The 70,154-nt window shown below is 52.6% G+C and overlaps 1 protein-coding gene and 2 long non-coding RNA genes across 3 annotated transcripts; 1 reads left to right on the top strand and 2 right to left on the bottom strand.

The window, feature by feature from the left end:
- Positions 1-23,096: 23,096 nt before the first annotated feature.
- HS3ST3A1 (heparan sulfate-glucosamine 3-sulfotransferase 3A1) lies at positions 23,097-50,803 on the bottom strand. The gene is made up of 2 exons (XM_083805212.1): positions 49,708-50,803; positions 23,097-23,831 (listed from the first exon to the last, which is right to left on the bottom strand). The coding sequence occupies exons 1-2, from the start codon at positions 50,286-50,288 to the stop codon at positions 23,213-23,215; spliced, it is 1,200 nt and encodes a 399-aa protein (XP_083661338.1). The 5' UTR covers positions 50,289-50,803; the 3' UTR covers positions 23,097-23,212.
- LOC310884023 lies at positions 39,657-49,504 on the bottom strand. Its single transcript, XR_014573985.1, has 2 exons — positions 41,005-49,504; positions 39,657-40,898 (listed from the first exon to the last, which is right to left on the bottom strand). It is a non-coding gene; the product is annotated as an uncharacterized lncRNA (long non-coding RNA).
- Positions 50,804-51,816: 1,013 nt separating the features above from the next.
- LOC310884022 lies at positions 51,817-55,287 on the top strand. The gene is made up of 2 exons (XR_014573984.1): positions 51,817-52,244; positions 52,404-55,287. It is a non-coding gene; the product is annotated as an uncharacterized lncRNA (long non-coding RNA).
- The last annotated feature ends 14,867 nt before the right edge of the window (positions 55,288-70,154 follow it).

Below are 70,154 nucleotides of genomic sequence, written 5' to 3'. Positions count from 1 at the left end.
GACATGAAACGCCAAGGCTCCCCCTTTGGTTTTAACTCTCCCTTTGTGCTTTTTTCACAAACCAACGCTCATACACATGTCGCACCCACGCAGCTCCCACCACCCACTCGCTCACTCTCTCACGCATGGACACACTCACTCTCAAACATACAAATAAGAAATCCTATAAATCAAAGAGTTCCCCGTACCCCACACCCCAGAAAACTGGGAGCAAAAAGAGAGTAAGAATTTGTATTCATACGTACTTGGCCAGTGCTGGGGTTATAGCAGGGAGGATGGGTGGATGGATGAACAGATAGTAATCACAGCAGCATAATTAATAATAATGACAGCAAGGCATCCTGCTCCTATTAATAGTGCATGCACAGCTTTAATCAGCTCTGTCCCCCATCCGATGGGAGCCTCGAACTGAATCAATTGCTTGTTTCTGTCAGAAAGCTTGTTCTGACCAGATTGATGGAGGGATCCCCTTGGATCTTTATTTCAAAAAAAGGAGAAAATATTTCATTATTTATCTCTTTATCTGCTTAAAGGACCCGGGACGATTTCTTTGTTTTTGTTAATGCCCCTGGTGCAGCTCGGGGGCCGCAGGGGACGCGTCGGGGACGGAGCCACTCATAGGGGCAGCACCGCTGCCTCTGCAGCCACAGTGCCACTGCTGGCTTCATACCAGGCTCCTGCACCTGAAGCATAAAATCAAACTCCATTTCATTCAGTCTTGCAGCCTTTCCCCTGCTCTGAAGGCAGCAGTAAATTCGGCTGGGCTGGTAATGACCACTTGTACCACTTTGGAAATTTTCTTTAAGGAGAAGATCTAAAATCTCGTCGGTTTGTTAAGCATATCATACATATAAATTGTCCGTCGATGTATTGCATGCGAAAGGCACAGCGAATGTAGCAATAACCTTTTCCAACATTTCATTTTGAAGCCCCATTTACCTGAAACCGAGCTGCTTCCAATAAATATTTCACAACATGTTTCTCCACAAGTGCGCTTACAACTTATGAAGCAAACACAAATGTTTTAATTCTGACAAAATGAGTATTTTTCATGCACCAGCCTCTGTTCAGCACGTAGTTCTGTGGCAGAATGGCTTTCTGATTATCATGTCCCAGGATATTACTTCAACTGAAGTGATATGAAATGTCATTAAAAAGTAATGTTCCTCTGCTTTGACAATCATATTAGTAAACATTGTAGGCTCTGCAGGTTATATGTCAGGCGGGCCGACACTAATGGGTTTATTAACATATACAGTAGCACTTTGTCAAACCTTCTTGTTAATCTAAATTTGCAGGAGACAAAAAGAAAGGGAGGGGGAGCCAGAAGATGGTATTTAAATGCTGCAAAGGTTAGGCCATGAGTGAAAGAAGCGGGGAAATCCCAGCAAGGTGCGCTGCTCCCCGGAGCTCGTCCCAGCCCCTGCTCCCCGTGGGGCGAGGCATCCCCCTTCTGATGGGCACAGACCCCGTCCTGAGCAGATTTGTTTTCGGGTTGGGGATGAATGGCCAAATCCCTGTCCGAGCCAGCGTGTTTATGGTGCAAGAGCAGCCTGGCATTTGCTGGGCACCGTGTGGAAGTCAGGGTACCCGGAGAGCAAATGCAAGAGAAAATACGGGGTCTCAGGGATGCAGGGGCCACAGGGACATCTGCTCCCAAGCGTGTGTTTCAGCTGCCTATAAACTAATCCCTGGGAGTGCCCCAGCAGTGGTGCCGTGCGTCCTGGGGCATAGCACCAAGTAACTGGAGTCTGTGGCTTTTTAGCGTTGATGAAGGGCTGACACCAGATTTCTGCTGGGGTGCAGATAGATGAACGTCTGATGCATGGACATCTGAAGCTGCAAAGGGGGTTGTGCGCTCTGGGTGTCCCAAAGGAGCTGCCCCAAGGGGATCTTCGGGGAAAGCCCGAAGTGAATTGCATCCCCATGTCTGCTGCCTCCTTTTTGCAGCTGGCTGGGCTTTGGGAGGGGCAAAACTTGGTGTAGTGAAGTGAGTCTCAGGGCTGCCCGGACACCCGGCTTGCTCCGACCATGGGGAGGTGGCCCTGGGTGTGCAGGTGTTTAAAGTCCTCTCCTGAGCTAGCTGGGAAGAAGGGAAGTGGGAAGTCTGCTGCTGAAGTTTGGGCACATGGAGCTGCCCCATGGGCACTGGAGTGTGGAGGGACCTGCTGGTACAGGTCTGTCTTGGCCATTGGGGTCCCTCATGCATTTTTCCCAGCAGAGTGGGACAGGGTAGGGCTTCATGTGGCACACTTGCCAGGTGTGACTGTAGGGATGCTCTAAAGCAGCAATTCTGCCCCTCACCGAAAAAAAGAAAAAAGAAGAAGAAGAAGAAGAAGAAAAGAAGAAGAAGAAAAGAAGAAGAAGAAAAGAAGAAGAAAAGAAGAAGAAAAGAAGAAGAAAAGAAGAAGAAGAAGAAAAGAAGAAGAAGAAAAGAAGAAGAAGAAAAGAAGAAGAAAAGAAGAAGAAGAAGAAGAAAAAGAAGAAGAAAAAAAGAAGAAGGAAAAGAAGAAGAAGAAGGAAAAGAAAAAGAAAAAGAAAAAGGAAAAGAAAAAGAAAAAGAAAAAAGAAAAAGCTAAGGCTTCTTGTAGGGACCACGGGGGTCCCAGTGCTGTGTTCCTCTTTTGGTTCTGCATTAGGAGGAGGGAATGGCTGAGGTGTTCCCAGCTCTGCATGATCCCCACAGGGTAAGCAAAGTCAATGACTTGCCGTGGTTTTTATTTTGGGAGCTGGGAAGTGTAAGTACAGTGGGACCTATTCTTGTCCGAATGACTAAGCCTCCGCCAGCCCAGAGCTCTTCATCTTGGCAAACAGATGGTGCGTGGAGTAAAAGAGATGCTATTCAGTGCTATGAAAGGCCTTTTCTTTCTGGAGCAGCGCCTTAAAGGTACAATGGTTTGTTTTATGGGTTTGGCTGCCTTTCGGGGAGTGACACGAGTGTGGATTGCAGGGCAGGGCAGGGCTGCAGAGCCAGCCTGGGGCATTCTCAGAGGGCTCTGCCCCAGGGGACAGAAGGGCCCACGTCCTCTGCTGGTGCAAAGCCGCTTCACCCGGCTGCAGGCAGCTGTTCCTTTCCTATCTCTTGAGCTCTGCCTGGTGGCAGCATTTTTGGATCTGCCACCACTGCCTGCGTCCCTTGAGCTGCTTCAGTGGCAGGGCTCTGGACCTGCTGGACCTGCTGCGGGGAGTTGCAGAGGAGTGGAGCAGGGAGCATCACCCCAGAGAGCATCTCCCCGCTGCTCCCCTCCCTCCAGCCCACAACCTCCCTGTGCACTCTTCTTTCCCTCGCAGTTTCTTTTATGACTCCAAAAATAGGTTGGTTGTGCTGCTGCGACACATTACCTGCCACTTCTGCAGCTCCGGCAGATAATTATGGCACAGAAAGAAAAAAATGTGTGCTAAAAGCAGGAACTTGAGGGGTTTTGTAAAGGATGCTTGGTGCAGGCAGATGCTGGAGCTGATAAAGTCTGTGCTAAGTGGTAGCTCAGTCTGGGCTCCGTGAAGGTCTGTAACACTCCGAGTCCTGCCTGGCTGGGAATTTTGGGCTGGCATTCAGGATTACTGTGCTAAAGCTCCGTGGAGAGCTGTGGGGATGCAAAGGGTAGCGAGGACTCGGGGCTGGGTGGGAGCAGCTCCCGAGCATCCCTGGTCACGTTGAAGTCGGAGCTGATCAGGCACGGCTGTTGTTGCGTGCCAGCCAGGGAGCGTGGCTGCAGGCAAGCAGCACGATTTCACGCCGATCGGATCCATGCTTTGCACCAGCGCTGCCAACTCCCAGAGGTTTTCTGTCGTGGGGATCGGTATTGTGAAGTGCTTGCTGCATTTGTCTTCATTTGAGCTCTTCCAGCTCAAAGGTCAGCAAGAGGCAGTAGCGGAGCACTCCGGGGATGGAGGTGGTGCTTGCAGTTTTCAGTCCCACGCTCTCGCACCTGCCTGTGCGTCCTGGCACCCAGCTGAGACGGGGCTGTGGGTGCTGACCTGTGCCCTCCGAGCCCCAAAACACTGCGACCCCAGCACTGCTCACTTGGTGCACCAGGAACTGCTGCCTGTAGATACTGAAGTCATATCTGGTGCTTATGAGCTCTGGATTTCTTGGTTTAGCACAAGGGCAGTGCCTGAAGAGCTGCTGAACGGGTGGTGTGTCTGGGGGAGGAGAGGGAATTCTTCCTCCCTGCCCCCCCCTTTTTTTTTTCCCCTTCCTTTTTCCAGTAATGTCAGTAGGGAAGGAAAAAAGGTTTTAAAAAGGGCAGAAGGGCCTGGGTGCAACAGGTTGGAACACAAATACCAGAAGAATGAGAAATAGTTCTTTGGGGAAGAGAGTTATTTGTTTAACATCCAACTTCTTTTATTTTTTTGAATTTTTAAAGAAAATGGAAAAAATAATTTTCTCAGAATGTCCCTTTTTTTTTTCATTTAAAAACTTTAGACAAACTTTTCATGTTGCCTCTGCTCAGGATAGAGTTTGCCATTTAATAACCCTGTTATGTTACAAATCCTGAGACTTCACGACTCCTGCACTCGTCCATCTGCCAGGCAGAGAGCATTTCTTGACCTTTTAAAGAAAGCTGGAGATAATGAACCCGTTGGGCTGCAGGATGCCCGAACTGCTTGGAATAAAAACAGTGTCGCTGCGAATTTTGGAGAGGAGAAATCTTGCAGCTCCGAGCCAGCAGTGCAGGCTGAGAGCTTGCAGTGATTTCCGACTGAAGTAACAACCACAAGCTCCCTTTAAAACAATTAATAAATTAGAAGACATGGGCAGAGTGAGATCTGGGCTTCACGAGGGCTTTAGAAAACATCTCAAAAGGTCCAGAGAGGGAAGATTGGACTGGCTGCTGTTGTGTTTGAGCTTGTAACTAACGATCTTCTCCTTCAGAGATCTCATCAGCTGATAAATGCAGATACTGAAGAAGCTGATGCTTGTTGCGGAGGGCTGGATATCCAAGCTGCTTTCTCTGTTACTGTTGGAGTTGGAAATATGCAGCACGTGCCCCGCATTTTGCACAGCAGATGTTGGAGGCACAAAGGTAGAAGACACTGCTCTCATCAGTATTTTCTGTGGCGAATTTTAGTTCTTTGAAAATGGAAACCCAAATTAGTGCAGCTTCACCAGTGTTGTCCCAGACCAGGTGTCTTGCCGTAGGTTAGAAACGACACCCTGTTAGTGACGGGACCCTTGTGCATCCCAAAATGGGGCTGTGGGCCACCGCAGCAGCACCTCAGCCAGGCATTGCCTGGCCCATCAGGGGTCATCACCCTGCAGGCTTGGTGCCGAGCTGGGCTCTGGGGAGAGGAACCTGGGGCTGTGATCCCTCCTGGGGCCAGCAGGTGCTCCTGGATGGTCCCTCCTGTGTCTGCCTCACCGGGGGAGAGCACCACGGCTGGGGTTTTGCTGCCTCCTGCACCTGGTCACACGCCCACCCAGCACAGGACGGGCTGGCACGGGTGCTGCTTCTGCGATCTCCTTTCCACTGCATCCAACTGGCTCTGTGGTTCCAGCAGAAAGCACACAGAAAACTTTTCGGGTGAAGCAGAAGGGATGGCTAACGCGCTCCAGTCCTCGCCTCACTGGTGCCACGGAGCAATGCATGATTAATTTGCTTAAAACTTTTCTGAGGATACGTGTGTTCTTCCTGTGCTGTGAAACCAGAGCCAGAGCCTTGGTCTGTAATTCTTTTAAGGAAAGATGACATAGTTGGTCTTGATTAAAGCATTAGGTTAACGCTGATTAAACCATGGTTAAATTATTCATGTGTCTAGCTATTCATACGATACATAAGGAATTTATTTTAATGGGATGGGTTGCCATGTCTAGTATTGAAACTCGCTGCTGTGCTCGCTAGCAACTGGCATGGCAAAAAGAAGTAAATAGGGTGGCAGGGGAAGGATTTTCTGCATTAACACTGTAATATATGTGGAGCTGTCCTTAAAACTGAAATAGCCTTAGGTTCATGGTGAGTTTTAGCCACAGAGCTCATGTCATGTCCCGCTTCCCTGCCAAGGAAACGTGGGCAGGCGTGCTCCTGTCTAACGGGGGATCCCGAAGCGCTGTGGAGTGCGGCCACCACCGCAGCGGTGGCGAGCAGCCAGGCAGGACGAGCGCTCCGTGCCATAATAAGCAGTCATCGGGCTGAGGGAAACATCCAAAGTCAACGCTCACGGGGGAAGTCCTGGGACTCTTTCAGTGTCTGGCAGAGCGGATGAAATCAGGCTGAGGGGATTCCTCCCAGAGGTCTCCCGCTGTCTGTATGGCGTTGGGTTTTTCCTTCCAAGTCCAAAAACTTGAGGCACACAAAATGTACCCCATGTGAACGGAGGCCTCTTTGTACTGGTCACTGGAGGGTCTTTTTGTTGCCCTTGTCTCCAGAAATAAATTGTGGACATGAGAAACAGCTGCATGTGGGTCTGCCCTGATGGTTTCAGAGCCAGGCTCGCGGGCGGCCGGGTGAGAGCCAGCACCGAGGATCCCGTGGGATGGAGCCACCCTTGTGTTCGCCTGCGGCTCCCTCGTTGGCCACCCAAAGGCTGAGGGCAGGAAGGGAAGGAGCCAAGACCTCCTGGTCCTCCCTGTCCTGCTCTGGCAGCCTCTGGGGAAGCTGCAGAACTGTAATCAGGCCCCAGATCCTGCAGTTTTGATGTGTTGCCGCAGAGCCCTGCTCCTCGCTCCCTTGGGCTCCCCGCTGCCGTTACCGTCCTGGGCTGCAGCCCCGAGAGGCTCGGGCTCGTCAGGGGACTCCTAAACACAACCAAGGCGGGGGAGGAAACCAAACCGCAGCTTTCATAGAACATCCCAACAGCCTTGCCAACATGCAGCAATCCTCTGGGATTTGTTCAAACTCTGTAACTCTTCCAGGAGGAAAAACGGAGGCGGGATGTGCCCAGTGCAGCTCTGCCTCCGTGGCTACCCCATGACACTGGTTCCTGACACTCCTGCAGGTTGGATGTGGTTCTGCTGCCCTTGTGTCCAGATGGGGCATTCAGACCACCAGATCTGGTGGAAGGGTGTCATGAGATACACATGGGCCGTGGTTTAACTTCACCCAACCGTGGTAGGCTTTTAGCAGGAGGCGTTTCCCAAAATCTGTTCATTGGGCCTGGTGGGGGCCCAGGCCCCTTCCCCCTGCCCGGCCGTCACCCAGCAAGCTGCGGCTGCGATGGGCTCAGCATGCCTCTACGGGACAAGTTTTGTCCAATTTTTTTTCGGGGGGGGGGGGGGAGCAGAATCAGGACTCAAATGGCATTTCAATTCCCAGTAACGTTTCTCCCCGGCTGCTGGGGCTGCATTTCCTTGCTTGCATCCCAGCGGGATAAAACTCCTGACCCCAGAGCTCGTACTCGAGTGCAGACAGACAGAGCTGTGGTCCCTGGGGACGGTACGGGACTGACGAAGCCCCATTGTGTCCCTTCGACCATCGCTGTGGGTGGAAGGACGTTAACTCAGCTCCGGCGTGGCCGCCTGCGATAGGAGCAGTGCCTGAGGAGGCATTTGGTCCTCATTAGCAGAAGCTCGGTAGCTGTTTTGTCATTTTTCTTGTTTGTCATAAAAAATAAATACAGTTTAATAGATGATCTTACAGAGCAGGTTTTGGCAACAAAATAGACCGTGTCCCATTATAAACTTGATGTGTATAATTTAAAGCAAGATGGAATATAAAACCATTTCCAGCTCAGATGAAGGAGAGGGAGACACAGATTTAGGTCCTGATTGTGCTGAAATGAAAAACAGCACATTCTCAGATAGTGTATTAAATCAGGCATTCTCTTTTATGAAGTCCAAACTATAAACAGCCTTTTTCAGAATAATTAATCACATTGTTTATTTTTTAGGAAGGGAATTTCTTTCATTTCTTTGTTTATTTTTTAGGGCTATCGTATGTAGAAGAGCAGCCCTAAACACTGTAGAAGATTATCTGGAGACAAGGGAGGAATTTAAGGGGACATTCCTGGCAAAACCCCGTCCGCTAGCAGAGATTTAAGAAATGGCCCGAGGGGCCCTAAGGGAATGACATGTCTGGTGGGGAAAGCTCGGCTCCGGAGTGGAGCAGGGCGGTGGGAAGGTGGGCAGAGGGGGCAGCAATGCAGGTGGTGATGCAGTAAGCGTCCTGTTGGCACCAGCCAGCATCAGGAGCAGGTTGGTGAGGGTCTGGGGGCTCGTGGGATGTCCATTAGCAGGGCTGCCTCTTCTCAGACCCCCTCACTGGCAGTGTGCTTGCCTTCCATCCTCTTGTTTAAACCGGAAGGCTCGTTCTTACTGGGATCAGAAGCGGGGCAGAAGCCCCGATCCCCCAGCACAGTAAATCAGCACAGCTCTGCTCGAGCTGGAACAGGGCTGCCGATGTGTGCCAAGGAGAGACAGGGATCCAAAGTGCGTTTCCTAGATCCTCCGGTTGTGTAAAGCAATACAGCGCCTCTGGTTTCTGCGCGGTGGGGCTGGCTCGCCTCAGTCTGCTCTGTCTGCTCAATTCTGATTTCAGCAGAGCCAGTGTAAATCCAAAACAGCTCTAGGGAAGTCAGGCAAGTTACTCGAGACTCAAATAGGCCAGAGGAGATAGGAAACTATTCACAGCTTGTATGTAGCTGTCGACATACTATATAAAAAGCTGGCTGAGTGCAGCAACAATGTGTTATAGGCAGGGCGCTAATCTCTGTTGTTATTAAGTTTCCTGACATTTCCCATTATCGGAGCTTCGTTACGGTTGTTTATAGGACCACCAAACCTTAATCTTTCAGGTGGAAGCACATCACCCATTGCCATCCATGGGAGATGTCACCTCCAGCTGAAGGTTTGCTTCTTCTCGATTCTGTTACAAGCTGGGAAGCTGCACAAAGCCCAGCTGTACGAAAAATTGGAAAAATAGGATAAAGCTGCCAAATCTTGGAACCTGGGGGACATCAAGCCAGAGTTCCTCCTGCCTGAGCAACCTTTGCTTGTGCCATGCCCTGGGCGTGGGTACAGGTTGTAACCCCTTGTTGCCTGCTGCTTCCCTGTGGGACCCCACCGCCCTCTTGGTCAGCAGGAGCCACATCGAGGTAAGGTTTTGGGGGGTTTAAAAGTCGTGGTGTTGGAGGCAGGACCCCAGTCAGCATCTTGTCTTAACTGTGATTTGTGGCTTCCTCCCCCTGCTCATCCCTGGCAGCAAAGAACCTACCAGGCCCTATAGGAAACCTACCCTGCTGCTGTAGGGTGGAGGCTATACGCCAACGTGCATGTGCCAAGAGGTAAAGCAACCTTTTTTCGAGCTGGAAAGTGGCGTATTTTACTGGAAAACCCAACCAGTTTGCTTTGGCTGTGCTGCCGTACATCCTCAGGGCAGCTGTGCTCCTGCTGCCATTCCCTGGTTGGGGTCCTTCATGCCAGAGGTGTTGTGGCAGTGTGTTGGAGCTGGAACATATCGGCCTCATGCCAAAATAATTCACTTAGGGTTGTTTGGCTTTTTTTTTTTTCCGATGAAAAATCAAAATTTCCTGTGCAAGATGAGACATGATTTCAGTGGGGTGGGGGAGGATGGAGTGGTGGTGCAGGGAGAGGAAATACTTTCTTTAAAAAAAAAAAAACACCCTAAAAATTACTTTTCCTTTGCAAAATAAATTTTATGACACATTTTTCTACCAGCCCTAATTTTGAACAGTATTAGTAGCTTGGTGCCAGCCTGATGAGTGCTGGAGCAGCTTACATTCGTTTACGAAAGAGGGATAAATCCTGGCACCAAATTGCCCAAATCTGTAGCTTGTGATGTGCTTTTCTCACTGGGGCCCTGTGGATGGAGATACCCCAGTGTGGAGGCAGGAGAGAAGCCCATTGCAGTAGGGTCAGTGCACAAAGCTGGGCTTTTTCATAGATATATTAGAAATATAAATCCTATGATGAACTGTTCAAATATAGAAGAGCATTTTGGCTATCAGGTGAGTGATAAAATAACTGTGAATAGGCAGCTGGGCTCGTGATGGGATGAGATAACAATCTCATTTGGAGAGAAATTGTTCCTAAAGGCCCTGGTTCGGGCTTCCCACGTTGTGTTGCAAAGCCCCACGGTGTCGTGTTGTATTTGCCCTGCACTGGCCACCTCCTGCCACCAAAGATGAACGAGGGGCTGCAGGACGGTGCCTTATGGGGAAGGGCACCTTGCATTTCGGATACCTACAAGACTTGAAGTCAGGTCCCAGACCAACACCGTTGTTTCTCTTGCCCACGTTTGCCTCTTTGTGCTGCCAGCAAGGCAAGGAGCCACCGTGGTGTCCGGCGTGGGACCTCCTTGGACCCGTTTGTTTTTTATTAATAAGCCACAGAGAGCTTCAGGCTGTGTATGCCACTGCTGCTGATGGATGGGGTCGGGGTGCGTGTGAGCTCCGAGCCTCCGCAAGCTCTGCCGTTTGTCATCCCCGAACCCAAAGAGGAAAAACTGCAATTTTCAGGACATAAAGAGCAGGGAAAAAAAATTTCACCACTCGCTGGTTTGCTTGAAGCAAACGGATCAATAACACTTGATACATACCTAAATAAAACTGAGCCAGACCCCAGCCTGCTGCATCTCCAGGGATATATTTTGTGGCTGAAAAGGTGAAAAGGTGGCTTTTCTCCTTGGAAATGGCACATTGCTGTTTTCCCCGTTTTATGAGTATTAAGAGAAATAAACAGCAGCTTTTCTATTCTTTCTGGCTCTATATGGCTTTTGTGGAGAACACCCCAAATGCTGGTTCTCAGCACCCAAGCTCCTGCCCCTTAGCAAGGTCTGTGCAGTCTCACTGCGGCTGTTGGTCCAGGGGCAGATTTGATCCTGAGCAGTGGCAGCGGATGGGGGATTTGCCATTTGCCTTGCAGAAAAAAAGCTGCTGGTTCACTGCCTTCCCGAGAGGAATTTGTGGGGAGAAAGGGAGTATTGAGGAGGTGTCTTCTGCAGTGGGGTGTCTTGCAAAATTGAGTTTTCCCAGTGTTATATATATATATATATTTTTTTTTTCTTTTGTAGAGCTTTTCTTTTCTTTTTCTTTCCTTTTTGAAACATTGTGTGGAGTTTTGGGCCACTGACCGGCCTTTCTCCACTACTGTAGGACCGCTTTTCTTGATCAGAAAAATCTGATTTTCCTTTGTGCTGCTCCTTCTCAAAATACCACCTAGATCACGGCTTTCTCTTCAAACTGTACAATGGCATCCTGGTGGAAAACAGCATCCTACAGCTTCAGCAGCAAAAAGGGACAAGGTTTCTTGTGCAACTGCTCCCATGCCGCTGGATGAGGAGACCTTCCCGGTGTGATGGAGCTTCCAACCTTCCCAGCTAGCAGGGCTGTGGTGGCTCAGCACATCCCCAGGCACCGGCTCCGTCTCCTCCCCACCTCGCCAGCACCACGCTAAGCAGGGATCTGAGTGCTCTGTGATGATGGAGACCTCTCGTTTGTTCTCCCTTCCTGCCGGTGAGCCGTGCGTAGCCCAAGGAGCAGAGCAGGAGCCAGCAGCTGGTGGGAGCCGAGTGGCTGAGCTGAAGCAACGACAAGCGCCGGCGTATGAGCTCTGAGGAGCTCCTGTGATGTGCTCTGCCACCAGAATGAGTAAATAAAAGCCTCCTCATTTATTTATGATGCAAATAGCAACTGTGCATTCAGCTCTAGGACTTGTTGATTATTTATTTAGAGCCTCCTGTCTCGGAGGCACTGGCTGTTTGCGTGCAAGAGGCATCTGTCTGAGATTATTATCCACAAACAGACATTTTGCTTCTTGGGCTGTGCTGGTCAATATTCTTGAAAGCCTGCTGTGGAAACGGAAATCCTTCCAGGTAGACACACGTCCCCTGGTCCTTCCTTTTCGGAGTCAATAGCAGCTCGTGGTCCTGCCTTCCCTGCTCCCACCAGACCTCTGAGAAGCCCAGCCGCTCGTATCCTGCTCCTAGGGAGCAGCTGAGCACCCTCTGCACGTGAAGGTTTCCATGGTAGTAGCACTGGGGGGGTCACGGCTGTAATCTGGTTGCTGTAGATCCTTGGCCTGAAAAAGATGAAGGGAAGGTGGGGAGGAGATGGATGCAGCTGGGTATGAAAACAGTGGGGCAGTATTTGGGCTGGCGTACCCGTGATGGTTGTGTGGGGACCCCCTTCCTCCCCCCCATTATCTCATTACCCACCGAGTTGTTCCTTACTGAAATGTCTGTCTTTAATTGTCCCATGCAGGAATCCCTGCTTTGTAAAACGATGCCACAGTTTTAGAGGAGAGGGCTGATTTTTCTGAGATTTCTCTTTTCAAAAAGCTCTATTTACCCCTTCTATTTAATTGCCCGTCTTGCAGTCTGAGGGCCCATGGGCAGGAATTACTTTCTCAGCACCCCTGTGGTGGTTTTTGCAGGGTAAACTTATTTACAACCATTCAATCTTAGATCTGTGGGGCAGAAATTGAAGAATTAATTCCTACTCCATAGTACAGCTGGCCGACCTTCATCAGAGGAAGATTAAATCCAGCCTTAGACGTCCAAGCTAAGCACCTACGTGAGTGACTGAAGGCTCTGACCCAAGCTCAGATCCTGTAGGTCTTGGCTCTCCTTGCTTACAGACTGAGGAAAGGTTGCTGCTAAGCCAGATAGATTTTGCTTGGCTCCTCCACCCATGGCAGGATTTCCAGGGTTTTCCAGGACTTCAGCCATTCTCATGGGTCTTCTCTGAATGTTCCTCCAGTTTTTCAGCCTGCATCTCAAGGTGTGGGGCTGCCTAGGACATCACAGACGGGAGCCAGCCTAAATTTTGGATGCCTCGTGCAGCAAGCCCAGTCGGTGACTTGACTCCCACACAAAGTCGAGGGAGGAAAGATGATGCCTTTGGATGCCTGTAAAAAAAAAAATGTTGTGTCTGGGCACGTAGAACTGGCTATCTGGGGAACTGAGAGACTTCAGATGTGTCAGGTGCATTCCCTTTGGGGGGCACTGCCTCCAGAAGGAGCTTAGCCCAGCCACAGATGTCCCATGGGGCACCAACTGAAGTTGGGGTGAGTCCTTCCAGCCATCCTTGTTTGCACTCAAGGTATCAAAAGCCCTGAGACAACTACAAATGGTTTGGAAAGCCTACAGAACATCTGGGGGATGGTTCAAAAAGCAAACTGCTTAACTCCATCAGATTCCCACTTCTGGCATGTAATCACTAGAGGTGGAGAAACTTGATTTCAGTCCAGTCCCTGGCTAGTGGTGCAAAGTCTTAGAGCAGGCAAAGCCGAGAAACCAGGAGACATCCAGGAGCTGCTGGGCTTGGAGAAGGCATTTGAGATTCGAAGCAGGTAGAGATAAACATCAGGGTGGTAAATATTGGCCCTGCTCTCTGAGTGTGTCAGCAGAGGCGTGCAAACCCTTGCAGACTTGAAGGAATTCGGCAGCACCAAACCCAAGCACCAGGGTGCTGAGCGCACCGATCTTCAAACAAGACCGTATGTACAGCGAGCCTGCTGCCAAAAGGTAGCAGAAAATTTGATGTAAAAACAGAAATATGCTTCAGTTGCCTTGGAATATGATATCCTTCTGAGCTCGCTTGCATATCACTTTACAAAGATCAGCTGTCCACCGAACTACCAATACCTCCCAAACTTGGCTGTGTTTCAGTGCTTGTGGGATGCAGTATAAAAAGAAAAGGAGGATGATTGAGTGTCTCTGTTTCCAATTGCCCGTGGTGCAAAGTGCCTAAATGTAAGCCTGGGGATGGAGCTACGTCTTCTGCGCATGGATGGCCGGGGGGGGGGGGGGGGTTCGATGTCGTTTCTGGTTGGAGATGGGTGCGGGGGTGCTGGGAAGAAAGGAGAGCTTGGGAAAGGAGTTTCCAACTGGAAGCGACCAAAGGAAACTGATAGTTTTTATGCTGATAAATTGAAGCAGGGATTAAAGAGGTACAGAGCAATTCTTATGCTCTGAAGCTCAGTCATTTGAACTCAGTCGTGGAAATCCCCCCAAACCCACATCTGACGGAGCTGGCCGGTTTTTTAACCGAGCAGGGGGCACGGGCAGCTCCGAGCGGCGACATGCGGGGTGTGATGGCTGCTGCTTGCGGTGCCTGGGGGTCCTGGGGGGGTGGCAGGGCTGGGCTGGGGGATCTGTGCTGCTCCAAGGCCGAGCTGGAGATGAAGCAGAGAGCCGGGCTGTGAAGGACTGACAGCACAGCGACAAGAGCAAGCCCTGTAGGAACAGCTGCCGCGCTCCAGTTTTTTGGTGTCTCCCCACCTGCAGCTCCTTGAACCTTCCCTTCCATTCCTTCAGTCTTTATTTCATTCAGCTAATAAAAAGCCCTTTCCCTCTCTCAGCAGAGATACTGGAGCACAGCCCACGGGCTGGGAGGGGAACGCTGCAGCTTGGCTTCTCCTCCCCGACCAGCAGCCAGCTCCGTATCTCCGGACGGATCCAGCAGGAGCACGGGAGCCTGCCTCCGAGAAGCCCCCGCGCTCTGCCAGGGCCACACAGGTAGCAGCGAGCCTGATACCAAGTCAAGTGCAACAGCTGGGAGTCCTTTTCATCCTCTTGCCTCCCCTGTATTTCAGAGCAGTAGCTCTCAGATGTCCAAAGCTCCAGATGCTCCAGATTCTTGCACCAACGCACGGGCAGGCGCGTGCCCGTGCCTCTGCAGGCATGGAGCACAGCGGCTGGCCGGGGGCAACGTGCCCACTGGGTGCCCACAGGGTGCTCAATTCTGTCCTCTTCTGGGGTATCAGGAAGAAAAGTGCAGAATCCCCTCTTTGTGCCACAGAGGGGCTCATACAGGGCTTGGCTTCAGTCTGGGCACGGTCTCTGCATTCCGCTGTCGCGACACCGCTGGTAGCAGCAGGCGGCTGCCACCGGGTGACCACAGCCGGGGGTGTCACGCGTGGATTTGAGGCAGGCAGTTTAAAGCTTGTACCTGGCTGCTGCGTGGCTTGGCATTTATTTCTTACCGGTGCTCTTCCTCTTCCCGGCCTTACTTTGCAAGATTTATCCTGACCTTTGGTGGCTGTTCTCAGGGCTGGTTACAGAGATGACTAAATAGTGTTTAAAAGCCCAGATCTGCGACTGTTTTCATGAATATAATCAAAAAGTAGGATGTGGTGATTGCAAACTGCTAGCAATAAATGCTGGTTAAAGAAATGAGCGCGTGCCCCAGACCTGATGGATTTTAGAAGGGACAGCCAGTCATCCAAAGTGCGCTCAGTAAAGTATGCTAGGAACTGTTTTGTCCCTTTTGCTCCTCAAGACATTTGTTCTCCAGCCTGGGAATGGGCGTATTGCCACGTGCCTTGTCTGAGTAACCACCAGCACCATAACAGCATAAACAAATTGCATAAACAGAGAATTCCCTGACAGCAGGACTTGCAAATTATGGCCGTGTGAGCTGTCCAGTGGAGAGAGTGAGAGAAGTAAAAAGAAATTATATCAGGAATTAATTGTAAACAGAGAGGGAGTCCAGCACCAATGGTGCAGGTGGGGTCTCCATCCCCTAGGAAAAAAAGACAAAAAAGTGACAAGAAAACTACAGGAAAATATGCTTTGAACATTCACAGAAGAAACGCGAATGCAGGCGTTTGTTCAGTGAGGGTGACTGTGGATTTTTCCTAATGAACTCTAATGCAAAGAGGAAATTAAAGAGCTCTGTTCCCCACTCCGTCCAGTTGCAAAGCATCTGCACTGAGAGCAGGGCCGGTGTCAGGGACGAATGCTTTAATGCACTCTGGGGATCAGAGGAGGCCAAGGAAGAAAGCTTCTGCGCTCAGGCTGACAAATGGTACTGCTCAGGATTTTCTGACAGAGTATTCTTAGTTTTGTTAACAAAAACAAACAAGTAATTCAACATAACTTAAACTTTAAGCAGGAGGAGATCAGCCTGGATAAATTTCCCAGCCGAGTGGTTTTTTTTGTTGTTCTTTTATTTTCTGAAAGGATGTTCCAAGATTGTCCAATATGCGAGACCATTTATTTTTTGAAACAGAAACATCCATCTTTCTAGTCCATAATACTTTGAATTGTACGTTAAGTATTGCATGAATGGGGCTGCCTCTTTGCTGAAGGTTTGGGAAAATTGAAACCAAATGTTTAAAAATTATCTATCCAAAATGCTTGGCTTGACTGAACTCAAGCGACTGTTGTTTTTTTTAAGCTATAAACAATATTGAGATTCTGACTGTTTATCCCCATATGCCTTGAAAACTGTTTACAATTTTCAGACATTCTTCAGGAACTCAAAACCTGTTTCTGATGTATATTTATGCTGGCAGCTGGTATCTAAAGGACAGCTCAGCTCCTCGAAAAGTGGAAGCACATGACAGTTTTCCCTTTCGGAAAGCTGGTACGAAACGGGATGTCAGAGCAGGACGAGCCCCGAGCTGTGTCAGAGTCCCTGCAGCATCCCACCGTGTTGGCAGGGCTGGCTCCTGCTGTCCTCCCTGCCGTAACCTCCTCCGAGGCAGTGAAAGCCCGGACGTGTGGTTTTGGTCCTGCTGACAGATGCGGTGATGCAGATGCTCGGTCTCGCTATTCCAGCAGCATCCTCCAGACCCCCCCTAACACCAGGATCTGCTCAGGAAGATGTGGCTCGTGCCAGCCAGGGCCAGGTTGAGCTCGTGTGGCACCTCTTGCTCGTGGAGAGCTACATCAGAGAGATCCCGTTTACCCGGGCTGACTTGGCCATGTCCTGAGCGAGCCAGCCCTGCCAGCAGCTCGCATGGGTAGCCACATGAGTAATTTCTTTATTTAAGCTTGAATCTTCTCAGTGTGTAAAGTGGAGTACTTGGGCCTCAGACCAACACTGGTTTTGAATTAAATGGAACCAAAGTATGTTTTTTTTTTTTTTTTTTAATCATGTCTTGGTGATGCTCTTGGTTCTCTCTCCGTAATACCCATGGCAGGCGGTGAGAGGCATGTCTGGGGATCCTTGGCTGTGGCTTCACTTGGGGCTACCTCGCTGAGCTTAGCTGAAATGCTCTTTTGGTCAAAGTAGTTATTTAAAAAACAAACAAACAAAAAAAAATGTGTAGAAAATATCTGGAATTCCAGCAAATAGCGGGATGCTGCTGAACTGGTGATGTGGTCCCCATCGCGGGTGGAGGCTGTTCCCATTGCGGGGGGCTGGCACTCGCAGCCCCCAGCCCCGCATGCTGCTGTGGCCCCCGGGGAGCAGAGGCAGGGCTGCTGCGGGCAGAGCACCCCGAGATTCATCGGCTGGTCTGTGCTGTGCAAGCAGACGGCTCCAATAGCAGTCACCCCCTCCTGCAGGTGGCAGCTGCTCTGTCTGGGAGTGGAGCCTGACGCGCTCAAAGGTTGCTCCAGCATGGGGGGGGTCACTGTGCTGATGGCGCTTGGACTGGAGCAGGCAGACAGGAGCTGTTCACGGAGCCGTGCCCTTCGCCAGCCAGCCCTGTGCAGGAGGCCACGTCTGGAGGAAATGACCCCGGGGGCTGCGTGCCATTAGCTCAGCTACAGCCTGCCTGGGAGGCGGAGGAGTGCTGCGAAGTGTCCCCAGACCACAGCCAGACGGACACTGCCCGTCCCGGGGGTGCCATCAGCGATAAGTGCCCCGCGGCGTTTGTTGTAGGCACTGAGAGCATTATAAACCTGTGGCTGCCTCCCTAATCTCCCCTCTGCGTGCTGAACAAGCCTCCTTTTGCTTGGGAGGTGAAATGCAGTGTGGTAAAAGCACAAACACCAGTGCACACCTCGAAGCTGGCCGCCCCGGGACCCCTGGGACGTGCAGAGAGGCCAGGAATTAGCTCAGTGACTGCGTCTGCCCAGTCAATACGGTGCGTCCAGCCCCGCTCCTCTGTGCTCCTAAACTTGTCCTTCTTGGGAGAATTGTTTTACTCGGCTGCCTTCCCTTCTGTGCCCCGCCGTAGGGGGTCTCTGGCAGCGAGCAGTATAGCAAATGTATTGATTCTGCTCCATAAGCCCCGTACGCGGGGAGGTAAGTGCTCCCCAGCCAATACCTTTCAGTCATTTCCTTCAGATGTTGCTCACATGCCCTAAATCACAGCTGTTGAGGAAAGAACAAAAGGAATGAGCTGAAGAAACTGTGACCGAGCAGGCCTAATCCTGTCTAAAACATGGCCGTTACCCGGTGCTGATGGAGGAAACCACGGAGGCCAGGTGCTGGGTGTGGGTGAAGAAGGACCTTCCACCAACGGGAGTGCTCTGGTTGCAGGTTTTAAGCTTCCAGACAAAATATCAGCAGCCGTAACACCAGCCTGGGCTTCTGGGCAGGGACAGGAGGCTTGGAGGGGCCCGTACGTGGCCGTGGGGCAGCTCTTCAGTGACATCAAATGTATTTCTTGGATAAGTTGCTTCGTTCTTCTAACGAGGCCCACAAATTAGGGCCTGTGACTGCTGTAGAGAGGAAATAGCAAGGAAGTTTGGCACGGGAACACGTACTCGTGGCTGATAAGCTGCTTTTAAAGTTCCTCTGCTGTGCGAATGACCTCAGGTAATGCTCTGAGCAAGGACTTCGCCCTCCAGAAATCACCCAGTTGTCCTAAGAACCATCAGATGATTATTACCATTATTATTAGTATTTAATGATGCTGAAAGGCAGGTGCTGAGTCTTTTCTGAAAGCTCTGCTTGGCTTCCAGCACCTTCGTCCCGTCCGTAGGGTGCTGCTCGCTTGTCGGGCTCCTCGAAGGTCCCGGGCTGAGCACCCGGCTGGGTGGTGCACCCGAGGGTGGTCGCAGCAAGTGATGCTGAGCTGTAGCACAGCGTCAGAGCTGACTTAAGGAGAGTTTTCCCCACGGAGCAGCGAGCCGTGCTGCCTGCACGATGGAGCAAGCAGGAGCCGTGCTCCAGCCGCCGTGCAGCGGTGAGGACAGGCACTAAGATGAAGGAGGTCTGATTTTTTTTTTCAAGAACGTTGCTGGCCAATGTCTTAGGTAAATGCTGTGGATGGAGGAATGCAGCCTTGTTATTGCCTGGCTAAGGGGAATTCGTTCTACACATTGGCTTTCCCAGAGTTTTCCACCCAGGCGTCATTGACTCCTTACCACCACATAGATATTTCTGTATTTCAGCAAAATTCCCCACTTCTAATCTGGATAGTCCTGGCTGGGTGGAGTGCAAAACCCACATTGTTAACTCCGGATAACAGTAATTAAAAGAAAATAAAATCAAAAGTGCTCAGAAAAGAAATGGAACATTTTTCTCTGGAAGCCAAAAGATTATATTAAACTTCGTCGGTTTAATAAAATATTATGAAGTTTGGGAGCGTATTTTCCCTGGGACTTAATCTGTTTATACGTCTAAAAAAGTAAATAGAATATCGCTTTACTTGACCACACAGAAAACCTGATCTGCGGGGGCTGCCGTGCCGTGTGTATTTCTTGGTGTGTTGCTTCCACCTCGGGGTTCGCGCGGCGTGAGCCGGGGCCACTCCTCGGCGCGGGCGGGGGGAGCAGGAATTCGGCAAAGCCGGTGCCAAAGTGCCATGGACATGGCAGGGCTAAGGGGGAATAGCGGGGAGAGCTGAATTTTCAAGGTGTTTGGCTGTCTCAAGGCAGTAGTAAGACCTGGAGAAGCCTGAAGTGGAAGATAAGGCCGGGGAAATGATGCCAACAAGGCTGGGAGCCGAGCTGGGGAGTTCAAGCCAGGCAGAGCCCCCCCAGCTCGATCGGTTTTGCAAGCTGAACCTGATGTGAGTGGCTAATTCTATGTTTTCCCCTCTTTTCACAAACCTCCCCGCTCTTTCCAGGTTGCTGCTGCCAGCAAAAAGAGAGCACAGCCTCTCAGTACCCGTAAACTTTATTAAATGTGTGCTTTTTCATTCTTAAATTAAATTAAAATCAGTCTGTTTCATACTGAAATAGCACCAAAGGGAGAAAGATGACAGTATCACAGAGCAGAGGGAAGGGAGGAGAGAAAACCCAGAAACCGTTATATATGAACAAGAATTTTTTTAATGGTTAAGAAAGTGGGCATTTTTTTTCCCCAGATCTGGAGACCTAACATCGTATCTGCTAGTGTGTGTGTGTGAGAGAACCGAGGAGGCTAAGAAGGAAGAGCGTCAAGACCACTAAGTGCAGGTTGGCATCCCCAAATGCGCTGGCTGTTGGGCTTTGCACCCCAAAGCCCACCCCAAATACCACTTGGAGGAGCCTCCTTCGCTGATCTCCATGGCACATTGGCCTTTATATTCCTTTTAGCTGTATAAATTCTCAGGTGGCAGCTTTCTGGTGGGAGTCGATGACGTTCGCGGCATGAACGCAGCTCGCTGTGACGTGGCCACAGCCCGTCCCAAAATCCCAGCACCAGGAGCCACAGCAGGGGCTGGGATGCATCCTGCCAAACTGCACCGGCAAAGGAAAACCCAAGTTGTCTGAAACATTCAGGGTGTTTTATGTTTTTTTTTTTCTCTTAAAACAAGTGTTCTAAAAATCCAAATGTTACGTGGTGTATAATAAGCGTAAGCTTTATCAGTGCCTAATGGCACGCTAGATTATTGAAACCAGAAGGACTTCAGTATACCTGATAAGTTTCTTATCACTAATGTATTGATTTTTCTGCCTTTTTTTTTTTTTAAAGCACACTATAGGTCACTTTCATTTTTATTTATAGCTGCTTTTGCTTTCTCCTCCTAATAAGATGCTCGATTCTGTGGGCCTAGGAGGGTTGCAGGTTTTGACAGTTTACTTCCAATTCTTCTTAGGTTAAAATAATCTAAACTTCATGGCTGGATTTTAAAATAAGCCTAAAGAGTTTAGAGGCTTAAATGTTATTAGAGTTCAAAGGGATTTGATTGCATGACCTCTTTTTAAAAGCCATTGTTCGTACGTGGAGGGATTTTCAAAAATACTTATGGCCCAGATCAAAAAAATCAGTTACAGCCTCTGATCCCCAAATAGTTTTACTAGGTGTGCATCGAGGGAGTCAAAGCCTCAGAAATTAATGGAAGTAAAGCACCTGAGTGTTTTTGGGAAAGTGTGCGCATGGAGTTGAGTTCAGTGTGCTGGGCAGTGTTTTAAAGGCACGTGTGATAGTTGGGCCTGTGTACACACCGAAACTACCTGGGTTTAATGGCAGTGATTTGGTGGCAGTTGCAGGATCTCATTTGTAGGAAGGTGCTTCGTATCGCTAGAGCCTGTTCAATATGGGAAGAACAATCTGTAGCGCTATAAAGCAGCTTTATACTAGTCTAAATGTGACCATAGGAGAGACAGTGGCAATATAATTATATTGATTTTTTTAAATCATACTCAAGTGATATTTATACTTGTCAAAAGCCTGTGCAGTTTAGCCCACCCCAAGTCTCCTTGAAACACCACCGGAGCTACCTGCTTGACACTTCTCTTCAGCTTGGAAAGCCTCTGGCTTTGTGCCTTGGCCGACGATGGTGGGAAGGGGTGGCGAACGGTGGGAAGGGATGGTGGGAAGGTTTTGTGCAAAACCAGGTGGGTTTGTGTCTCAGGGACAGTACAGTGGTTGTCCCAGGACTCCGCGTCCTCAGGAGCAGAGGGATGGGAGGGAAGGGAAGGCTCCAGACAGCCAGGAGGGGCTGTGGCTCATCACATGTGGTGGCAGTGAGTGCCACGAGGTTGTCCTGGTCCTCAGTTGTTTTCCTAACCCATCAAGGTGGATGGCCAAGGTGGAAATGACTCTTTTGGGTTGAATGGCATTTTCTGATACATGGTCTGTGTCTTAGCCCTGGTTATCCTACAATACTCCTTGGACTCCCTGAAATCTGTGCTGTCATTGCATTAAAATGTTGCCTGGTGTGCCAACAGCCAGTGGGCAGGGACCCCAGGCTTCTTCCTCACCAGATTTACCAGCTGATCCCCACTTAGTCTGCTCTACCCCATCAGTGGCTTTTTAAAGTTAAACTCAAACGAGGGAACATAATTGTGCTACACAGCACCAAGCAATAATTAGGTGCTCCTCTAGTCCAGCAAATGCTGAAGATAAAGAGCCAGCAGATAAGGAGCCCGCGGTAATACAAGATCCTGCTTCACTAATAGATTTTTGTCTCTGAGCCATTTCTGCTGGCCAAAAAAAGGTGATAATGATCAAAGAAAGGAATTTAAAGCTCCTGGTTATGCCAAACAGAAGATTCGTTTTGCCTGACAGTTTTTAAAGCCCTGCACAGCCAGTGCTCTTGTTCCTGCTTCCCCCTCGGTTCTCCTTTAGGAAAGGACAATTAACCTTCCATCTACTTCTCCTCATTCTCCCCCCTTTCTGGATGTGATTTTTGTTCATTTTTTTTTTCCCAAACAACCCTTTCCCCACCATTTGTCTTTTCAGGCTGACCCAACCCAGCGCATTCTTCATTATGGCTTAAATATCATCCACCAGACACGGTAAACTTGTTTCCTGTGTACGAGTGGTGTGATGGCGGGTCTCCATCACCTCCCAGAGAGATGTACCACGTTCATCTCGGTGTGGACCCTTCCCTGCCCATCACCCAGCTCCCTTCAGATGGGCCCCACTGGGAGAAGCGCTCTGTGGTCAGCCTGGTGTGAGGGGTGCACGTTCCTGGGGATGGGGAGCGCAGGTTTGGAGCCAGCTCCCGTGAATGAGGTCTTTTGACTACCTGGCAGTTTGCATCGGAAAGTCAAAAGAATCATTAGTTTTATTACACTTTTGGTGACCAAGTATTTTTGTCAAAACAAACCGAAGGAACATTGGTTTTGGCTTCTATAAGATGAAAAATAAGTTTGGTTGATGAAAAGAGCTTGATTTAGTGGAGGGGCAACAGTCAAACAAAATTTGGATAAATGAAAAATTCTCAAAGGTTTCATACAATAAAAAATATCCTAAGGTAAGGTTTTGAAAACCAAATTAAATATTACATTGCCGTTTTTTTCATTGTCAAGCGTGACAAGGTCTGGTCTAAAACGGTGTTTGCAAGCCAAAATGTGGCTGATGTGCCAGTACAGCTCTGAGCTCCTGCATGCACTCTGCTCACTTCTGAGGGTGGACCTGAAGACATCGAAAAATTTTACACCTGAATGTTTTTGTTTTTGTTTTTGTTCTTTTACAGAGCCAGTGCAAACCCTCGGGCCCACTGAAGGAAGCAACCAAGCCTCAGGGATGTCAACAGGACCAGGTTGCAGTTCACAGCCTCTTTCTGTGGTGGGACACATCAGCACCCCTCTGGGAGAAGAAAGAAACCAAGGCAGTGTCAAAAGAAAAAAAATCAGAACGAATCATGTTTCAGCACAACTATTATTTTTTTTCTGTATTTTCCCCCTTTCTACTGATATGTAAAAAAAATATATATTATATTATATTTTCCTTTTCTTAAATTATTTTTTTTTCAGCCTCAGTCCCAGCCGAAGTCCTGCCCCGTCATCTGGTAGAACTTCATGTTGAAAGGCCGGTAGAAGTCCCGCAGCCTCTGCACCACCTCCTGGTCGATGTCGGGGTGGGTCCTGCCTTTCGTTTTCCCCAGGCAGTGGGGTTTGCTGCTGCCCTCCGCCTTCTTCAGGCAGGGGAAGCCCTTGGTTTTGTTGAAGTAGAAGTGTTTGTCGGTGATGATCCTCTTGAGGCCCAGAAAGTCCTGGACCCGGCCCAGCTCCCCCGCGGGGTCGCTGATCAGCCTCTCCCCGCTGACGAAGAGGATCTGCCCGATGGGGAAGTAGAGGAGCCAGTTCTCCAGGTGCTTGGCGTAGATGCCGATCTGGATGGCGCTCCACGAGGTGTCGATCAGGCCCGTAGTCCTGTTTTTGAAGGTCAGGCTCTCAAAGGTGGGGATATCGGGCTTCTTGGAGAGCGTCTGGGTGTAGTCCGAGATGGCTCTGGTCACGGGGTCCCGCACCACCACGATGAGCTTCGTGCCCTTGGACATGGAGGAGATGCGGGCCGGGGCCTCCTTGGTGACGAAGTAGCTGGGGGTCTTCTCCATGGTGATCTGCCCCTCCAGGGTCCTGGGCATGAGGTCCCTGAGAGAGGGGGACAGAGGGACACATTAGTGCTGAACGCACCTGGGTGCAGGCTCGGGGGGGGTCCCAGGTGCAGGTTCTCAGGTTCTGGGGGGTCCCAGGTGCCATGGCCGGGATGTCCCCATGCCTCACACCCCCAGCCCAGCTGGCTTCCCTCCTAGCACACGTATTCAGGAGGCCCATAATGCTCTAACTCAGCAAAGCATCTAAGCAAACACCAGAAATTAGACCTAATTCTGCCTATTTAAGACCGCTAAGGGGCTTCTTGAGACGAATCCCACCTCTCTTCTTGCCCTGACAATGGCATAACAGAGCAAAACTCCACAGTCCTAACATCCTACCCCTTTAAATTCTTGTCTGCCCACACTGGGGTTTCCTGCACATTGGCTTAAATTCCCCAGAATAACAGAGAATTTCTTGAGTAACAACTCTCCCTTCCTGCAGGGCATGAGGAACTTTTCAAGGGGAAGGGTGTAAGACTCCATTTTCTGGTATTTTCAAGGTGGCAGCAAGCTGATGTCATGTAAAAATGTGCAATATCAGCCCCCTGACCTCAGCAATTTCCTTCTTCCACCCGAAGAAATCCGACATGGCAGGCTGAGCTGGGCAGCTCTCAGGGTGGGCTCAGGCCAGGGGCCCCTTGAGAATTCAAAGCTCTTCTGAGCCAGGCATTGGGTGTGATTTGGTGAAGGACTGCAGGATTTGGCCACAGGATAACCCGTGTTCAACAAGGCAAGCCTGAAAGGTGTAGGAGCCACCTGAGCCGCCTCTCACTGGCTCCTCCTGGATGCTCCATCTCCTCTCCGTGCTGCTCCTCGCCTGCTGCATGGACACACCACGTTACACGTGCCTCACCCCATTATCACCCCAAAATGGGAGCCAATATCTGCAAAGTGCCAGTGGCTCCTTTGGTTGCACAAACCCATCCCACCTCCCGGTACTTCTGTCTGCAGCACGTCCCCTCCCAGTCCCTCCCAGGGGACTGGAGATGGATGGGAGGTGGCACGGCCGTGCCACCAGCAGTTCTGATGGCAGCTGTGGCCCCGTGTCCCCCAGAGCGGGTCCCCGTGTCCCCCTCACCCTGACCCCTCTCTGTGACTGCGACGCCTGGGACCGTCTCGGGCAGCAACGTCTGGTTTGCAAACCTGTGCAATATGCCAGCAAAATTAAACTCATCTATCAAAAAAGCAACAATGCAAAGGCAGCAATTGCTAAAAGCACCAATAACAACCAAACCCCAGGCTGAGTCGTTCTGTTACAAATGAGGCAGCGAGGACCGACCCTTCCTAGAGCAATTCTTTCTGTTCGAAGCCGTGTTACGGAGAGGCTGAGTAGAGACGTGGTCCTAGGGAAGCCAAACCTTTGCTGTTTGCTGCTGAGGGTTTCTGGGGGGAAACTGTGAATTAGGGGCATTCAGGCTGGAGAAGAAACAAGCTGAGGGGTATGAGAGCTGTCTCTTCCTAAAAGACCCAAAGACATAAAGGCAGGCACTTTGGGCGATAGGGATGTGGATTCAGAACCGGCACCGGGGAGACCTTTGCTAAGGAGACATAGTTCTGTGGTGGGATTTAACATCATCCAACATTGCAAAGACCAGAGTGTAAATGGTTCTGAGGCAGCCTGGCCACATTTCTGGTGGATGAAATCAATTGGTGGCACCGGAATGTGAGAGCCCCATGGTCACTGCAGCCTTGGGGTGGGTGTCCCCAGCCCTGGTCACGCTCAGCGTGGTGGAGATGGCAGAAGGACCCCTGCAAATTACAGCCTTTTTTATACTGTCCGCCACCTGGGCGAAGGTACGGGGCTGGCTGGCTGTGGTCAGGCCTAGTGAGGCCATTCGTGGGCTTCTGGGCCCACCAAGCACCTGCACCAGCCCCCGGTTTGCAGCCAGGGGCAGCGTGCGTCCCCACGGCCCTGGGTGCAGGGGGGCAGCAAGGGCTCAGTGGGGAGAGCACAGGGAGAAGGTGGTTGGAGCAGCCAAGGGACTGTAGCAACCTGAGGCAAAAGGGAAAGCATCTGGATTTTGAGCTACATTTTAATGGGAACTAAGTTAATGAGAAGATTGTGTCTCTCCCTCCATTCCAGCTGTACCTGCTGTACCATGAGGAGCTACCAGAGCATTGCCCAGCGCTGAAATTCGCCTCCTCCCTGCTGCTGGGCACTGGGACAGTGCCATAACTGCCCTTCCTGAACAGGGCCACGTCCACCTTACCCTGGATTTGGTAAGGTTTGGCCTGGCGGCCCCTACAACAACACACCCTCTCCGAAATGGGACTAAAACTGGAATGAACATCCGTGGGGAGGGATCCCCAGGGTGCCCGGTCCCCAGCTCCATCCCCAGCCTCTTGCACGCGCTGTGCCGTGGAGCATGGAGCCCTTGCAGCGGCAGCGGGAAGGCACCCGACCTCTGTGTGTGTTTTGGTAAGTGTTGAAACCCCCGCTGCGTCTCCCCAAGGAGCAGGTTAACCCCTTCTGCGGGGAGGCCGCAGCACAAAGGCTTCCTTCAGCGCAGGAACGAGCCCGCACCTCCGCTGCCAGGTCGGCGGGCAGGGACATGCCAGGAGCCACCGGGAATGTGCTGCCACAGCGTTCAGGAGATTAATTAATTACAAAGGGCATCTTTCATGGACGTAAACAGTTGCCTGGAGGCCTCCCTGGACTAATGGCATCTGGGTTTTATTGCAAAAGAGCCACTTGAAAAGACAAGAACCACAAAAATGTTTTTGGCAAGAGCAGCCACCAGTGGGCCCTGCCAGAATAAATGGATTCTGTTATTTTAATTTTAGTAGAGCTCGGGGCTTTATTTAATTACTTAATAGGAGAGGAAGACTCTCCTCAAAGGGAGCATTTGGGATTTGCGTGCGTATTCACGGTTGGGCCTTTACAGGGCCGTGCTGTGCCCCAGCAGCACTGCCCGAGGTGGCCGTGGCCGTGTCCCACCAAAGCAGGAGGCAGCGCTGGGGCTGCAGCCCCTTCCCCACCCCAAAGGTCTCCATGGGACAGGGATGTCCCCTTCACTTTGGGGATTTTTCCCTTGCATCTGCTGCAGCAGCCGGCTGGGGAGGGAGAGGCACAGGCACGGTGTTGGTGATGCTGCACAGGGCTGAGCACCAGTGGTTACTGGTCCCAGCAGTGCACCAGGCACTGGGCTGGGTTTCCTGCTGGTGCAGTCCCTGTGTGAGGCCTTCACATCAGCACCTTCATGCTGGGGTCACGTCAGGACATCCCAGTAACTGGCCCCTAGCCCTCAAGCACTCCTGGTGCGGGAACCAACCTTTGATGTCGTGTTTGTTATGGTTTTATATATCTTTATTGACTGTATAATGGTCCAAAATCTTGGCTTCATACATGTCCCAGGGGTGTTTCCAAGCGGGGTGTTGGCTTGACCCCAGACACAGAGATCAGAGTCCGTGGAGCCAGCACCTGATCTCAAGTCGCTGCAGGAGCCCAGTTCTGGGGAACAAAGCACTGCTTTATGTCAGGAAACCAAAGCACCGCATCAGGCTCCATCCTTACACGACCGAAACCGTGACACCTCTGGTGAGTGCAGCTCAGGCTCTGCATCGCACAGCCTGCAGGTTGCAGCGGGCGGTGAGACACAGAGGATGCGCGGGCATCGCTCACCCCCTGCACCTGGGCAGGGGCACCTGGCTCCAGCCTCCAGGTGCATTTTCCACCTTGCGCTGGCCTAAGCTACTGCTCCAACCAGTGGGTGCAGGCAAAGAAACTGGGGAGGGGGAAGAGAAGCCCCCCAGCAGCTTTTAGGGCATCCGAGGAGCCCTGGGAGGTTTCTGTGCACACTCTTGATGCATGGCCAGCCCAAACCCACGCCGTGCACTGCTGAGCCCTGCTTGGAGAGAGAAGGGGCAGAATGAGCACCCCGACCCCATTGCATCGTGCCACAGCCCTGGTCCCTTCCCCAGCCCATTGTAACACTTTGCCCTGCTTGGCACCACGTCCAGCTTCAAGCCTCCACAGACTGGGTGTGCTCCTGATTCAACGGCCACGGTTTGGGTGGGTTTTGGAGTGCCCGAAAAGCCAAGCACCCGAAAAGCCAGGCAGCGCCCGAGCTGGGCACCGGCGCTCATCAGTCCCTGATGCAGATCTCTGCCTCTCACTTGTGCGCTGCCAGTTCCATGCCAAGTGTTAAGGGGCTGGTAAGGATGCCGTGGCAGGGCTACGAGAACAGATCAGGGAGGGAAGATCACCCTAAGGGGCCGATTTCACCTTTCACCTCCGCACAGAAATACCGCCACAATTCCTGATGCCAGGATGGGGCCAGACACCGCGGTGACATGGGTGTGTGTGGCTGTAGCACAGCCGACAGCCCGGGGGGAAGCATGATGCCCAAAGCCATTGGACGAGGAGGGTGGGGAAACTGAGGCACGGTGAGCTCGATGCAGCCTCACGCCCCAGAGTGGTGCACACTCCTTCCTGTGCTACCGCAGCCACCAGCCTCTTGCTTCCTCCTCCTTCCCATCCCATTTCCCTTCCTCTTCCAAAGCACGTTAAGCATTTCTGCAGCAGAAATTTCTAAAAAAAACCCCCAACCACGCGATTGTCTTCCCCCACCCTCGGGCCCACGCTCCCAGGGGTGCCATTGCATCCCCTACAGGAGATTGAAAAGAAAGATGCTCTGGCAGGAGTGACAACGTAACAGTAGTGTGCACGTATAAATAAATGAAAAAACAGTGCCTAAAGCAAGGAGGCTTCCTGGCCTTCCTGTTTGGTCTGACAGCTCTAGCAAAGCTCTGACGTGGCTTTGGTGGGCAATGAGGGCACGGCTGAGTTATGGGAGCCTCCTGCTTGGTCTTCCTTTAGATGTCAGGGGAAGTCAATACGTGGAAAGACCCACTCCAGGAATCTGGTAATGCAAAAAAGATACCCAGAGAAAACTGTGGGAATGAAGAAGCTGAAAAGAGTTTGGTAAATAATCAGCGGCATCCCTAAGGAACAAGGGAAGCCAGGCGTTGCTCTGTAGGACAAAACCCCAGCCCCAGCTGCCAGCAGTGTCAAAAGGAGACCTCCCAGGGCACAGATTTATTCTCCCCAGTGTTCCGGAGGGGATATCAACGCATAAAGCCAGTGCCTGCTAGTGCTGACCTGTACTCAGATGAAAGGGCCCCAAGGTTCCCACTTCCTCTGCACTTCTACGTCCCCCAAAACCAGACCTGGGGGCCGGGCATGGCACGGGCACCTTCTCCCTGCCCTGTGCATGGGGGGTGGCAGCAGGACGGGCAGGCAGGGAGCATGGTGTGTGGTGTTGCTCAGCCTCCTGCCCGGGTGAGATGCTCCCTCGGCGGCTCAGACCGCGTGGTGCTTGCTGACAGTCAGCACTGGTGGCAGCTCCCGAGCTCATCCGTGCGGCGGTGCCGGCGTTTGTTTGAGCAAGCCTCGGTGTTTATGTATCTCGTTACATCTGCAGCCGGCAGCATCTGTTTCCACACTGCATCTGTCAGGCGGCATCTGATCAGCGCCACTGCCCTCCCCTCCTCTCCCTTCCCCTCGTGGATGAGGAACCCAAAATCCCTCCGGGCATGGCAGCCCCAAGGGGTGGCCGAATTCGGCTAAAACCAGCGCTGCTCTCAGGTCTCCAGAAGCCACTCCAAGGCACTGGAGCAGACCCGCTGCCGCTGGGCACCTCCCGGACACTGGCTGTGGGCATCGCCGTGGCCAAGTCCTTCTCATGCTGCTCCTTTGCTTTTTCTCATTAATGCCTGGAGGACCAAATACTTAACAACTGTCCCAATTTTTCAAACAGAGACTAGCTGTGGCTGCAAGGTGTTTTCATCAGTTTACCTGTCACAGGATCACAGCTCCTGCCATAGCAAACTGCAGCAAAACAATTTAGGAGAACAACACCAGCCTGACACTGCGTGAAACCAGCACCCTAATGTGGAACCTGGGGGGACGTGGGGAGCCCTGGGTCTCTGCCCCAGACCCCACCGGGCTGCTTCAGTGCCTGGATAAGGAAAATGCCACTTGGGAGCTGGAGGTGTCCAGGGAGGCTCTGAGCTAAAAGTGCTGTCTGTGGCGAGGAGCAGCACTGCTGCCTGTGCCCGAAGCACTGCACCAGGGGGTCGGCTTTATTTGTAAAGAAAAATATGTATTAAATAACTTATATATACAAAATACATTATATGTATATATTATTTTAATTTATAATAATTTTAATAATTTTTAATTTATTTTATACAAAGCAGTTTCCTTAGTTTGCACCCCTGCTGCATGCCGAGCACCGCAGGCAGCTCCGCAGGCCTGCCAACACTTCAGCATTTAAGAAAGTCTCTCCAGAAAGCATCTCACTGCCCCCAAAGCAGGGAGCTGGGCATTCAGCTGTCACTGCAGCGTCCGCGGGTGACAGCCCAGCGCCGAGCTGAGCACCAGGAAAAGCCTGCTTCCCTTCAGGGGAGCTGGGAAACCCATCAGAGGCGCGGCGCAGAGCGAGCGGCTCGTTTGCAAGGGCCCATGGCTGATGACGCCGTGGGTGCACGTGCTCCTTCCTGACTTTGGGGCCGTGAACTCACTCAGGAAGAGGAGGAGCAGGAGCGATACCTGGCCAAGGACTGGAGCTGCAGTGGGCTCCGGACGTGGGGTCGCTGCGCCCAGCTGCAGGCACACGCTAATGGGGGGCACGGGGGCTGCGGAGGGGCAGGGAGCAGCTGCACGCGGAGGGCTCTGTGCTCAGCAGCACGGTGCCCCCCCCCGTGCTGTCACTGCCCCCCGGGGCACACACTGATCCTAATTACAGCACACAAGCCCTCTGCCTAATTGCGCTGATTAATTAGTGATGGCCAGAACCCCTCTCAAGTGGTGCCGAGGGGCAATGCCAGCGTCCTGGTGCCCAGCACCTGTCTGGGAGAAGGACCCATGCCAAGGGGTTCCCGAGATGCGGCCGTGCTGGGACACATCTGGAACACAGCTGGGCACCTCCCGCAGCCCAGCGGTGCCAAAGTGCCACCGGCAGGCAGGAGCACCCCGGTGCCATCGGCCCTGCTGGGCATCGGTCTCGGCTGGAACAAGGACCTCATCCAAGCCGAGGCCACCCTGGGTGGCACAGCCGTGCCCCGGGCTGCCCAGCTGGGCTTGCACCGGGGCCGTTTGTCATCTTCTGTCCCCTGGCACATTTCTGCACCCATTAACGAGGGCTGCGGGGTCCTGCCCGGTAAATCCCATCTGCGAGCCGCCCGCCCAGCAGATACGGATGACCAAGCTCCATGACCGAGCCCCCCAGTCCTCGGCCACAGCCCCCTGCCCCACATTGCCAGCCTTTATGGGGATGGTAACACCAGCAGGCACCAGCTGAGGCAGCCTCCCCCCGTTGGCTTCGCCACGTCCTGCCTTAGCCACCCTACAGCAGAGGAGCCCAGCGGTGGCCTCCCCATGGTGGCCTCCCCATGGCCTCCCCCTGAGCTCCTCGCCCCTGCTCAGCACCCCTCCAGGCACTGCCTGCAGGCAGCGGGCGGGTTTGGGACACCCTGCGATGGGGAGCCCAGACCCTGCCCGACCTCACCACGCCAGCACCCAGCACCTCTGGCAGTGACCCACATGCACTTCTCCACCTTTCCACAGCCTCCCCAGCCCCACATTCCTGGCATGAGCTTAACAGCAGCAGCAGCCAGGGAATGGAGCTGCAGGCACGAGCTGCTCGCTGAACCCGCGCAGCACCAGCATCCCCGCAGAGGAGCAAGGCAGGGACTCCCGTGATGTCCTAAAGTTTCTAGTGCAGTTCCCAACTGAGACATGGTTCCTTACTTCCCAGATGGATTCGCTTGGCTAAATCCAGCCTTGTGGCAGCTGGTTCTGGTGGCTTTTTGGTGCTAGTTTTACTCTAAGTGTGGTGCCCTGATGAAGGCTGACACCGGTTCTGCTCTCTGCTTCTGTGATTGTGCAACCTGCTGATTGCCCCAGATGACACCAGAGGAGGATTTTTCCCACTGAGACAATGGCAACAGAGGCAGTGCATGGCTGACAGTGAATCCCATAAACCCAGCCCTCACCTAAAGCAAAAGGCTTACTGCAAGGTGCGTGCCTCTTGTGCCGTGGGAAGGGAGCTCCACGCCTCCTCCCACCACACCTTGCGATGCAGAAGGGTCACAGCCTCTGTAGGGACCCACATGGACGTCAGCCTGTGCCTCGCCCTCCAATCTGATGGTAAAATGCCCCGTTTGGGGGCCTGCCTTGCCATTCTGAAGGCAGGCCACTTTTTTTGTTCATAGTAAAGCTGTGTCTATAGGAGCTGATCTTTAGGAGCCTCGTGTGTAAACAGAGCAGGAGATAGCACGTGCTCTGAAAAGCTTACTGAGTAAAAATACAGAGGGATGAGGGAAAAAAAGAAAGGAAGAAAAGCCTAAGTGAGCCAGTAGCAAAGTTGAGCCTGGTACAACAAAACCTCATGGCTGTTCTTCTTCCCTAAGAGCACCCCTGAAGTGCTGCACACCGACACTCCCAAGCACCCTGTGCATCATGCAAAGCCCCCCAGCATCTCCCCAGGGGGACCAGAGCAGCACCTTTCCTCGTCACTGCTGGTGAGCCCTGCTGGTGGGCTCAGCCTGGCCCCTGCAGCCCAAAGCAATAAGCAGCTCCTGTACAGATTGCCAGGACCATACGCCTCAAGTGCATCACCTAAAGGGGAAGGATAAGGAACTGTTTATTGTTGGGAATGTCTCCCTCTCTAGGTCTCATTTTTTGATAAATTAGCTTCAGCTTCATTACCCCATGATATATTTCCCTTGACATTTAATTATACTTACCCCAAACACATTAAGCCAATCAGTCTGAACAGCTTCTTATTAATATGCAAATTTCGCCTTCGAAAACCTGGGAATCTGAAAAATCTCTTTAGGCTTCAATTAGGGCTGATCAGGAAGTTGGGCACCCCAAGAAATGCCCTCCTGCTCTGAGGACAGAGGGGGGTGGTGTGGCTGGGGGGGGCTGGTCCCACCAACACAGTGCTGCCTGATTTATGGTTGGGAGAAGGGGACGCGGCTGTTTATGGCACCTTGGCAGGCCTGCCCTCATGAACACAGAGGTCGGATCCTACAAACCATGGTGGTGTTGGTGGCCCATCCCCATCCCAGCCCCAGCTGCCCCCAGCCCTGGGGACACAGTGGTGCCGTGCTGGGCACCACCGAGCCCCCAGCTGCGGGGCAGCCTCACCTGCACACCGCAGAGGATGCAGCAAAATCTCAGCCCTGGTTTAGCAAAACAAACAGGAACCCGGCTCCCCGTAGTGATGTTTGAGCGGGATGTGATTTGCATTGGGCAAATAAACGGAACCACGCAATTAGCCATCTGCCCTGGAAAAGATTTGGGTTTTGCTTTCAAGCATCGCTTTCAGCCCCTCTGTTCTCATATCCCCGTGAACACCACAGGATTTTCTACTCAGCAACCAACGGGGAATAAATTCATTGAGCCCTTCCTGTAAGTAATTGGAGGGAGACACAGGCACGGGCACTACAGCTGTGGTAGCTGCTGGCCTCCCAGATGGGTTTCCCGGGAATTACGCCCATAGGAAAGCGCTGCCCGAAACCGCTTCCAGCCCTTGCAGGGTTTTCAGCTCACCCCAAAAACCTTTACTTGGTCAAGCTGTAAGATTTCCTGGGAGCTGCTGATGACCCCAGCGTCTTTTCAGGAAGAAGCTACTGGTTGCATTGTATTTCAGAATAGCTGGCAGTCTTTAAAAAACACGATTCGCTGTAATTCCTTTTATTCACTACGGTTAGACACTAAAACTGGAACTACACTGCAGTCAGCAAAGTACATAAATAGTCCAATTTTGTAAAACAGCTCTCACGAGCAATGAAGAAACCCAATTTGCTATTCGCTATCATAAAAATATCTCTTTTAGTATGTAAATCAAAATAAAGTGAGCAGATAACAAAAAAAATAAACTCAACCCCACTGCTCTCTGCCCGAGAGCACAGGCAGCTGGCCCTGGGGAAGGGCTCGCCAGCCCTGTATAAATACATGCAAGAGCAAATCTGCTAAAAAATCGCAGCCTCCACTTTGTTTTCTGAAGGTCCCAGTTTATCCTTCGGTAGAAGAGGGAGGGCTGGGGAGAGGTCGGCAAGAAACACAATCCTTTCCTGTATAAACAGTATCGCTCGGGCTGATTTTAAGTGCATCATATGGCATATATTTCATGTGTGTATACAGAGGGAGAGAAGGAGAGATTTTTCAAGCCGGCTAGAGACGTAAAGCGATCTTATATCATCTAAAACCAACACCTCGCTCGGACTTCTGGCAGTTTCCCTTGCAGTCGTCCCTGCCACCACCGCCCCTTCCCCCCGGCCACCGGCGCACGCTGCAGCCTCCCCCATTATTTTTCACAAAGGCTTATAAATCACTGTGGAAACTCTTATTATCTTATTTTCCCTCTGCTTCCCTCTTGTCTGTTTTGAGAAAAATTAATGCATTTGTCTCCAGAAAAATGTGCAGTCTCTATAATTCAGTTTTAAAACAAGCACAACTAGCAAATGGATAGACCTCGGTTAGGAGACTCATTTTTCATGTGAGTAATTGAACCCTTCCCTTCGATTTTTCCTTTGGGTGTTAAAGACAACTGATGCCTTCCTGGAATTTTCTGAGGTCTAAAAAAGATGGAAGGACAGACAGGCAGACAGAAAGGAAAAGCAGAGGGGAGAGAGAGAGAGAAAGGAAGAAGGGAAAAGAAAGAAGAAAAGGAAGAAGATGAGGGAAAAGGAAAAATAAGGAAGGAAGAAGGGAACAAGAAAGAAGAAGAACAGGAGAAAAGAAGGAAAGAAAGAAGGAAAGAAAAAGAGGGGGAAGTCTGAAGCACATCTCAAAGCAGTGGTGGCCTCTACAGAGCGAACTTTGGGGATCTCAAACACCTCAAACCCAGGGCACCCCTGCTGCCGACGGCACAGCCAGCTTTGCCATAATCCCTATCCATGCTGCGGGACTCCTGCACAGAGCAAGATGGTCCCGTGAGGAGCAGTAAGTAGGATGGTGGCTCTCAAACCACGCCACGCGCAGCCCCACACCGTGTCCTGGTCCCCGAGCAGCCCCGAGGCTGGCACCGAGGAAGTCGGGGATAATTCCAGCAAAGCCACAATCAAGCGAGCACTCAGGCCAGCAAAGTCTATTGTTCCTTTGTCTTTCGCTGCATTATCTCTGTCCCCTGGGAGCTACATTATTGCCTGCAATATATAATGCGATTTGCTTGTTTTCCATGTCCGCCTCATTTTTCTTCGACACAAACACACTTCAGACATGCACGCTCACAGCAGCGCACGCATTCTTCATGGGAACGAAATGGCCCAGAAAACGTCGCCGTGCGTTACAGATAGCGTTTGAAAATAAGCCTGCAGGGTCGGTGCAGTGCAGTGAGGCTGGTGGGATCGGGTGCTGTGGGTCTGCAGAGCATCCCTGGGAATCCCTTGGATAGGAGAGGAACTGGGTCAAGGAACTGGTTTCAGGAGTGTGGCCGCGCTTGGGAAGCTGCAGGCAACGTGAAGGAGGATGAAATGATGTCTGCAAATTGGAGGGATGTGGAAAATCACTGAATGGGGGTGATTTGGGAAAAAAAGAGGTGTTCTCCCTCCTCCTTCCCTTGGGAGGGGGAGTCCCTTCATGTTTCACAGACCAAAATCGGCACCCAGTGAGTGCCCGAACTGAAGCAGCTGCACTAGAGCGGCCGAAGCCTGAGATGCATTGATAATACCTGAAATGGGAAGAGGATGGGGGCTGAGGGCCCTGGGGGCTCTCGGAGCAGGGACAAGGCTGTTCCCTGTGCTGCAGGGACTCCGCGGGGCACAGCAGCAAGGTTCTGGGCTGTTTGGCTCCCAGTGGCAGCAGTGTAACTTGGGATGAGGCGCGCTGTCAGGGAGGTAAAATCATCCCCCAAGATGCTGGGGTGGAGTCCTAAGCAACTCGATAGCGATGATTTGGTTTTGGACCGTACTGCGATGTGCTCATTACTGCTGGAGACACTGCAGGTATATTTGTGCGTGTGCTTTATGAGAGAGCCAGACACCTGAAAGGACCCCTGCTTTTGAGAACAGAGGTTGTTTCTTAAATTATGCTGAGAAGTGACTTCTTTATATATCACCACACACTTCCTCCTGCTGCAAGGCCAAAAAATCCTTTATCTGTATTATAAAATAGAGAGACTGACCTCAGGCTATGATCTAAAATATATGGAGTCACACAAGTTTACCCTTGCAGTCATTCTTCATCCTTCCCGTGCCAATTCTTTGTCCTTTTGCTAAATGAAACTTTAATGGCTAGGAAAGGGCTGCCTACTTTCATTCCTGGAGCAAAGCAGTCAAGTGCAAAGAGGGCAAAAGTCTCCAGAAAATAGAAAGCTTAAAAAGATTCCTCGTAGCCTGATTTGCAAGTTCTGGGCAAGGCAGGGGCCAGTGCTGGAGAAACCGTGCAGAGCAATCTCACCCTGGCCTCCTTCAGCCCCACAGTCTATTAAGGGATTTTAGCCACAGCTCAAAAGGTCGTGCATTAAGAGCTCTTTTCTATGCTCAGCTATTCCACCTCCTCCCAGGGAATGCATCGCTGTCTCACCCGGTATCATATAAAGCCATCTGACATATTTCAGGAATGTTCAGCTGATTGCAGATCTACATTTCATGAGCGCATTGTGCAGCCAGTGGGGGAAGAGGCAGAGCTGGAGCCCACCCGAGGTGGGTCCGGGCGATCGCCCCAGGCTCCCTCCACATCCCCCACAGGGGCAGAGAAGGGATGCAGAAGATACCACTTGGGCATCAGCCTGACACCAAGGTTTCTGAGAGGCAATGTAAATGTAATGTTAATTTAAAACAAGTAATAGTAATAGTAATAATAGTAATAATAGTAATAATAGTAATAATAATAATAATGGGCATTGACAAACTATGAACGGATGAAAATAAAACCAACTAGTGACCTGGGTTTTATGCACCAACTTGACTCATTCCAATACAGGTCATTAAAGTCTCCTCTTCCCTGCTCAGCACCGAACTGAACGGGGCTGGAGGTGTCAGGTCAGCTCCCACAGGCACCCACAGCCCTCGTCCTGCAGGGACGCTCAGAGGCTGCTCAGCAGGAGCCACCTCCTTCCCAGCACCGTGCAGGGACCCTGCAGCCCTTCGTCTGCTCTGCAGCCACTTCAGAAAGCCCAGCCAGGACCCCTGGAGATGAAGATTTTGAAGCATGATCAAAGAGATGCACGGAGATAGCAAGGAGGATTAATGCTTTTCACAAAAGCTTCTTAGTTATCCCAGTGGGTCTTTTTTCAAAGGGGGCTAGGGGAGTTAGGCACTTAAACCTCACTCGGATCCTTTATTTAGCCTGCAAATCCTGTGCTGGAGCAGCGCAGGAGTGCGACCCCTGAAGCACCGCTTCCCAGGCATGTCTGCCCGAGTGAAAAGCTGAATTGATTTGGGCTGGCTTGGTGGCCTCCTGCAGCTGCTCCTCCTAAGTAGCAGTGAGAACGAGCTTTCTGGTGGACACAGCTGAGGGTCCAATGTATTTAAAGAAATAAATATGGGCCCAACGACACACTGAACCCGCATGGGCTGTGTTCAAGTGCTCCAGCTCTGATTCACTGTGGCTAATGCTGGACGCAGAGCTCAGGGTCACAACCTGTGGCAGAGCCACCTCCAGCCGGGCGAGTGATGGCAGAGTCAGACTCATGGAAACACGGAATCACTTAGGTGGGAAAAGACCTCCAAGATCATCAAGTCCAACCTCTAACCGAGCACTGCCAAGCCTACCACTGACACATGTCCCTAAGCACTGCCTCTACACTCCTTTTGAGTACCTCCAGGGATGCTATTCTTCTCTGTTGGGTTTCTCTGCTCTCTCCAAAGAAGCTGCAGGAACCACTCATTTCATGGGTTTGGTTATATTTCACTGCTAATGTCTCCCTGTACATTTTTTCTCCATCGCTAGCCTTTTACAGTAAAAAAATGTAGAAAGAAGACCTGGGAATTTTGTTCCCCAAATGGTTCGTGGTGCCTTGCTCATTGCAGCACCACTGCTCACGCTGTCCTGGAGGGTTGCAGCAGGAAAGCAACCCGGAAAGCAGGCACAAACAACAAACAAAGAACCGTTCTCATGCAAATGTCCCTCGGGACAGTAACAGCACCGATAAAAAGAAAAGGGCAGATGAGAACTGCACACCATGGTCCGGCCACAGGGGATGCTTTCCAAGCCTTCCCACCGGGTCCCCTGGCTTTCATTTCACGTCCCCGTCACCGCGACGTGGACACGGAGCCCGTCCGCTGTGCCCCGGCACAATGCGAGCAGGGCCGGTATTGTCGGGAGGCAGGGCGCACATGCGATGTGCTATTGTCCCTAATTTGATTAATGAAGCGATCACGCTAACGGGGCACTCCACACACCCCCCGCACCTTGTTACGAACCCACGCCAGGAAATTCCCATCAGAGCATTAATTCGCCAGTACTTGCCTTTCCCAACCTTGTCAGGTAATTGTTTATGAAAAGATGAATGTATACAATAATACCGGGTGAAGGGAGCTGATGTATGTGGTGTTAATGAATGAAATAATCAGTTTGGTAATAACTGGCATGTGTATTTGTCAAAGGGGAGCCAGCAGGACATTAGCATTCTGCAGCCACCAAACCTTTATCTCCTGGGCTTGTGTTTGACAACCGCCCCCAGATAGTCCATGAATAAAATACAGAGTAGTACCCAGACATAATTAAACTGCCAATGTGGATGTACCTAAATGAACTTGATATCTTAATGACACCAGATAGCATGCGAGGAAGGAAGGCGGCGTGGAAGGGCTGTGTGTAATGACCGCAGCCAGCCCGGCTGGGGGCTGCCCGGAGCGCCCAGGAGCCCTGCTCCAAAAACCCTCCCATGCCCCAGCATCTCTGCACCAAATCCTCACCGGAGCACCCGCTCCTCCAGAGACCTCCGGCATGCTATTGTGCAGCACAGATGGGATTTTAGGATCACTTAACATGATTAAATTACCAGACATATCCCTCTTTATTTTTTTCTTTTTAAAAACTTTCAGCATGGAAACTGCATTGCAAGGAAAAGCCACTCACTGGGGACGAGCTGCTCAGAGGACGGGGACCACATCCCCAGGTAGCTCAGCGGCATGTGCAGAGCCACAACTCATCCTCATCTCCATCAGCTGCCGCCGGCAAGCCAGATGCTTCTGCTCCCAGCAGACATGGGGTGCGATCCTGCACCTGGAGGCTGCTGAGCACCCTCCTGCGGGCACCGCAGCTGTCCCGAACGAGCTGCCCTGCAGCTTTGTGCAGCTTGTGGGTGTTTGCTCCGAGAAGGCAGGGTTCAGCCCCCTCCTTCGGGGAGGCACCGCGCTCAGTTCACACGCTCAGGAGGTAATTGCCACTTATTGCTCTAATGGTTCCCATTTTAGCAGCAAATGAGCAATGTACAGTAAGTATCAGTCTTATTAAAGAAATCATAATGGGAAATTAGAGCACACACTATGGGGAAGGAACACTCCCCTGGTTACGTGGGATGCGGCCGTGCTGACATTTGACAGCAGCACAGTCCCTGCCCGCTGCTGCCCGAACTCCAATTTATCTGCACACCATACGGTCAGTACGTAGGAGAGCCACCGGCTGCACGCAGCTCGGCCTGGGCTGCAGGGACTAAACTGATGGGGCCGCTCAGAAACTGCCCTGAACACATCCTGTCTCCTTCTAAGAGGAGATAAGGAAGCACCACTTAATGAAGAAGTATGGCAAATTATGGGGAAAATATTTTAAAAATGGACCACGACAGGGAAAGCCAATGCGGAGAGCAACCTGCTGGAGTTAGCGCGATGTAGGAGGATATATTGAGGTGTTAAAAAAGGTAACTCCTACTTGGGCCAGAAAAAGGGAAAAAGTGGCACCAGTGTGTCTCAGGGCTGCCAGGGGGACAGGAGGGACCTGCTCACCATGACACAGCTCGAGAAATGACACTTGCCCTTGGGAGGATGTCAGAGAGGCAGCGAAAGAGCTCCGGGTCCCTGCCAGGTAAACCCTTCATCTTGCTGCACCCTGCCCAGTTTCCCCTGCTGAATGCTCGGCCCTGGCTGCCAATTATTTAACCATTGCTTTCTTTCACGGGAAAGGCATCCCCGTGGTGCACCCTCATTAGCCAGTAATGGTGATTTCATTAGATTAAATAACTCCGATGATCCCCGGAGACCAACTGCACTTTAAACATAGCGCCGCGGAGTTAGAATTACTGTTATTTAACATTGATTAGATTACGAGGCAAATCCAATTTTTCCCCTAAACATATGATGGCTACGATTTGCTGAGCAGGAGACGTTCAGGACGGCATTCCTGGAAATCCACGGCAGGGGGGCTGTGCCCAAGTCAGCAGTGCAGGACTCAGGCTGGAAGGACTCGCTCCGAAAACAGGAGCTGCAGTGTGTGGATGATGGGATCGGCTACAGTGAGATGCAGACAGACAGACTGACAGACAGACAGACTGCAGTGAGTCTGCAAAACTCACCAGTCTGATAAACCTGGCTTTGTACTGGGGATGTGTATAGGAAAGGGAAGGCTCCATCTGGTTCCTGGCAGGGCAAGGTGGCCGTGAGGGTGACCAGGAGCAGAGTGGGACCCATCAGGGCGCTCATCCAGGTCTGGCCATGGGGAATTTGGTAGAAGCTCCCAGGGCTGGAGGGGAAGAGAAGGAGCCGTGTCCCCAGCAGCTCCAGCCAGCAAGACTATCAGTGCCTTCAGGGAGAACCAGCATCCCAGGCACAGACGCCAAGGTGAATCCAGATGGAGGGGAGAAAGGAACCTGAGGTGAAGCATGACATGGTGGCCCCTCTCACCTCTCCCCTGCATCCCTATAGAAACACCCTCTGCAGAGGAAACCCAACCCCGATGTGAGGCCGGGGGTCCCCAGGCAGCTCTGCCTGAGGCCGCCAGGGCTTTGGAGCTCAGCTGGGAGCCCCGCACGTCCCCTGCTGCCCCCATCCCTCTGACGGGCTCCAGGGCCCCGTTGCTCAGGTCCCCCATGAGGACAGGGTGGCTGTCACCTCCTCAACACCTCCATCCCTCGCAGCTGGCTGTCACTGGGGGAGAGTCCAAGCCAAATCCCTACAAGACGAATAGTAGGGTTTAAATTACACCTGGAGCAAGGGGGAGCAAGTGAAGCTCCTACTAGCTGTGGAGCAAAGAAGCTCAGCAGCCTGCTGTCCCGTACCTCCTTGAGATGTCCGGACTCCTCTACCCGACTGTCCCTGATGTCCCGGAGAGCCCCTAGGAGCAGCCAGGGCTCAGCAGGTCACACAGGCTCCTTCAGCCAGGTGTGGGCTTTTGCAGTGCTGCTGGGTTTGGCCAACACAGCCGAGGGGAGGCCAATGGCTGCTGCGTGGCTCCGTCACTGCCACAGCCCCTTGAGTCACCAGGCTGCACGGATGGGGGTCTGGAACGGGGACACGTCCGGGCATCAGCTGCAGGCGGCAGGTTGCTGTCACTTGGCCGAGCACCCCGCGTGTAATTAGGAAGCGATGAGCAGATGAAGCCTATGAAAAGCAGAGGCACAGCCCCTGAAATCCACACCCAAAGGCTTTGCTTGCTGGGTGCTCACATGGGGCTGCTGCCCACATCCCACCAGGAGGGATGGGACCCACACCCATGGTGCTGGAGGCGGTCAGACTCATTTAACAGCTGTGCTCTGCATCTGAGTCAGGCTGGGAAGTCCTTTCCCCTTCTTGGCCCTTTTGGGGGCTCCCAGGCGTGCACATCCCACTAAATCCCTTCTCTCTGAGTCCCTTCCTGCGGACTCCCTGCGGGAGCCAGAGCCCAGAGAAAGCAGGCGGGGTGGCATCATGGCACATTGCGATTGCAGTGCTGAGGGTGAGCAGCTTTAGCAAAGATCTTGGTACTCTGTGAGCTAGCCCCTTCCACAGGCAGGGAAATCGAGGCTTGGGACAGACCTGGCCTTTGCTCACCATCACTCAGACAGGTTGAGGGAGCTTCCCAAAGCCTGTTGAGATGCGAAGCAGAGACCTTCTCTCGCTAATCCTGTGCTGCAGGGGTCAGGACACAGGACTTCCCTGCAGTGGAAAATCCAGGCGCCTCCTTGCTTGTTTTACCTTGAGCAGAAACATGGGGATTCTTCCCCAGAAAAGGGCTTCCCAAACTTCTCAGGTCAGACAGTGCGAAGGCATTTCACTAATGTTGAAAGATGCTCATCTATGGTGCTAAATGTTACAATACAGTAACATGAAAGTGAAAATGAAATGTTAATGACAAAATGCAACATTTTGGAGCTCAAAGATGCGCGTGTGAATGCACACACACATATAGACCATCAGATAAACACGGAAGTCAAAACAATTGGTTTTGATATTTTCCCATAAAAGGCTCCCCCAGCAAGCATAGGATCCGGGAGGGTGCCCTTTTCCAGCTGGAAATGTCAGAACAAATCACCCTGACTTTTTGAAATTTTCAGCAGAGAAATGTCCTGCCAGATGAAAAAATAATAATAAAAACTGAGCAGCTTCAGACAGTGCAGGCGCCTTGGAAACTAAAGGTCTCTCCCCAGGGGAAGGCTGCGGACACGACTGCTCCCAGCCACCGGTCAGGGCAGGGGACACTGCTCCAGGAGGTGGCTCAGTGGGACCTAGCTGAAGCTGCTCCCTAGAGGGAATGACACCCACGTGAGGTTTTACACCCAGTGTCTCCTCCATCTCCCATGAGAAAGCAGGCAGCAGCCCTGAGTCCAGGGGAGCTCCAGTGGGGAGCTTTATCTCCGCAAGAGATGGCATTGCAACAGAAAGAGCAGGTCATGAATCTCCTCCAGGAAGTGAGAAGGATGGGCTTGCCATGCACGAAGGGCAGCGGTGATTACTTCTGCTGAGAGATTTCCTCCTGCAGAATCATGTTTGATGAAAGAAACACCGAGAATTATTCACTTCCTCGAGCATCTCTGTCTCTGTTCTCTCTGTGGATGCTGTCCTGCTAACGCACCCCTTGGGGAATCGCATGGGTTCAGCCGGGTGCAGCTTGGGGTGAGCGTGTTTTACTCCAAACCACAAAAACCTGAGCTTCCTGGGCAGGGGACTGTGCAGGGACAGCAGCCAGGACACCGGGGTGGCCCTGGTCCTACAGACCCTGCACGAGCAGCCCCACTGACCCAACAGGGCTTTGTAACAGGGTAAGAACCACATCCTCCAGCCCTAGGAACGTAACTTTAACTGCAACCTAATCTGCTTCCCTTCCCTAATACCTGCGCGTAATGAGAATTTGCAGAGATTTATGGCCACAGCAACGGCCCCTGTTCCCCCTCGCCAGCCTCTTCTGTTTCACTGTGCAGGCAGTTTGGGTTACCTCAATGCTCTCCAGGGGAAAAGCGTAATTAGCAGCTCAGGAGTTTTAATGCAGATGTCAGGGAGGGAGCACGGGGGGGTTCTTCTCAGGTTTGTTGATCACTTGTTCGTTGCTCTGAACTCTTTGGAAAGGACCCAGCTCCCTTCCCCCTCCCCAGACCCAACTGCTCTTATTAGAGACTTCAAAAGGTCGGGGTGAAATCCTAGCTGGGCTGCGGTCAGCGGGCACATTGGTGGGGACGGCGCAGCGGTCCCGCACCCCAGACCTGACCTAATTACTGCCAGGAGCCCCCAAAGGCAGCGGAGCCGATGGCGGGAGGGAGAGCTGCCTGCTGGGCTGGGATTTGCAGGATCTGACCTCAAAGGAGGACTCGCGATTTATAAGCAGGGTGAATTCGCTGCTTCTCAGAAGAGCATCGCAGTTTTTGCCATAAATGGGCTCTGGCCCCAGCCAGCTGGAGCCTCGCACTGCTTTTCACGAGGCACGGCTCTATGAATTTAACTGACAAAATCTTGGACAGTCGAGGCCATATTTTCAAGATTGCTCAGCACCAGCAGGCAGGGCCGGGGGAGACCCAGCTGCAAGGAGACCCAAGTGCCCCAGGGCTTGGGCAGAGCTGTGGGGTGGACGAGGACAGTGCCGTCCCCCTCCAGCCTCCTGCAACCAGAGACCGGGGTGTGAAGATGTGCTGAGGAGGAGGACAGGGCCTACAGACTTCTGAACTTCCTCATGTAGACCATAGGATCTGCAGAGAAAAGAGTCCAGTAAAATATTAATGACTTATTTTGATGCTTGCTGATGGGAATGGGGTTGACTTCACCCTGTACGCCAACAGGGGAACTCATCCCATCATCAGGAATGGACACAGACCCTGGAAGTAAACTTCTTCCCGACCAGAAAACAAAAGTAATACATATGGATGCAAAACACCTAAAAGCACCTCCAAAATAACAACACTTCTGGGTTTATTTAAGGAATAAGAGGGGAAAGAGCCCAGCCCCATCTCTTTGCACTTCGATGTCACTGGGATGCCACGTCCAGACGGTGCCATCAGGCATGTACACTAGATGGCACTCCACCTTGCTGCGAGGGGATGGCGAGCAGAGGCTCCTAAACCATGAGATTAGTGGGGACATAGCCACTGAAAGCCACTTGTGACAGGGAAAGGTCCCTCTGTAGCTGCCTCCCTGGTGCTCTCATCACCTCAGAGCCATGGTACCACCCAGGTTGGAAAAGGTCTTCGAGGTCATCAAGCCCAACCATCAGCCTGACCGATGGCATCCCAGCACTACACCACGTCTTGTAAATATCTCCAGCAATGGGGACCCCACCGCTTCCCTGGGCAGCCCCTTCCAGTGCTTGCCCATCCTGTCTGTGAAGAAATTCTCCCTGATATCCAATGTAACCCACCCCTGGTACAACTTGAGGCCGTGCCCTTGCATCCCGTCACTTGCCGCCTGATGCCTGTGAGGCCTGCCCTCAGCCTCCTCCTCTCCAGACCGAGCCGCCCCAGTTCCCCCAGCGGCTCCCCCCAGCTCCTCTCTGCCAGCCCCTTCGTGGCTTTGCCGCTCTCCTCTGCCCAGGCCCGAGCAGCTCAGTGCCCTTCTGGCGCTGAGGGGCCCAAATCTGAACGTGGTGCTGGAAGTGCAGGCTCACCGGTGCTGTGCACGAGGGCACAAGCCCTTCCCTGCTCTGCTGGCCATGCTGGTCCTGAGGCCAGCCGGGGTGGCACTGGCCTTCTTGGCCACCTGGGCATGCTGCTGGCCCATGGGCAGCCGGCTGCGGACCGGCACCCCCAGGGCACCTTTCCAGCCATGTCCCCGAGCCCGTGTTGCTGCACGGGGTGGTTGTGACCCAAGAGCGTGCTCTCAGCTGGCCAAACACAGCACAGAGTGTGACAGTCCCTGGCTGGACCGAGAGGAGCTGGGAGCTGCCAGTGAATCTGGCCCTAAACGTGGCTGTGTTCAGGCTTCAGGACCTCTGCCAGCAGGGCTGGTGGGCTTCATCTGCTTGGGGTGGTGTTTTACCAACAGAATAGCACAAGAAGCTCAGAGCCCAAATGCCACCTTATCTCTGGAAAGAGGTATCACAGACACACAACCTTGCGGCACAAGGCAATGACATCCCTTCCATTTTACAGATGGGCAAACTGAGGCACACCAAGACATCAGACAAGCCATAGAGTGCAACCTTCAAACTATTTCAAACCTTTACCAAAATGTCCTGGAGTATCTGAGTCCAGATCCCCCCCCAGAGGCAGCAGTGAAGCACGTGAGCATCAGGACCAGTTACAGTCCTTTTATAACAACTCTTTGGCCAGGAGACCAACGCTGTCTTTGCGCCTGTCTCAGCCTATCTCCACCTGTTGTTTACACTGAATTATCTGTGCTTTGGGGCCAAGACCATCTTTTGTTCCTTTTTTATACAGCACCTGGCACAATGAACTCAGTACAAGATATCTGATTACACAGTTAATAAATAAACAAGGACCTTGATCGTCTTTAGCATGTGGTTGTCCAAGGCTGCAATTTTCAGAGAAACTGCTGCAGGCTGCGCCCAACGCTATTAGAAATTCAGATGTGTTTGGGAGACGCGATGTTCTCAGGACAAGGAGCAGGAGTTGCTCAACCAGAACTGCTTACAAGCAGGCGTGCACCTACCAGGGAGCAGAAAACCAAAACCACTCAAACTCAGTGTTGAATGGCACGAGCCACGTCCTGGGCAGGGCACATTCTGAATGCCCCACCAAAGACCTGGTGCTCCTTGCAGAGGCTGCAAGGCTGGGTGATAAGATCACTCCAAGGTGACTATTGCTACAGCAGCTCCCTCCCACAGATGTTTGCATCAAGTTCCTTTCTCCTGATGGCTGCTCTGCTGTTCACGAACTGTACTCGCTCCCCAAAGTCTCCTCTGCCACCATCCATGCCCTCCTGTCCCCCACGCCCACGCACCCCTGTTCACTTCCAGGAATACAAAGCACTCCCTGGTGGTGCTGCTGAATTACGGGGACCACAAAGCCCCCTGGACCTCCAGGCCATCCACCACTGCAGGAGTGGTCCAACTCCTCTGTCCCCTGGGCTCCGATTTCACTGTGACTTGGGGCTGGGAAAGTGCACCAGAAGGTGGGATGCAGCTGCAAACAGCTGCTCCCCCTGCTCTCAAACAAACCTCCTTGTTCTCCATCCCAGACCTCTTCTGAGACATTCTCTGTTCCCTTTGACTCAGAAGCATCGCTGGTTGCCTAGACTAAAAAAAATGAAGGAAAAAAAAAAAGCCTTGGAGAAAAATCCCAAGAGGACATTAATTAGGAGACAGAGAACTCCCCAGCTCTGGGAGCACCAGGGAGGAGCAACGCTTAAACTCCCAACCTGACGGGGTAACTTTGAAGCACCTTTCATCTCCCCCTGGATCGAGTGTAATCTAATGACATTAGCTTGGCTTCGCTCTGGTGGAATTGGCACTGGTGTTGCAGAGGCAGGGAGATTAAAACATATGAGATAAATGTTCCTGGGGTGACTGACAGTCTAATGACATTCCAACAGGCAGCTCAATCAGCACGAGACTAACAAAGGATCAGAGGGAACCAGCCAGACTTGCAATGTCACCCACAAACACAGATTTTGTTTTTATTCTGGCCTTTTTTTTTTTTTCCTCACTTGACTGGATTAGCCCCCATTCTGGAGTTGTCCCCAGGCTGTATACAGCCGTACGTGGGGTGGGGGATGGCAGCTGAACACTGTTAAAACACATGCTCACCTGCTATTGAACTCTGGGAGCTCAATAGCCTTGTTCAGGGCTGAAGCAGCGATTTCTGTGCTGGGAAGTCAATGAGAGCATTGTGGGCTGCCCCCTCCCTCCTTTTGTCCCCGTACGAATAGGAGACTTACAACCCCGAAACAGAGAAAGCTGCTTTCGGCGCACAGCTTCCCTTGATATTCAACCCACACACGAGCACAGAGGTGTCACACTTACCAAATTAAATCACTCAGATTGTTTTTTTTTTAAATCAGCATCTCTGTAGGACAGCTGCCTTCCTGCCCAGACACAATGCCAGCTAAAAGGGGAGCGATTATTCCACTTGATTAACGGACAGCACTGTCCATTGCTTTTGTGCACTGGGGCACCCCGGGACTCCCCCGAGCCAAGCTCCCACCTCCATCCACCTCCAGGCACCGCCATCTAAGTGGTGCTTTGGCAACACCGCGCTGCTGCTGCAGCCCTGGCTCATCGCCCCGGTCATCCCGCACCACGCACAGCATCCCACAGCTGGCACTGGGGATGCTCTTTTGTTTCCAGGAGGAACCGCGGTCCCCTTCATGCCCAAGATCCCATAGCCATGGCCTCGATGTCTGCAGGTGGCACCCCTGTGACAGCCCAGCCCCGTGCTCCTCAGGGACCTGTGACCAAGCCTGGGGTCCCCGTCCCCACTGCTCGGTGTCAACCGCAGCGAGCAGCCAACAAGCAACCTGTGTCACTGCAAACAGCCAGGAGCGTTTTGTTCCCTTCGACAGGGCGCTCGCTGGCCGTGCCGGCTTCCTGCAGGCGCTGAAAGCAAACCCAAGTGTTTATACCTTGTAATGATGCTGTTTAGTCTGACTGCTGGGAAACAGAAAGGCACGTGAAACCTAAGACTCTGATGCCAAAGATAAGAAATCAGGACCCCTGGCAAACATCTGGTGATTTCCCCGGCACTGAACCCTCATGAAAGATTACAAAAAAACCATGGAGAGAGAGAGAGAGGTGTTTTTTTTTTTTTTTTTGAGTATTTACAATGGGCTGGTCACCGGTTACCAGCGGGCCGACACCGCAGCTCTGCCATCACGACGGGACTGTGTGCGTTAGCAAAGATTACTCATACAAGCAAAGCTGGCAAGATTAGGTCTCAAAGGAATAATCCCATACAAAGAATTCACTGTACCTCAGCCTCCACAGGGCTAATAAAAAATGGTGAAATTCAGTACATCAAATACCAGCACAAACAAACTGCAGCAATTAATGGGAGCACTCATGTACCAAATGCTAAAACATGATGATTACACAAACAGCCTGCAGGGCAGCACCTCGAATGAGTAAGAGCTGCAAGATCAAGACCAAACCTCTGGAAAATTAAATCCCCTGTGCTGAGGACCGCACTATGCGTTAAATGCCCGTGGCTCCTCCTCTGTCTAGGTCTGCTCTCCTTGCCCAGGCACCGATTCCTGACCCAATCGGGGCTATCCCACCCCTGCCTGCTCCCTGGGGCTTCGAGAACATCCTCAATAAATGAGCTTCTCTGCATATCCACCATAAATTTCAGTAGATGCCACCCCAATGCCATGTGTTTATTTTTCAAAGTCAAGGCTTGATTAAAGTTCTTGAGGTTTGCAGATTCCTTTTAAACATTTCCTCTCTGATACAGGGTCAGCATGTGGAAATTGGATAAGTGCGCACTAAAAATATAATTCTGTAGACAGCTCCAGCCCACACAAAAGGAAATCTTTCCTCTCGGAGAACCCACACTCTGCTGCCTGCAGAAACCCGGCGCGTTCCTGACACCGGCGGATACACAAGGAGGCTCATCGCTTCCACGTGTTAAGACTTTACATAAACACTCGGACTGTCAGTACTATCCTACTCCACATTTCAGTACTGTCACCACAAGCTGAGCCAAAATCAGCCTCTCTTCTCTGCTAATAGTGGGGCTTAACTTGAAAGCAAAACGAGCTCCAGGGGTACCCCAAATCCTCCCCTTTTTGCTTGTGCGTTCACGAAAGCCACAAACATACACTCACTATGCACAAGAGCAGCTTCTCCCGCGCCCTAAGCAATCCTTTCCGCAGGGATCTACCAGCATATGCTCCTCTTAACTTTAAAACACACGAGGAAAACATCTGAACACCAATAATGACAACGCTGCCCCTTGGCCTTGCCATTTGCTTTCTTTTAAAAGGGACACCTTTCTTTGGTTTAACCAAACACTGATTAATTGAAAAAAGAACCCCAGCTACTTTTTTTTTTTTTTTTTTTAAGGCAGGTGAACACAGGGACTGTGTTCCTGGCACTGACGGCTTTGGTTACCCATTACAGGGCTGCTGCAACATTTGCCTGGGAACTATGGGAAAGGTGCTTTTAGGGGCTGTGTCCGCAGGCTGCGGGTGGCAAGAGGCGGCAATAGGATGCTGTGCGAGGGGTGGCTCGGCTGGGACTCGGGCGACCAGCGCGTTTCCCAAATCCACAGACCAGAGGTTTGGGGCTTTTCTCCCAGCCCCCAGCATCCCCCTCACATCCCCGGGGCGAGGGGAGCATCCCCAGGCAGGAGCAACACTGGGGGCTGGGGACCGGGGGCAGAGGGGGGACTGGGGCTTTGGGGACTGGGGTGGCGGCGAGCAGGGAGCGGGATCCGGGGGGGGGGAGAAGCGGGCTCCGGGGGGCTGCGGGGCTGGGGGGAGCGGGGGAAAAGGCTTGGGGTCGGGGCTGGGGGAAGGGGCCGGGAGGCTCGGCGGCCAGCGGGGGGCAGTGCTGGCTCGGGCATGGCCCGGCCCGGCCCCGCGGCACGGCTGCCAGCCCCGTCCCGTGCCGCGCCGTGCCGTACCTGTACCAGGCGAGGCCCCGCTCGTAGTTGCGGTCGAAGAAATGGGGCTCGGCGCCGACGGCGCGCACGTCGGGGTGCACCCGCAGGAACTCCAGCAGCGCCCGCGTCCCCCCCTTCTTCACGCCGATGATGACGGCCTGCGGCAGCCGCTTGCTGCCTTCCCCCAGCAGCGATGTCAGGGTGCCGGGGGTCCCCGCAGCGCTGCCCCCGCCGCCGCCGGAGCCCCCCGGGCGGCTCCTCCCGGCTCCGGGCATCATCTCCGGGCCAGCCCCCGCCGCCTCCTGCCGCCGCCGCCGCTGCTGCTGCTTGAGCCGCTGCAGCAGCCGCTTCCTCCTCGCCGCAGCCGCCTGCCAGGGGGGCAGCTCGGCAGAGCCCCCAAGGTACCCCCCGCCGCCCCCTTCCTCCTCCTCCGAGGCGGCGCCGGCTGCGATGATGGGTCCGGGCAGGGTCTGGCAGCGGTCGGCCAGGCAGTAGAAGACGTAGAGGGACATGAGGAGGGAGCAGAGCATCACCAGGAACTTCTTGAAGATGCTGCGGGGCAGCGGCTCGGCGGCGGGGGCTGGCGCCGAGCTCCCGGCCATGCTCCCCCCGGGCGGCGGCCGGGCGCCCTGGCCATGCTCCGCCGCCGCCCCGCAGCGCTCAGCAGCGGCGACAGCGACAGCGGGGGGGGGCCGAGCCCCGCAGCATCCCCGCCGCCCCCCGGGGCTCGCCGCGGAGCCGCTTCAAGGGGGGCATCCCCCGTTGGGGGGGGGAGAGGAAGACGAGGAGGAGGAAGGAAGGGGGGGGGGGATGCTGCTGCTGCTGCTGCCGGTGCCGCCGCCGCCACCCCCGGGGCCGGCCGGGGAAGCGCTGCCGGGGTGGGGGTCTCGGAGCGGGGCCCCCACGTGCGGTGCCGGCCGCGGCAAAGTTCGGCCGAGCCGGGAGCGGGGAGGGGAAGGGACGGGAGGGAGCCGAGGCCAATGGCACGGAGGGGGAGGGACCGGGAAACGCCCCCCCGGAGGGACGGGCAGAGCCGAGCCGAGCCGGGCTGGGCCGGGTGGGGTGGGCGCGGGGAAGGGGCAACGCCGGATGGGTCCCCCCGTGTCCTCCCCACCCATGTCACCGCCAGCCCCGGGGGTGTCCCCCCTTCCTTCCCCCCCCCCCCCCCCAAGGGTCACCTCCAGCCCCGCTTGGCAGCAGTGGGATGGAGCCAGGCTGTCCGTCCGTCCCTCCGTCCGTCCGTCTGTCCGCCCAGGTGCTCGGGCTGCCCCCGACCCCCCCCGGCCCAGCCCAAACTCCCGATTTTCCCGGCTCCTGCCCCCGCCCTGGCGCACACGGATCTTCGCTGTGCCCGGAGCAGCCCCCGGCAGCCTGCCAGGGGTGTAAAGCTCCCTCGGGACCGCCGGCGGCCCAGCACCGGACCCAAACCCAGCTTTTTCCCCGCTCACATCAGCAAACTGCCCGCAGCCTGGCAGCAGGACCTGGAGGAAATTTCCACAGCCCCATCGGGAGGCTGCTCTCCGAGTTTTCTCCTCTCTTTGCTGTCCTCCGAGAGCACGTAACACGTACGAGGAGCTATCAGCTCCGTGCCTCGGCTGCCTGCTTCTAAGGGCTTCGTTATTTCATTGCCTGTGGGAATGGCCTTTTAATTTGAAATGTTTGTCATAGATTATAGACTTTTTAAACAAACTTGCACATGAAACACTTGACTTAGATCTTTTTTTTTCCCCTCTGTTTGGTGTGGACCTAGCTAAGGAATTAAACTTCAACCACTTGGAAGCAAAGCTGGTGTATCTACAAATTATTCAATGAAAAGAGGAAAAAAATTGCAATGAATAATAATCAGCCATCTGCAGAGCTGGCTGACTAATAAAAATGTGTTTCCAAATAGTAAACAGGCCAAAATTAATAACAAATGCTATTTGCAATGAATTATTCTATTAGATCTTCTCCCAACTTTATGACATTTTTCCTCTCTAAGCAAAGAAACTTATCTCGAATGTATGGATTTCCAAAGCCATACCCACCCCAGCTGCACGGCAGCCAGATCACTTCATCTGAAGTTCGTGAGCCCAATTCCAACCGCTGTGTCTGGAGCCCTCACCATACCGCAGTGTTTCAGGTATTTCAGTGCTTCAACATGTAAGTAGATGCCTGGTGTGATTTACAAAAGGCTATAAGCAGGTTAGGCCCCTAATACCTCTAGGCAACTACTTACCTCATTAGGAACCTAAATGCCTTTATAAGTCGGGGCTGTGATCCCAAGCTCATTGAAGTCAATGAAAAGACTTCGCTGACATCAATGGGCTTTGGAGCGGGCCCTGCAGAAGGAATGCGATCAATGGAAAGTGCTCTGACTTCTTCCTGCTGCTTATTACGATGCTCCTTTCTGGACACTTAGAACAATGCTCCATTTTCAGTTTGAATAAATGGTCATTTCCAGCAGAGGAAACAAGAAGGGAGATGTGTGGGAGCGCCGTGTCTGCCACGAGGCTGGGGCTGTGGCGCAGGACTCATGGTGCCTGCTGCTTTTCTCCTGCATTGTCCTGGAAATATGGGTGAGAATCTCAGCTTTCCTTTAAAAAATCACCAGTTGCCTAGGGAAAAGAGGACCAGAGTCTATTTAAAAGTTTTAGTGTCTAGAAAGCAATAAGCCAAATATATCTGTATTTAAAAGAGCCGCACGGTATTTAAGGCAATCTTGCGATTTGTTTCAGAGCCTGACTCATCGCTTCTGCGTGCTGGGGCCGAAGGCACCGGGGGCTCCAGCAGCCACTCTCCGACAAGGAGGATGCCTTACCTGCTGGGAAGGGCAAGCTGAAGAAATCAAGAAGTTTCCTGCCTTGTACCCCACGTGATTGCAGACTCTGCTAGCACAGCTGCAAACAAGAGGCTACTTGGAGGTTTATTTGCAGACCAGTTTTGTTCTTAGTTTGGGATGAGTTTCTCTTGGTACCAAGGCCCTTTGCTGAATGATGTTTGGTAAAGGTAGAAAAACTGAGCGGATGATGTCTTCATATCCACTTCTGAGAATTTCCACCCTGATCTGTTTGGCCCTCCTGCCACGATAACCCCCTGGGGCACAACGTGGGGTTTTTTTAGAAGCTTGGAGCAAAAGGTGCTTTTCATTTTACTCAGCCTCTTACACAACTGACTTCACATTTTTACAGCGGCCTCTTTCCTTCTCCCTTAAATTTCTCACCCCTTGACCTTTCCACCCATTTTAACACTGTTCACCCCATCCCATGCATGCGTGGCTCCCTGGTGCCTGTGGTCCCCGCGCCGGTGGCCGCGTGGCAGAGGCGAGCCCCGGTCCCAGCGGGCGGCAGGGCTGCTGCTCGCTCTGGCACAGGGATGGTCCTGGCAGCTTCTCCCCTCCAGTCCTGTTTGCACTCGTTCCTTCCGCTGCTTGGCTGTACTTTTCTTCTTTTATCTCTTTATTATTGTATTGCTCCCCGCCTCGAGGGACGCCCTGCTGCACGAGTTGTTTCTGGTGCCACCCCTGAGCGTGAACAGGGCTCTTCTCCCAGCTGCTGCCAAAATCTCCCTCCACCAGCAGCAGCAGCCCGTTCACGAGGCTTCCTTCCTGCAGCTTGCCCAGTTTGGGATGCCGTTCCCCTGGGGTCCCCTTGCGGAACAGCGAGTAGGCAGACCTGCCTGCCGGGAGAGCCTCTGCCTGCGAGTCCTCAGCCCTGCCTGGTCCTCTGTCCCTGGGCAAGCAGGAGCTGGAGATCTGGCTCTCAGCCCTGGGTATTTCCAGGTGCTCCCGTACGACCAGCAGGGCTCAGGAAAAGGCTTCAAGCCCGGATGCCTCCTGAATGCACAGCCCACGCCAGCCCCCCCGGCATGGCTGTATTTTTTCCCCTTTCCCACTGACCCATAGCGTAGATGGGATCAGGGGTTAAACTGGGAGTGTGGTGGAAAAGGGACTCGGGAGCCCGAGGCGAGCGCAGCTTAAGGAGTGATTATAAGGTCTGGAGGCAAAGGGAGCCGCTGCCTGTCAGGGAGCTGCTCCCGAAGAAAACATCCCATTGTAGCAGGGAGTGGACTTTGGGACAGGGCAGAGCAAAGCAGATTGATAACCAAGGGGCAACATGACCCCGCATGGGCTCCCACAACAAAAGCCCCTTCATCTACAATGAATGGGAACAATAGCTAATGGGGACAGGCCTGCAGCAGCCTGCGGGTCCTCAATCCCAAAGGAGAGGGAGGAGGTGAGGGAGGGTCCTGTCGTACCCAAATCCTCTGTTGATCTCAGTAACCTCCTGCGCTTTCCTTGAATCACATGGGAAGTTCAAGGACTTCTTGCCTTCAGATTGCAGGGACGCATATTGTCCCCGATAACCGGTGGGACCCGCAGCCCCGGTGCCAAGGATGAGCTGCTGCTGTCCCAAGGAAGCCCTGGGCAGTCCCCAGCCCAGGTGGCAGCGGTGGCAGGAAGGATGTTGGTCCTCATCAGGGTGCTTTCTGGTTCCTGCGCGGGTTCTGGTCCCACCAAGCCTTTTGGGGCAGAATACGTGTGAGCAGAGCCTGGCACATCGGGACGCCAGCCAGATGCTCCCCTAGCCTTAAAGAAAGGATTTGTGGTTCTTCACCTGTGGGCTCCTTAGGGCATAATAAAGGGCAGTGTCTGAGCCGTGTGGTGGGGACATCCGCAGGGGAGGCTGCAGTGGGCACAGGGACCAGAGCTGCAGCCCCCTGAGCATCGCAGTGGTGGCTGGGCAGGTAGGGGTGGTGCTGGAGATGTGCAGGAGAGCTGGGCAGTGTCCTCAGCACTGGGGGCTGGCAAAGGTGCCCTGAAGTATTCAGACATAGGCACTGAAAATGTGGGGACAGGATTTTTTTTTTTTTTGGACAAGTGGATCCACAGGGAATGTCATATAGAGCAGAAAAAAAAGAAAAAAGAAAAAGAAAAAAAGTTAGTGGGAGTATATTTATCCTGCACTCAGTTAACCTGACAAAATGACTTGACCCATTGCAGAATATCGAATGCCCGCCCCCAGAAAGCAAACAGACCTGTGAGCAGAAAGCAGACGAAGTCTTCCTCCTGCTTTGGCTGAGTCAGGAGGCAACAAATCCAATACCCGCTGCTTGGCCCTGGCACCGGGAGCCAGCTCCGTCCCCCTTGTATCTGATACCTCCTCCCCAGCGGCGGTGGAGACGGGGCCAACTTGATTAGGGAGCTGGCAAGGGATGTGAGGACATCTGGGAGGCCTCAGGTCGGAGCATGAATTAATAAGAGCTGGTAAGAGGAGGAGGCTGAATGGGATTCGAGGCCCTGGCAGGAGCTCGGGGAGCCCCACGGATGGAGAGGAGGGATGCTCACCACCGCGATGGAGGGACTGTGCTGGTGCACCACCACCTAGGGGGGCAAAAGGGTTGACGTTCGAGTGAGCCCCATTTGTCCTCCCCTGAGATATGTTGGCTGAGATTTATCTATATGATTTATGGGCCCTCTGGGGCCAGCAGGACTGATCCTGCCTCCCACCAGCTTGCTGAAGCTGCAGCACCCGGCTGTGTTTTTGGTGACCCACTGCTGCCTTGGCCCCCTGCTGCCCCCTCGGCACCTACGTTCCCTCCCCAGCCGGTGTGGCTGAGTGCATCAGTCTCGTAACACGGATGAGCTGGGGCAGCTACTGAGACAGGCACATGAGCAGCAGCACCTCCCTCCGTCAGCTGCAGGGTGGGGGGTCTGGGTGCTACCTGGTGGGGTCTGGGTGCTGCGTGGGGGGCGGTTGGGTGCTGCGCTGGGGGATTTGGGTGCTACCTGCTGGGATCTGGGTGCTGCACGCAGGGGGTTGGGTGCTATATGGGGAGCTTGGGTGCTGCTTTGGGGGGTCTGGGTGCTGACGTGTCCATGGCTACAGACTGCGGTGTGGGGTATGCTATTCAGGCAACCCAGACTGTTGGCTTTGTAGCCCAGCTGGCAAACCAAACGGATCACCAGCTCCCCAACGTCACCAGTGCTCCTCAGCCATTGCAGGCAAATATTTACAAGAGCTCTCCAAGGGAAACCCATAAAGTGTTCCCTGGTATAGCTTTCGGAGCATCACTCCAGACAGCTATATTAGCTGGAACATGAAGTAGTTACACTCCTGCTGCTCTTCCTGGGCTTTTGAAACAGATACTTGTCTCTTTTATTACCTTTGTTTGTGTCTCGTTTTATTTGTGCGCTGCGTGCTTCGTTGTGCTGGCTTTGGTACGGTTGTGACCGGCTACGGCTTGGAACAACAATAAATACCGTCTGGGCCTTTTGTACTTTTTAATATTATTCCCCACTTAAAAAAAAAAAAAAAAAAAAGCCAGACAATGAAAACAATACAGGGAAAATTAAACCCTAAATCTGCATTTATGGTTCCGTATTAAACACACAGGGAAGGCTGTTTTCAAACTGTCAACAAAACTTTCTTTTTTTCTTTCTTTTTCCTATTACAAATGTGTTTTGGGGGAAAGTGAAGAAAGTTTCAGGGAGAAGGGTTGGCTTTCAAAATTTTGTCTGCGCTGGCAACGTTCTTCTGGTCCAGGATGGGTTTGGTGGCTGGAGGAAATGACCGCAGGGACCAGAGTGGGGACGGGAGCTGCCCGTGCCCGTGTCCTGGCTTCATTCATCCTGAGAGGGCAAAACCTTCTTGCTCCCCAAACCCTACCCAGGGGCACTGAAGTTAAGGGGAGGCTTTTTAATGACATCACTGGATATCGAGTGATGCTTGGAGAGCATCAAGGGCTGGGGCAGGGCAGTCGCGCTGGACAGAATAGCCAGAGGACCATAAGCTGGGCTGGAATGACGTTCGGGGCCATGAGTCCTTCACAGGAGGTTTTTGGGAACAACTCGTCCTTTATACAGCGATGGTATGGGGAGGGGGAGGATTGCCCTTACCTTGTGACCCCTTGAAACACCCCAGGAGGCCCAAGCCCTGGAGATGCCAGCACCTGGGCTGGGTGGCAGGGTTTGTCCCCAGCCGTGGGGACACGGCGTGGCCGCAGCTCTGCGCCCCGGCTGAGCGGCGCTGGTGACAGCTCCGCGTCCTGCCTCGGCTGGGCTGGGGAGAGCGCTTTAAAAGGAAGCAAAGCAGTAACACAGCATTAGTTCCTGCTGGAAGGGTGAATGAGAGACGCGCATTCCTGCCTTGTATGGGAAATTTGGCCCGCTGACATCACCCCGGGAGTTTGGGCTGAATTCTGTATTCTGAGCATCCCGTCCGCAGACGGAGCGCTCCTGCTAGGCGCTGCTGCAGGCGCTGCCAGCTCGGGGACAGCTGAGCTTCAGCTGCGGGTGAAGTCATGCCTGGAGCACTCCTGGGTCTTCCATGGGTGATAGGCAACTGCTAAAACCGTGGGGTGGGGGGAGCCTGCCCTGTTGTGCACATGTCCAGCGTGTCTGTCCTACCAGCTGCAGCCAGCCCAGCCCAGGGAGATGCGGTCACCTCCTGGGCATGGTGAGAGGGGCCAAGATGAGGTCAGGTTGGTCTGAACCTGTTGGTAACCTACAGCATCTCCTCTTGGCCTCCACAAGCCATGCACTAAGCAGGTATTTTATTTGACAGCCTCCAGCCTTCCCTTTCCCACCTTCTCTGCTCCCTCCTGGCTTCCACCTCTGCCCATGAGCCCTTCACGTCCCCCTGGGAGCTGCTGGAGGCACCAGCAGTGAGGCTCTGGGAGCACTCAGTCTCTGCTAAAGGTGGGAAAAGCTTGGCCTTGAGGTTCCCCTTCATTTAGTGGTCTTGTGTCCCAGCACAGAGGTCTCCACACAGGTAAAGAACCAAAAAATGAAGCTCAGGATCCGGGGTGTGTGCACAAAAAGATGTTCATGTCTGTGTGTGAGCAATCGCACTGGGTGCATGCACAGGCGAGCAGCCGTATGGGCGTGCACAGGGCTGTGGGGGTGTCTGCATGTTTGCAGTGTGCAAGCTCTACCTATGGGCATGCCACGCATATTTTTCATTGAGGGTTGCGTGTGTTCATAGGCTTCTCTGCACGGATATTCACAGAAAAACGGCCTTGTGTGCATTTTTCAGCACACACCCATGTGCATAGAGGTGTCCCAGCAGTGACTTGGTAGCCAGGAGGGAAATGGGTGAGGACACTGAGCATCATCGCATGCTGTGTCACTGCCAGACTTTGTTTCCCCATCCTGAGCATGGGCGAGGGGTGGGAGGAGGTGGCAGCTGCGCCGTGCTCCTCGCAGCCTGGACGGGGGCAGCCACGCCGTGGGCTGTGGTTTTGCCTCACCGGCTTCTTTGCGTCGGTGGATTTTTTTCTTTCCGTCTGCTAATATCAACAAAACCTGCCAGGGCACCTCCTCGCCGGGGCTCCCTGCGAGCGAGCGCGACATACTTGGAGCATGCAGTCAGCTTTTCCAGCCAGTCCACACGGCCGGAGTAAACTGTCTAAGCACCGTCAGAACCACTTTATAAACTCAGGATGGGGAGGAGATGATGGATGGCTCCGCACTGGACATGACACAGCTTCTACACTTCCCTGTATTTATAATATTTGTGTATTGCCCCTACCTCAAAGCTTGACAGGGCTGGTCCCATTCACTCAGAGATATGAATTTGGCACAGCCTGACATAAACTCCATCGCTTCGGGCCACCAAGGGAGAACCATTGTTATAAACTTTCGCCCCTCTTTTCCCCCCTTCCAGTCGCATTATTTCTTTACAAGCCAGCAAGAACAGAACCAAATGTTTCACATCTGTTCTCACCGCCCGGCCATTTGCATGAGAATTGTGCTCAGGGTCTCCACGAGCGCCGCGCGCCGGCCAGGGGCCGGAGCCGGGCACCGCAGCCCCGTTGCTCCTGCCAGATGTCTGGGCTGCGCACCAAAGGCACGGGCCCTTGGTTTTAACAAATCACCTTCTTTCGGGATCTAAGTGCTCCGGAGATGTGTCGACTGCTCTTTTTTTCTGGGTGGTATTGGGGAGCTGGTCCTCACCCCCGGGTCAGCCCTTCGAACCTCCTGTTGGAGGGGCTTGGTGGTGCTGGTCTCGCTTTCTGGCCTTGCCAAGGGCGGGCAGCGCACTGGGGATGCTGAAGGCAGGGGCAGCTCTTGTGCAATCCGTCAGGAATGGTAATTTTCATGGTAGGTCATCACCTGCAGGGGTTCAGCACCACCCGGAAAGTCCTTGAAAAACAGGCCCCCATTTCCCAGGCAGTGCCCGTTTTAAAGACAACAAAATTTTCACTACTCTGCTCTCTCCCTGCTTGCCAAAAGCATCTCCTGCACGCCTGCTGCCCCCGCAGCCCCTGCCCTGCCCTCTCCAGGCCAACCCGGCCCCTGCCCCTGCTCCAGGTGCTGGGGCTGGTGGCGAGGTTTGGGGCCACCATTTTCAGGGGCTGTTTGTTCTCTTCTCTGTCGGGCTGGGCATTAGGAGATGGCTGACGCAGCGGCGGATGAAAGGCAGTGTTGATGTAAGCTGCGAAAAACTGCTTTGGAAATTCTAGCAGAGAGTGTAACAGTTGGAGCCCCTCTCCTCCAACCGCACAAGCTGCTCTGATCCCACTCCCAGTTTAGCTGATGCACTATCAGTCTTGTAAGTCCTGGGATTTTTCTGAGGAAAATGAATGTCTATGGAGAAGTTTTCATGGCTCCATGGCCTGCAGGGCTTCTCTGGTCCAGGGCTGTGGCTTAGCCCTGGCATGGGAGATGCTGGGTGGCTCTCCTGCTCCTCTTGGGGGTTGTGATGTAGAGCACAGCCCCCAGGTGCTTTCAGCTCCATGTCCTAAATACTTCGAGATGGGAATCATGCCCCATAATGAAGATTATCCCAACTAGGAGTTATGAGTGCAGCCTGCTGGGTCTATTCACAAGGCGGTCTGGCCTCGGGCTGGCAAGCTGATGTTTGTGTGCTGGCATCTGAGCCCTGTCCATGTGGTTTGTGATGGTTCCCACGAGCTGGGAATCACCCCGTGGGGACATTCAGGGAAGGCAGAGTGGCCCCAGGGGAACCAGCACCTGCTGAGGTCATGATCCCCAGCTGCAAAATCCTCCTTTGGTCCTTTCCAAGCATTTAACTGCATTTTGGAGGACTCCCAGCCACAAAGGCCATACAGATTGTGCATCGATCCGGCTCCCTTAGTCAATAGGTACCATGACTGTGAGTGACGGGCAGCATCAGGAAAGCCAAGTGATGCAACTGTGTGTTCAGCTGTAAGACGTGGGACAGGCAAGGCTGCAACCGGCATTGACTCTGCAAGCTGTGCACCCAGGGGAGGGGAACATCTCGGCCTGGAGCACGGGTTGCTGACAGCACAAGGGAGAGGGGACAGGGCAGGGACACAGGCCACCTCCTCGTCACATCCATTGATGCTCATTGAGTGCAGAAGGCAACGGCTGCTGCCATGCTGTGTGATCCACCCTGGAGGGCTCGAGCAGGTCGGACCCCAAGCCCCGAGCTCATCTCTGTGCCAGGCTCCCCACTCATCGCAGCAGGCAATGCCCCACGTCCCCACGTGTCCCCAGGTCTGCACTGCAGGCTGGCTGTCACCAGCAGCAAGGGTGCACAGGCTTTCTGCTCCAACCCGAATGCAAAGAGGAATTAAAAAATGTACACCAAGGCAGCGGAGGCATTTTGGGTGGAGAATTCCTGGTGTGCGGCACCTGTGGCCAGCGGCGGGGTCATCCTGGCATGTCCCTCAGCTGTGCCCTTCACTCCCAGCCAGGCCACTGGTGAGACGTGTGCTGACCTTTAGGGACTGAGTATTTTTTCAGGCTGCTGCCTGGTGGGCCAGGTTTCTGGCAGGCACCCGGGGAATCCCTTTGAAGCTGACATTTTTCAGCAAATCGAGTTTTCTGCCTTGCATTGGAGACACGGGTTCAGAAAGGCTCATCTGCACTGCCAGAGCCTCAAATAGCTCTTGGCTTGTGTGTGAAGCATTGCCAGCTCCAAAGGTTCTTGTTCATGGTCAGCCGGGTGTATAGGATGGCACCGAGCTCAGGGCACAGGACAGTAAGAGTCTGGTCTGTTTTGCATCTTTGTGCCTGCAGCAATGCAGCGGGACCAGCCCTTCTCAGTGCAGCTGTCCTGGGGTGATGCTCAGAAGGACGTGGACAGGCCGTGGCAGCACAAAAGCAAGTCCTTGTGATGTCTAGAAGACCACTAAGAAGGCTCCAACAAAGTGGCATTTCCGCTGGTGCCTTCCAGCTCCCGGTCTCTGTGGTCCCCCTTGGTGATTCAGTCTTTTGTCACATTGCAGCTTGGGCGTTGGGAGAGGGGTGGCTGTGGGCGATGAGGCTGCAGCTGCCGTGGGGCTTCACCTCCCTGCACACAACTGCTGCAAACTCCCTGTGCCAAGAGAACAGCCCCGTCCCCCACCTGTCCCAGTCCTTTCTCTTTCAGGTGGTCTGCATTTTGGAAATCCTTCTTGTCTTAAAAGAAAAGCAGTAGGAGCATCAACAAGAGCCACCTGCTTTGTATTCATGCTGATGGTGATGCCTCAGATGGCCTCCTGGGACCTCAACTCCTTTCTGTTGAGCTTCCAGATAGAGTAGACACAGCAAACTGGGAAGCTGACAAATGTCACAAAAGGTGTATATCTGTGTAAAAAAAACAAGGCCGGTGGGTACATACTGATGCTGGCTGGCAGCAGGAAGGAGGACGTGCAGTATGTACTTGTGAGCACAAGAGGGAGAGCAAGGAAGGAAGAGAGATGAAGGACAGGAATGAAGGAAATGGACTTGATACCTGTTTGTAAACTAGGTCAAGATTAATAGTGATTTGGGTAGTCTTGGATCCAAGCCCAATTTTACAGGTTTTGCAGAGGCATGTAGAGGAAAGACAATTCCTGCCTGGAAGAAGGAGTGGCCGATGGCCCTGCTCGGGTGGTGATTTATACAGTTTTCACTTTACACACGCCAGGAGCCCAATTTCCACCTAACCACATGAGTGAGGATTTGCAGGCTCTGGGCCCAGCAGGTTAAATCAAGGCTCTAGTCTAATCCTGCTTATGACAGTCAAGGCAAGGGAAAAAACAAAACAAAACAAAAACAAACACACACGGACAAAACCCACCCTGACTTGTGAACCGACTATTTTTATTTCACTGCTTTACATTCTATATGCTTTACACTGCCATTCCCTCTCATTACGGTACTTGAGCACACATGAAAATGATTGCTCCATTGGTTGAACTGATCTAACACAAGGGATTCAAAAGAGATGTGAGCTTGAATGCTGGGGCTGGTATTTTGCAAGCCCAGCTTGGTGTTTGCTTCCCAGGCACAAGATGCTTTAGAGACATTGAGCAGCAAGTCTTGTAAAAACCCTTCTGGAAAGGGCGCAGGGATGGAGCATGTCTGCTGGTGCCATGGGGCTGGCGTGGGGCAGTGGCAGCAGAGCCACCCCCATAGAAATAGGCTCCCGAGGCTGAATTCGCCAGGCAGCGGAGTGCTGGGGATCCTGATGGGGGGTTTTGAGAGCTATTTAGCGGCACTGAATTGGGACTTGAAGCAGAATTAATTGAGCTCAAATTGCATCCTCCTAGCCATCCGCTAATCTGCTTCAGCAGGAGGATAATGACATCTCGAGAAACCAGCTTCAAAAATTGAAACTTGCCGAGTTTTAATAAACGGGCTGCTTAGAGAGAGGATTAAAACTTGCATATAAAATATTGCAATACCAAGACTTCCGTTCACATGGGAGTCTTTTGCCTCTAAATAGATGGAGGGGATCTCTGGAGAATTCGCAGACTGCATGCACTCACACATACACACACACACACGCATGATTACACACCCAAAAGCACACAGAACCAAGCTGCTGTCATGTCCCCAGATTACTTTTCTTAAATCATATTTATTAGTCCTAGGCAGTTCTTCGCGTGTGGGAACTTTAATAAAAGCTCCTTTCAAGCAAAAACCTCAAAATGCTCTGCAAACAGCAACAAATTGTGTGTCACATCATCCCTGGTGACATGGGGACAGCACTGCAGCTTCTGGGAAGTAAGTGGTGTGGAGCAAATGCCAGAGCTGAGTACAGAAACCAAAAGTCTTTTGAGCCCTGCACCCTCTCCCAGTCTATTTATTTTTTCCCATTTTCAGTGAGGTCTCTGTCACTGACAAAATGGGATTTTTGCTCTGATTGCAATGGCAGCCATTTGGGAAAATGCCCTGTTTGTGGTGCAAGCATGTAGCACAGTGGGATTTTCAGGGCACCCGACCTGCAGTCGGGTTTGTGGCCTTCTCCTTCCATCTCTTGTCATAACCAAGAGCAAATGGCTTGGATTTCTGGAAAATCCTCCCCTGTGGCTCCCATTTGGGTGCAGCTGGCTGAAAGTGCTGAGTGCCTCAATGCTGCCCGGCTCCTTTTGCTCTTCTGCTCGGGGTAACTCCCTTTGCGCTCCCTTGCTCATCCCCGCAAGCTTTCCCTTGCTTCCCCACCTCTCCTTTTTTGCTTATGTCTCTGCGTTAATCTAATAAGAAGGAGAAGAGACTCTCCACAGAGTCTTATCCATCACCTTCAATTTCCATTTTATTAGCACGGGTACCCACAGCAAAGCAAATAAACTGCAGCGGGTTGTTCGCTCTGCTGCCGTCAATAATATTGGCATTGCCACTGACCCAATTAGGAGCGTTTGCCGGTGTTCAGTAATAAGCTCAGACCTGGCCCGAGGTCTCTGTCTTTCACCGGGTGGCTCACAGGCCACTATGAAATATTTATGAACGATCTTGGAAGACATCTGCTATTTTGCTGCTGATGTTCCCGGCGAGCGGCCGGCCTGGGGAGTGCATGCTGGAGCATGGGCACCAGCCGATGGTGAATCAATGGGAAAATAAACAAACGTAGGGCTCAGCCATGCCAGGCAGCAGGTCCTGGCCGCCCCTGTGGAGCACAGACTGTGCTGGTGCAGCCGTGGGTGGCTGGAGAAGCAGCACCCGGTACAACATGTCTGATGCTGACCAGGCAGCGCTGGGTCCCTTTCCCAGTTCTATTCCTAGTGGTGCGTGCATATCTGATGGGGTGGGTGGTGGGACCCCATGGAAACTGGGCCCATCACTGGGGCTGGTTCAATATGGGCTGAGGAGAAGCCATGGAGATGTTCCACCTGCCTTGTGCTCAGCCAAGTCGCCTGGCTGGCCATGGAGTGGATGTCTCAAATCTCAAAATGTCCTGAATTATCCAGCACCCCAAAAGTCACCGTGACTATCTGAGCACCATCACTCAGAGAGGATTGATCTCACCTATTTCTAAGCATTTCACTGGGTCCCCAGATTAGATATTTATTGCTCTGGGCTTTCTCTACAGTGCGCAGTGAGCAATTTGCACATACATCCATGCCTGAGGTGGGAATTTCACTTCTGTTTCTCTCTGGGGAGCTGTGCTCCCTGCAAATTCCTCAGGGCACAATGAACCCCCGCAGCGCTCACTAGGATCCAGAGCTCACCAAACAGCATGTCGACTTTGTTAGTTACCCAATGTCTGTTCAAAGACTCTCCAAAAACCTCCTACCTCATCTCTGGTGGCCTCTCCATCACACCTAGCGGAGGCTGACAGCTTTGGCATGGCCCAGAGCTGAGCATCCCCCGCTGCCCCGCCTCCCCCATCCCTCCACCTCCACTGCTCCCCACTGAACCCACAGGTGATCACGGGCTTTAACCATGAGATCTTCCAGCTCCACCACCCTGCTGAGCTGTTGGAGCGAGCTCCGACCCTCGGAGTGAAGGGCTGCCCAGCAGGGAGGCTGTGGGTGCACATAATGGGTAAAAGCCCAGCAAATCCCCCAAGTTACGACCTTCTTACTGCAAGGAGAAAACAGGTTGGGCCGAAGGTGTAATTTGCACAGCAGCAAGAAGATGGTTGAATTTATACCACATCACTCCCCTGAGTGCAGCTCATTCCCTGGAGCACCTGGTACCACCAGTGCTTTCCCCTGAGACCCTATCCACACCCCCTGAGCTTTCCCACACCTTCTCTGAGGTTGCTGTCAGCAGCAATCCTTGTTAGGAGTTAATGACAGAGGTCTGAGTCCCCCCTCTGACATGCTGGTGACACTTTCAGGGACGTGTTAGCTTGCCATCGGTAAACCTGTCACCACCACGCCTTGGAGAGATGCTTTTCTGCAGGGTGAGCCCTGGCAAACCCCATGACGTGAGCGGAGCAGCTTGGGACAATTTCCTCAGCAGCATAAAACCCAGTTTAGCTGCAGTCTCAAGTGTGGAAGGAATAAATTGCTGATGCTGGAATGAAGATAAAGCAAAGACCCACGAAGAAGCACCCATCTCCAGCCCTTTGGACTGACTCTCCCCTGGGGGCTGAAAGCCACTGGGTTAAGGGCCTCTCTGGAGCATCTCTCCACGGCCAGTTTTCTACCCAGGACGGTGGTGTTAAAGATGCTCTTTCCCTTCCTCCTTAGCTCTATCTATCCACACATTGTGGCTTTGACTGAACCATAGAGTCATAGAATGGTTGGGTTGGAAGGAACATTAAGGGTCACCCAGTTCCAAGCCCTGCCATGGGCAGGGACCCCTCCCAGCAGCCCAGGCTGCTCAGCCCTGACTGGCGCAGGGAGCTGTGTGTGTCCATCTGTCTGTCTGTGGAGGCTGCGCCTGGAAAGCCTTTGGCAATGCCCTTGGGAGTTGTGTATCTTCAGCACCCACCACTGAGGGCTCTTCTAGCCAAAAAGTCTGGAAAAGAGAAAAAAAAAGAAAACAGGAACAAAGGAGGAAAACCCCCCTGGTCATGTTCCAGGCTTGGCAGGAAGGACCCACCACTGCCCCTGCTCCCCAGCCATCCCGAGGAGCTGTTTTAATTAACCCCCCTGCAGACCCTGTCTTGCGTCTGGCTCTCCAGCAAGGCACTTCCTCGTGGTGATTTTGCTCGCAGCGGAGGGTGCCGCTGCTAACACTTTGTTCTACCTCGAGTATATGAGGACAAAAGAAAAGTGGAAATAGTTTTCCACTGAAGGGCATCAGTAAAATGTATGAAAACTGCCTGTCTCTGGACCATCTGGCTGCTGATAATACAATATTAATAACCACACTCAATTAAGCCGTGCTTCCCTTGGGGAGCAGGGTTTCAGTTGGGCAATGTCACAAGAACTGATGTAATCCAAGTTGTGATGCCACCGATAGCAGCTGCCCCAGGAACCTGGGTGCCCGGGAAGGTGTCCAGGCACCCTCAACTCTCCAGGACAGCCACTGCCACCAGCAGATGCTTTGTAAAGATCCCTGAAAGAAGTGTTTGAGATGACTTGCTGGTGCTTGATGAACTCAAGCTTGATGACCTGCTTGATGATCCCAAGTTGGGCACCAGAAGCCCCATGGGTGAAGGAACTATGTAGTGGGACAATGTGCTGAGAGGCGATGATGGGCTCTCTGGGGTGCTGGAGGGGGACCTGGGTAAATATGCAGGGGGATGGGAAGGGTTTGGGTTTTCCACTCAGTGGGAATTCCTGAGCTGAAGAGGACAGCCCATGTGGAGATCCCTTGGTATGAGTATGGATGTGCCTGGTCACAGCTACTTCAGAGAGACAAATTTTTCCCTCCTGCCATCACTTACAAAATCCCTTTCCTTCCCCCCAGGCCAAAGGATTTTCTCTTTTCCCTTAAGGTTTCTAAGGGGTGGAGGCTTGTGATTTGACAGGAGTTGGCAGGCAGGGGAGGAGCCACCCAAGGAAGAGCTCCCTTCATGGTAGGGACATTTGTCACCTTCTGTCGCCACCCAGCTACTTCTCCACCCCAGTGCAGCTGAGCTTCAGCACATGGCCTGTCCCTTCGCAGAGCTCCCACTTTCCATCCAAAGCTCTTCAGAACTGCAGGATCTTCTCCTGCTGCAAGCTGGATTTTCTGCAGCTCTGGAAGGGGTTCACCAAAAAGCCACGGGGAATTTCTGATATCTCCATTTTTACCAGGTTTGTCACAGTTCCAAATGCTCTGCAAAAAAAAAAATGAAGTTTGATGGCACAGGGACATGAGACTCAGCAAACTGCAAAAGGTGAAGAAAAATCACTGAGTATTTTAATGTAATTCAGTGCACAGCATTTCTTGCTGCTTCTACACTTGGAGTTCCTTTGGCACCATGGAGAAGTGGAGGCAGAAGCTGACAAAATGGAGATTTATGAGTGGGGTGAGAACCCTTCCCAAAGCACTCCTCATGGGGCAGCCTCATCCCTTGGGATGCAGCACGAGGACTCCCCAGGGGAGCTGAGGGGACCCCATTTCGGGAAGGGTCAGACAGCTCATGTCCAGCCTCCGTTTGGCAGCTGACCCTGTGCAAATTGATCTTGTCCCGCTTGCTTAATTAGCCTCTAATCGCATGCTTCTGAACAGAGGTGCTCTCCCTGTGAGTGCGTACAGCACCCAGTGCAAGGAAGCTCTGGGTGTGGCTGGAGCTCTGTAATGAAACCCAAATAAACAGTCAATGGGTGGAAACAAAAGAGCAAAACCAGTCCAGGTGAGTCTTCACAGACACCAGTTTTTCAGCAGGGCCTTCCAAGGGAGCTGAAACACCTCCTGAAGTCAGGCCAAGGAGCTGTTAAAAAGAAAAAAAAAATAAAATTGCTTACATTGAAAATATATTGTGTGGTTCATTTAACAATGGTTAAAGCAATTTAGAGACATCAGCAGGATCAGAGCAAGGGATTTGCTCTGTTTGATCAGACAAATAAGCCGTGATGCTGGATGCCTTCAGAGGTTCCAGCGCTGGGTTTCCTTCCGAGAGCCCCTCTCTGCCCTACCCAGAGCCCGGGCACGTCCTGCGCGGGCACGAGCGCTCCTTCCCACCTCCCCAGGCAAGCTGCTGCCGTCCTGCTGCTGCTCCAAGGCATGAGATTGGATTAGGCTTTTCTTAACTTGCCTCGCTCTGAATGTAGTGTTTCCAATTTGTACGATTTTATGCCAAGCCTTGTGATATCTGGGATTTTTCCTAGAGCATGAGTTCCTGGAATAAAGTGATTACAGAAGAACCTGATCTTTGCCACGGTTAAAAAAGTACATTCCTATCCCTCGTTGTTACCAGAAGGGTTGAGACAGGAAAGGAAATGCATGTGAGGGGGAGCTAAAGGTTCCTCTTCTACCACCCACTGATCGACCTCTGACTGTCTGGAGCAGTCCCAGTCAAATTTACCTTGGAACTATGGATAAATTTTCCACCAGTCCAGAGGATTCAAAAGGGAGCCTCCTTTCTGGACGGTTAACAGGAGATTGTCAAAATGCCCCTGCTGGTCCTGACCAAGTGGATGTCATCCCATGTCCTGTCCCCAGGGCAGTGGCACATCCCCAGGATGCTCTTGAAGCCTCAGTGGTCAGCTCAGGGACCACCCATCATTAGACCACCTCCTGCAAGACTTAACGGTGCAGTGACAGATACACACATGCTCAGCACATCTGGGTGACAACACACATCTGCCCAAGGCTCTTTGCTGCAGGATCATCCCCTGTTCTGGGAGGGTAAGCCTTGGTCTCCTCCAATGAGGGCCACCTCCACGTGGTTATGAAGATGGAGAACATCTGCAATAAGCTTTATTTCTGATGAGCTTACTTTGGTGCTTGCTTTATACATCCTCTTTCTCCATGTCTCACTTTTAAATGAAACGCCCTCTTATCCTTTTGAGATGAGCACATTTTTACTTGACTCAGAATCCCTTGGGTTGGTTTTGGGGGTTCAGCATCCACTGAGTCAGTGACCTGAAAGATTTAAGCTCCTCGTCACCAGCTTGCTCTGCTAGTGCTATCTTGAGCCCTGGTGTCACACAGCAAATGGACAACAGCAACAGTGGAATCCCATTTAGAGATGAACCTTGTTATTTTTATACCAATTACAAGGTTATGGATCAGGCTAAAAGGTGTTTAATATGCTGTAATATTTAGGCACACTTGGCTCCCACGTTTATTGGGGCTGTTTGTAGCAACATGTACTATGTGCTCACTGTGGAAGTATGTGGCACGCACACAAAATTGGTGCAGATGTGCTGGGAAGCTCCAAGGAAGCTGGGCTGAGCCGCAGGGCAGGGAGCAAGGGCTCCTGGCTGCACTGAGGGCAGTGCAGAGAGGAGAGGAAAAGGGAGAAAATCCTACCTGTGGTGTCTGCTCCACTCAGCTGCATCTCACTTACTTACTTTTTTTAGTGTTTTCTTTTGAGGGCTCGAAATCCCATTGCACAATATTGTAAAAATGTCATAAAATATTTTATTGCATCGCACAACTGAATTGCTGCCAAAAGCCTTAACCCCTGAGTTGCCTCCTTCCTGCGGATGCACAGTGTCACCAGGCAGCAACGGGCTCACTTTGGTTTGTGGCTGAATTTTGAGGAGGATGGAGGGGGTTTAGGGGCTTAGATGTGGAAGCTGCTGTATCACTGCTCCAGGGTGATCTATTAGTCTGTAAGACTGATGGCAGGTAATTCAGGGCCTTCTCGTGCCTCTGCTTGGGGATTTTGGCTTGATTAGAAATAGAGGTAAGATCGTTCCTGATGCCATCACTTGTCACCATTTCCCAGCCCTGCAAATACCAATGGAAATGTGATTGCTGCTCTGCAGACACAAGGGGTGAGCCCCATCACTGTGTTTCATGCTGAAACCATCAAACAGATGTGGAAAGGACACGGAAGCAGCTGGTGTCAGATCAAAAAGCTGTAAGGGGTAATGGACCAGCTCTTCCAGCAAGTTCATGGGGGTGCTGTACATCAGCCCTCAGGAGGCTGCTCAGACAAGGCCAACATGTGATTAGGAGACTCCTGTTCCTTCGAGCAGCCCCAGAAGGAAAACCTGACCCCTTGGAGCGTGATCTAGCTCTGCCCAGCTCAGCAGAAGGCTAGGCATTCCTTCAGTTACCCTCACCATCCCCAGCCATGTACCAGGCTGGGACAGAACCAAATGGCCACCTGGCTGCCCGATCCTTGCCTCGACAGACGCTGTCGTTATCTTGGGAAATATTTCACATCAGCTGGAAAATTCCAGCGAGCTGGGGAGGCTGGAGGCCTCTCCTCCTGCAGATGTTGGGTCTGCGCTTGCCAGCAACCAGATCTTGGCCGGACTTTGTTATAAAGAAAGAGAGAAAATTAGCCAGCTGTTCTCAGTGGAGATTTTCATCTCTTTTTCTCCCTCTTTAATCAAAGAAATAACAACTCCATGAAAGGCTTGGACAGAACTTTTTCAGCCCCCGTGGGAAATCCCTCCTGCTCAGAGGTATAGACACCAGTTAATTCTCACTTAAAACATATTTTGAGTGGTACTTCTTGGGTGTAAAGCCTTCTGCTGGTGTTTATACAGAGGTGAATGTTCAACCTAGTGGTAGCCCTGAAAGGCAAAATCCAAAATATCAATTCTTTTATAGCTCTGAAAAACACAGGACTAGCAGTACCACATTTTCCAACCTCCCCAGGCAGTAAATAGGCTGTGGTGTTGATTCATGGTCTAGAAAAGTGCTTAAGAGAAGCATTTATATGCTGCTGTGACCCCCAGGACAGCCTCTGTCTGTGGACTCCTGCCCTTGCCCAGCTCCTGAGCCATCCTGTGTGCCCCATATCCCACAG

Source organism: Anser anser (genome assembly GCF_964211835.1).
Source record: "Anser anser genome assembly, chromosome: 19".
Taxonomy (NCBI): Eukaryota; Metazoa; Chordata; class Aves; order Anseriformes; family Anatidae; genus Anser; species Anser anser.
The sequence above is the reverse complement of the archived record's forward strand: the minus strand, read 5'-3'. Positions and strand labels throughout refer to the sequence as shown.

Bases quoted from the DNA above. Each gene is read 5' to 3' on its own strand.
- HS3ST3A1 (XM_083805212.1), bottom strand. From the start codon at position 50,288: ATGGCCGGGAGCTCGGCGCCAGCCCCCGCCGCCGAGCCGCTGCCCCGC. The intron at 23,832-49,707 runs GTACGGCACGGC...CCCCTCTCTCAG, and splicing joins CGGGGCCTCGCCTGGTACAG to GGACCTCATGCCCAGGACCC.